Source organism: Triturus cristatus, chromosome 1_1 (genome assembly GCF_964204655.1).
Source record: "Triturus cristatus chromosome 1_1, aTriCri1.1, whole genome shotgun sequence".
In the NCBI taxonomy this organism is placed as follows: domain Eukaryota; kingdom Metazoa; phylum Chordata; class Amphibia; order Caudata; family Salamandridae; genus Triturus; species Triturus cristatus.
This window is the reverse complement of record NC_140579.1, coordinates 324,788,576-324,859,112: the sequence shown is the minus strand read 5'-3', so window position 1 is coordinate 324,859,112 and position 70,537 is coordinate 324,788,576.

Here is a 70,537-nt window from a genome sequence, read left to right as displayed (position 1 = left end):
AAAGTATTTCTGCTCCCTGTTGGTTTGTGTACCCCCTATGTCAGACAGGAGCTTATACAGACCGATTCTAAGTTGGCAGTGTGCGTTGACTAGAGTTTGGCAGGAGTTGATGGGGAGCAGATAGTATTTCTGCTCCCCGTTGGTTTGTGTACCCCCTATGTCAGACAGGAGCTTATACACGCCGATTATAGGTTGGCAGTGTGAGTGGACTAGGGTTTAGCTGGCGGTGATGGGGAGCAGATAGTATTTCTGCTCCCCGTTGGTTTGTGTACCCCCTATGTCAGACAAGAGCTTATACAGGCCTATTCTTGGTTGGCAGTGTCTGTGGACTAGGGTTTGGCTGGTTGTGATGGGGAGCAGATAGTATTTCTGTTTCCCGTTGGTTTGTGTACCCCCTATGTCAGACGGGAGCTTATACAGGCCTATTCTTGGTTGGCAGTGTGCGTTGACTAGGGTTTGGCAGGAAATGTTGGGGAGCAGATAGTATTTCTGCTCCCCGTTGGTTTGTGTACCCCCTATGTCAGACGGGAGCTTTTAGAGGCCTATTCTTGGTTGGCAGTGTGCGTTGACTAGGGTTTGGCTGGAGGTGATGGGGAGCAGATAGTATTTCTGCTCCCGTTGCTTTGTGTACCCCCTATATCAGACGGGAGCTTATAGAGGTCTGTTCTTGGTTGGCAGTGTGCGTTGACTAGGGATTGGCTGGCAGTGATTGGGAGCAGATAGTATTTCAACTCCCAGTTGGTTTGTGTACCCCCTATGTCAGATGGGAGCTTATACAGGCCTATTCTTCGTTAGCAGTGTGCGCTGACTAGGGTTTGGCTGGCGTTGATGGGGAGCAGATAGTATTTCTGCTCCCCGTTGGTTTGTGCACCCCCTATGTCAGACGGGAGCTTATACAGGCCTAATCTTGGTTGGCAGTGTGCGTGGACTAAGGTTTGGCTGGTGGTAATTGGGAGCAGATAGTATTTCTGCTCCCTGTCGGTTTGTGTACCCCCTATGACAGATGGGAGCTTATACAGGCCGATTCTAGGTTGGCAGTGTGAGTGGACTAGGGTTTGGCTGGCGGTGATGGGGAGCAGATAGTATTTCTGCTCCTCGTTGGATTGTGTACCCCCTATGTCAGACGGGATCTTATACAGGCCTAATCTTGGTTGGCAGTGTGCTTGGACTAGGGCTTGGCTGGCGGTGATGGGGAGCAGATCGTATTTCTGCTCCCCGTTGGTTTATGTACCCCCTATGTCAGACCGGAGCTTATACAGACCGATTCTAAGTTGGCAGTGTGCGTTGACTAGGGTTTTGCTGGCGGTGATGGGGAGCGGATAGTATTTCTGCTCCTCGTTGGTTTGTGTACCCCCTATGTCAGAAGGGATCTTATACAGGCCTAATCTTGGTTGGCAGTGTGCTTGGACTAGGGCTTGGCTGGCGGTGATGGGGAGCAGATAGTATTTCTGCTCCCCGTTGGTTTATGTACCCCCTATGTCAGACGGGAGCTTATACAGACCGATTCTAAGTTGGCAGTGTGCGTTGACTAGGGTTTGGCTGGCGGTGATGGGGAGCGGATAGTATTTCTGCTCCCCGTTGGTTTGTGTTCCCCCTATGTCAGACTGGAGCTTATACAGGCCTATTCTTTGTTGGCAGTGTCTGTGGACTAGGGTTTGGCTGGTGGTGATGGGGAGCAGATAGTATTTCTGTTCCCCATAGGTTTGTGTACCCCCTATGTCAGACGGGAGCTTATACAGGCCTATTCTTGGTTGGCAGTGTGCGTTGACTAGGGTTTGGCAGGCGTTGATAGGGAGCAGATAGTATTTCGGCTCCCCGTTGGTTTGTGTACCCCCTATATCAGATGGGAGCTTATAGAGGCCTATTCTTGGTTGGCAGTGTGCGTTGACTAGGGTTTGGCTGGCGGTGATGGGGAGCAGATAGTATTTCTGCTTCCGTTGGTTTGTGTACCTCTATTTCAGATGGGAGCTTATAGAGGCCTATTCTTGGTTGACAGTGTGCGTTGACTACAGATTGGCTGGCGGTGATTGGGAGCAGATAGTATTTCTGCTCCCCGTTGGTTTGTGTACCCCCTATGTCAGACGGGAGCTTATACAGTCCTATTCTTCGTTGGCAGTGTGCGCTGACTAGGGTTTGGCTGGCGGTGATGGGGAGCAGATAGAATTTCTGCTCCCCGTTGGTTTGTGTACCCCCTATGTCAGATGGGAGCTTATACAGGCTGATTATTGGTTTGCAGTGTGCGTTGAATAGGGTTGGCTGGCGGTGATGGTGAGCAGATAGTTACTCTGCTCCCCGTTGGTTTGTGTACCCCCTATGTCAGACGGGAGCTTATACAGGCAGATTCTTGGTTTGCAGTGTGCGTTGACTAAGGTTTGGCTGGCGGTGATGGTGAGCAGATAGTAATTCTGCTACCCGTTGGTTTGTGTACCCCCTATGTCAGACGGGAGCTTATACAGGCTTATTCTTGGTTGGCAGTGTGCGTTGACTAGGGCTTGGCTGGCGGTGATTGGGAGGAGATAGTATTTCTGCTCCCCGTTGGTTTGTGTACCCCCTATGTCAGACGGGAGCTTATACAGGCCTATTCTTCGTTGGCAGTGTGCGCTGACTAAGGTTTGGCTGGCGTTGATGGGGAACAGATAGTATTTCTGCTCCCCGTTGGTTTGTGTACCCCCTATGTCAGATGGCAGCTTTTTCTGGCTGATTCTTGGTTGGCAGTGTGCTTTGACTAGGGTTTGGCTAGCGGTGATGGTGAGCAGATAGTAAATCTTCTCCCCGTTGGTTTGTGTACCCCCTCTGTCAGACGGTAGCTTATACAGGCCGATTCTAGGTTTGCAGTGTGCAGGGACTACGGTTTGGCTGGCCGTGATGGGGAGCAGATAGTACTTCTGCTCCCCGTTGGTTTGTGCACCCCTATGTCAGACAGGCGCTTATACAGGCCTAATCATGGTTGGCAGTGTGCGTGGACTAAGGTTTCGCTTATGGTGATGTCGAGCAGATAGTATTTCTGCACCCCATTGGTTTGTGTATCCCCTATGTCAGACGGGAGCTTATAGTGGCCTATTCTTGGTTGGCAGTGTGCGTGGATTAGGGTTCGGCTGGTGGTGATGGGGAGCAGATAGTATTTCTTCTCTCCGTTAGTTTGTGTACCCCCTGTGTCAGACGGGAGCTTACACAGGCCTAATCTTGGTTGGCAGTGTCTGTGGTCTAGGGTTTGGCTCGTGGTGATGGGGAGCAGATAGTATTTCTGATCCCCGTTGGTTTGTGTACCCCCTATGTCAGACGGGAGCTTATACAGGCCTATTCTTGGTTGGCAGTGTGCGTTGACTAGGGATAGGCAGGATGTGATGGGGAGCAGATAGTATTTCTGCTCCCCGTCGGTTTGTGTACCCCCTATGTCAGACGGGAGCTTATAGAGCCTATTCTTGGTTGGCAGTGTGCGTTGACTAGGGTTTGGCTGGCGGTGATGGGGAGCAGATAGTATTTCTGCTCCACGTTGGTTTGTGTACCCCCTATGTCAGATGGGAGCTTATACAGGCCAATTCTAGGTTGGCAGTGTGAGTTGACTAGGGTTTGGCTGGCGGTGATGGGGAGCAGATAGTATTTCTGCTCGTCGTTAGTTTGTGTACCCCCTATGTCAGACTGGATCTTATACAGGCCTAATCTTGGTTGGCAGTGTGCTTGGACTAGGGCTTGGCTGGCGGTGATGGGGAGCAGATAGTATTTCTGCTCTCCGTTGGTTTATGTACCCCCTATGTCAGACGGGAGATTATACAGACCGATTCAAAGTTGGCAGTGTGCGTTGACTAGGGTTTGGCTGGCGGTGATGTGGAGCGGATAGTATTTCTGCTCCCTGTTGGTTTGTGTACCCCCTATGTCAGACGGGAGCTTATACAGGCCTATTCTTGGTTGGCAGTGTGCGTTGACTAGGGTTTGGCAGGCGGTGATGGGGAGGAGATGGTATTTCTGCTTCCGTTGGTTTGTGTACCCCCTATGTCAGACGGGAGCTTTTAGAGGCCTTTTTTTGGTTGGCAGTGTGCGTTGACTAGGGTTTGGCTGGCGGTGATTGGGAGCAGATAGTATTTCTGCTCCCCGTTGTTTTGTGTACCCCCTATGTCAGACGGGAGCTTATACAGGCAGGTTCTTGGTTTGCAGTGTGCGTTGACTAGGGCTTGGCTGGCGGTGATTGGGAGCAGATACTATTTCTGCTCCCCGTTGGTTTGTGTACCCCCTATGTCAGACGGGAGCTTATACAGGCCTATTCTTCATTGGCAGTGTGCGCTGACTAAGGTTTGGCTGGCGTTGATGGGGAGCAGATAGTATTTCTGCTCCCCGTTGGTTTGTGTACCCCCTATGTCAGATGGCAGCTTATACCGGCTGATTCTTGGTTGGCAGTGTGCGTTGACTAGGGTTTGGCTGGCGGTGATGGTGAGCAGATAGTAAATCTTCTCCCCGTTGGTTTGTGTACCCCCTACGTCAGACGGGAGCTTATACAGGCCGATTCTAGGTTTGCAGTGTGCAGGGACTAGGGTTTGGCTGGCGGTGATGGGGAGCAGATAGTACTTCTGCTCCCCGTTGGTTTGTGCACCCCTATGTCAGACAGGCGCTTATACAGGCCTAATCATGGTTGGCAGTGTGCGTGGACTAAGGTTTGGCTGGTGGTGATGTCGAGCAGATAGTATTTCTGCACCTCATTGGTTTGTGTACCCCCTATGTCAGACCGGAGCTTATAGTGGCCTATTCTTGGTTGGTAGTGTGCGTGGACTAGGGTTCGGCTTGTGGTGATGGGGAGCAGATAGTATTTCTGATCCCCGTTGGTATGTGTACCCCCTATGTCAGACGGGAGCTTATACAGGCCTATTCTTGGTTGGCAGTGTGCGTTGACTAGGGTTAGGCAGGCTGTGATGGGGAGCAGATAGTATTTCTGCTCCCCGTTGGTTTGTGTACCCCCTATGTCAGACGGGAGCTTATAGAGGCCTATTCTTGGTTGGCAGTGTGCGTTGACTAGGGTTTGGCTGGCGGTGATGGGGAGCAGATAGTATTTCTGCTCCACGTTGGTTTGTGTACCCCCTATGTCAGATGGGAGCTTATACCGGCTGATTCTTGGTTGGCAGTGTGCGTTGACTAGGGTTTGGCTGGCGGTGATGGTGAGCAGATAGTAAATCTTCTCCCCGTTGGTTTGTGTACCCCCTATGTCAGACGGGAGCTTATACAGGCCGATTCTAGGTTTGCAGTGTGCAGGGACTAGGGTTTGGCTGGCGGTGATGGGGAGCAGATAGTACTTCTGCTCCCCGTTGGTTTGTGCACCCCTATGTCAGACAGGCGCTTATACAGGCCTAATCATGGTTGGCAGTGTGCGTGGACTAAGGTTTGGCTGGTGGTGATGTCGAGCAGATAGTATTTCTGCACCTCATTGGTTTGTGTACCCCCTATGTCAGACGGGAGCTTATAGTGGCCTATTCTTGGTTGGCAGTGTGCGTGGACTAGGGTTCGGCTTGTGGTGATGGGGAGCAGATAGTATTTCTTCTCTCCGTTAGTTTGTGTACCCCCTATGTCAGACGGGAGCTTACACAGGCCTAATCTTGGTTGGCAGTGTCTGTGGTCTAGGGTTTGGCTCGTGGTGATGGGGAGCAGATAGTATTTCTGATCCCCGTTGGTATGTGTACCCCCTATGTCAGACGGGAGCTTATACAGGCCTATTCTTGGTTGGCAGTGTGCGTTGACTAGGGTTAGGCAGGCTGTGATGGGGAGCAGATAGTATTTCTGCTTCCCGTTGGTTTGTGTACCCCCTATGTCAGACGGGAGCTTATAGAGGCCTATGCTTGGTTGGCAGTGTGCGTTGACTAGGGTTTGGCTGGCGGTGATGGGGAGCAGATAGTATTTCTGCTCCACGTTGGTTTGTGTACCCCCTATGTCAGATGGGAGCTTATACAGGCCAATTCTAGGTTGGCAGTGTGAGTTGACTAGGGTTTGGCTGGCGGTGATGGGGAGCAGATAGTATTTCTGCTCGTCGTTGGTTTGTTTACCCCCTATGTCAGACTGGATCTTATACAGGCCTAATCTTGGTTGGCAGTGTGCTTGGACTAGGGCTTGGCTGGCGGTGATGGGGAGCAGATAGTATTTCTGCTCTCCGTTGGTTTATGTACCCCCTATGTCAGACGGGAGATTATACAGACCGATTCAAAGTTGGCAGTGTGCGTTGACTAGGGTTTGGCTGGCGGTGATGGGGAGCGGATAGTATTTCTGCTCCCTGTTGGTGTGTGTTCCCCCTATGTCAGACGGGAGCGTATACAGGCCTATTCTTTGTTGGAAGTGTCTGTGGACTAGGGTTTGGCTGGTGGTGATGGGGAGCAGATAGTATTTCTGTTCCCCGTAGGTTTGTGTACCCCCTATGTCAGACGGGAGCTTATACAGGCCTATTCTTGGTTGGCAGTGTGCGTTGACTAGGGTTTGGCTGGCGGTGATGGGGAGCGGATAGTATTTCTGCTCCCCGTTGTTTTGTGTACCCCCTATGTCAGACGGGAGCTTATACAGGCCTAATCTTGGTTGGCAGTGTGCTTGGACTAGGGCTTGGCTGGCGGTGATGGGGAGCAGATAGTATTTCTGCTCCCCGTTGGTTTATGTACCCCCTATGTCAGACGGGAGCTTATACAGACCGATTCTAAGTTGGCAGTGTGCGTTGACTAGGGCTTGGCTGGTGGTGATTGGGAGCGGATAGTATTTCTGCTCCCCGTTGGTTTGAGTACCACCTATGTCAGATGGGAGCTTATACAGGCCTATTCTTTGTTGGCAGTGTGCGTTGACTAGGGTTTGGCTGGCGGTGATGGGGAGCAGATAGTATTTCTGCTCCCCGTTGGTTTGTGTACCCCCTATGTGAGACGGGAGCTTATACAGGCCTATTCTTGGTTGGCAGTTTGTGTTGACTAGGGTTTGGCCTGCGGTGATGGGGAGCAGAAAGTATTTCTGCTCCCTGTTGGTTTGTGTACCCCCTATGTCAGACGGGAGCTTATACAGGCCGATTCTTAGTTGTCAGTGTGCGTGGACTAGGGTTTGGCTGGTGGTGATGGGGAGCAGATAGTATTTCTGCTCCCCATTGGTTTGTGTACCCCCTATGTCAGATGGGAGCTTATGCAGGCCGATTCTAGTTTGGCAGTGTGTGTTGACTTGGTTTTGGCTGGCGGTGATAAGGAGTAGATAATATTCCTACTCCCCGTTGGTTTGTGTACCCCCTATGTCAGACAGGAGCTTATACAGACCGATTCTATGTTGGCAGTGTGCGTTGACTAGTGTTTGGCTGGAGTTGATGGGGAGCAGATAGTATTTCTGCTCCCCGTTGGTTTGTGTACCCCCTATGTCAGACAGGAGCTTATACACGCCGATTATAGGTTGGCAGTGTGAGTGGACTAGGGTTTGGCTGGCGGTGATGGGGAGCAGATAGTATTTCTGCTCCCCGTTGGTTTGTGTACCCCCTATGTCAGACAAGAGCTTATACAGGCCTATTCTTGGTTGGCAGTGTCTGTGGACTAGGGTTTGGCTGGTGGTGATGGGGAGCAGGTAGTATTTCTGTTTCCCGTTGGTTTGTGTACCCCCTATGTCAGACGGGAGCTTATACAGGCCTATTCTTGGTTGGCAGTGTGCGTTGACTAGGGTTTGGCTGGCGTTGATGGGGAGCAGATAGTATTTCTGCTCCCCGTTGGTTTGTGTACCCCCTATGTCAGATGGCAGCTTATACCGGCTGATTCTTGGTTGGCAGTGTGCGTTGACTAGGGTTTGGCTGGCGGTGATGGTGAGCAGATAGTAAATCTTCTCCCCGTTGGTTTGTGTACCCCCTACGTCAGACGGGAGCTTATACAGGCCGATTCTAGGTTTGCAGTGTGCAGGGACTAGGGTTTGGCTGGCGGTGATGGGGAGCAGATAGTACTTCTGCTCCCCGTTGGTTTGTGCACCCCTATGTCAGACAGGCGCTTATACAGGCCTAATCATGGTTGGCAGTGTGCGTGGACTAAGGTTTGGCTGGTGGTGATGTCGAGCAGATAGTATTTCTGCACCTCATTGGTTTGTGTACCCCCTATGTCAGACCGGAGCTTATAGTGGCCTATTCTTGGTTGGTAGTGTGCGTGGACTAGGGTTCGGCTTGTGGTGATGGGGAGCAGATAGTATTTCTGATCCCCGTTGGTATGTGTACCCCCTATGTCAGACGGGAGCTTATACAGGCCTATTCTTGGTTGGCAGTGTGCGTTGACTAGGGTTAGGCAGGCTGTGATGGGGAGCAGATAGTATTTCTGCTCCCCGTTGGTTTGTGTACCCCCTATGTCAGACGGGAGCTTATAGAGGCCTATTCTTGGTTGGCAGTGTGCGTTGACTAGGGTTTGGCTGGCGGTGATGGGGAGCAGATAGTATTTCTGCTCCACGTTGGTTTGTGTACCCCCTATGTCAGATGGGAGCTTATACCGGCTGATTCTTGGTTGGCAGTGTGCGTTGACTAGGGTTTGGCTGGCGGTGATGGTGAGCAGATAGTAAATCTTCTCCCCGTTGGTTTGTGTACCCCCTATGTCAGACGGGAGCTTATACAGGCCGATTCTAGGTTTGCAGTGTGCAGGGACTAGGGTTTGGCTGGCGGTGATGGGGAGCAGATAGTACTTCTGCTCCCCGTTGGTTTGTGCACCCCTATGTCAGACAGGCGCTTATACAGGCCTAATCATGGTTGGCAGTGTGCGTGGACTAAGGTTTGGCTGGTGGTGATGTCGAGCAGATAGTATTTCTGCACCTCATTGGTTTGTGTACCCCCTATGTCAGACGGGAGCTTATAGTGGCCTATTCTTGGTTGGCAGTGTGCGTGGACTAGGGTTCGGCTTGTGGTGATGGGGAGCAGATAGTATTTCTTCTCTCCGTTAGTTTGTGTACCCCCTATGTCAGACGGGAGCTTACACAGGCCTAATCTTGGTTGGCAGTGTCTGTGGTCTAGGGTTTGGCTCGTGGTGATGGGGAGCAGATAGTATTTCTGATCCCCGTTGGTATGTGTACCCCCTATGTCAGACGGGAGCTTATACAGGCCTATTCTTGGTTGGCAGTGTGCGTTGACTAGGGTTAGGCAGGCTGTGATGGGGAGCAGATAGTATTTCTGCTTCCCGTTGGTTTGTGTACCCCCTATGTCAGACGGGAGCTTATAGAGGCCTATGCTTGGTTGGCAGTGTGCGTTGACTAGGGTTTGGCTGGCGGTGATGGGGAGCAGATAGTATTTCTGCTCCACGTTGGTTTGTGTACCCCCTATGTCAGATGGGAGCTTATACAGGCCAATTCTAGGTTCGCAGTGTGAGTTGACTAGGGTTTGGCTGGCGGTGATGGGGAGCAGATAGTATTTCTGCTCGTCGTTGGTTTGTTTACCCCCTATGTCAGACTGGATCTTATACAGGCCTAATCTTGGTTGGCAGTGTGCTTGGACTAGGGCTTGGCTGGCGGTGATGGGGAGCAGATAGTATTTCTGCTCTCCGTTGGTTTATGTACCCCCTATGTCAGACGGGAGATTATACAGACCGATTCAAAGTTGGCAGTGTGCGTTGACTAGGGTTTGGCTGGCGGTGATGGGGAGCGGATAGTATTTCTGCTCCCTGTTGGTTTGTGTTCCCCCTATGTCAGACGGGAGCGTATACAGGCCTATTCTTTGTTGGAAGTGTCTGTGGACTAGGGTTTGGCTGGTGGTGATGGGGAGCAGATAGTATTTCTGTTCCCCGTAGGTTTGTGTACCCCCTATGTCAGACGGGAGCTTATACAGGCCTATTCTTGGTTGGCAGTGTGCGTTGACTAGGGTTTGGCTGGCGGTGATGGGGAGCGGATAGTATTTCTGCTCCCCGTTGTTTTGTGTACCCCCTATGTCAGACGGGAGCTTATACAGGCCTAATCTTGGTTGGCAGTGTGCTTGGACTAGGGCTTGGCTGGCGGTGATGGGGAGCAGATAGTATTTCTGCTCCCCGTTGGTTTATGTACCCCCTATGTCAGACGGGAGCTTATACAGACCGATTCTAAGTTGGCAGTGTGCGTTGACTAGGGCTTGGCTGGTGGTGATTGGGAGCGGATAGTATTTCTGCTCCCCGTTGGTTTGAGTACCACCTATGTCAGATGGGAGCTTATACAGGCCTATTCTTTGTTGGCAGTGTGCGTTGACTAGAATTTGGCTGGCGGTGATGGGGAGCAGATAGTATTTCTGCTCCCCGTTGGTTTGTGTACCCCCTATGTGAGACGGGAGCTTATACAGGCCTATTCTTGGTTGGCAGTTTGTGTTGACTAGGGTTTGGCCTGCGGTGATGGGGAGCAGAAAGTATTTCTGCTCCCTGTTGGTTTGTGTACCCCCTATGTCAGACGGGAGCTTATACAGGCCGATTCTTAGTTGTCAGTGTGCGTGGACTAGGGTTTGGCTGGTGGTGATGGGGAGCAGATAGTATTTCTGCTCCCCATTGGTTTGTGTACCCCCTATGTCAGATGGGAGCTTATGCAGGCCGATTCTAGTTTGGCAGTGTGTGTTGACTTGGTTTTGGCTGGCGGTGATAAGGAGTAGATAATATTCCTACTCCCCGTTGGTTTGTGTACCCCCTATGTCAGACAGGAGCTTATACAGACCGATTCTATGTTGGCAGTGTGCGTTGACTAGTGTTTGGCTGGAGTTGATGGGGAGCAGATAGTATTTCTGCTCCCCGTTGGTTTGTGTACCCCCTATGTCAGACAGGAGCTTATACACGCCGATTATAGGTTGGCAGTGTGAGTGGACTAGGGTTTGGCTGGCGGTGATGGGGAGCAGATAGTATTTCTGCTCCCCGTTGGTTTGTGTACCCCCTATGTCAGACAAGAGCTTATACAGGCCTATTCTTGGTTGGCAGTGTCTGTGGACTAGGGTTTGGCTGGTGGTGATGGGGAGCAGGTAGTATTTCTGTTTCCCGTTGGTTTGTGTACCCCCTATGTCAGACGGGAGCTTATACAGGCCTATTCTTGGTTGGCAGTGTGCGTTGACTAGGGTTTGGCAGGAAATGTTGGGGAGCAGATAGTATTTCTGCTCCCCGTTGGTTTGTGTACCCCCTATGTCAGACGGGAGCTTTTAGAGGCCTATTCTTGGTTGGCAGTGTGCGTTGACTAGGGTTTGGCTGGAGGTGATGGGGAGCAGATAGTATTTCTGCTCCCATTGGTTTGTGTACCCCCTATATCAGACGGGAGCTTATAGAGGTCTGTTCTTGGTTGGCAGTGTGCGTTGACTAGGGATTGGCTGGCAGTGATTGGGAGCAGATAGTATTTCAACTCCCCGTTGGTTTGTATACCCCCTATGTCAGACGGGAGCTTATACAGGCCTATTCTTCGTTAGCAGTGTGCGCTGACTAGGGTTTGGCTGGCGTTGATGGGGAGCAGATAGTATTTTTGCTTCCCGTTGGTTTGTGTACCCCCTATGTCAGACAGGAGCTTATACAGGCCGATTCTCGGTTTGCATTGTGCAGGGACTAGGGTTTGGATGGCGGTGATGGGGAGCAGATAGTATTTCTGCTCCCCGTTGGTTTGTGCACCCCCTATGTCAGACGGGAGCTTATACAGGCCTAATCTTGGTTGGCAGTGTGCGTGGACTAAGGTTTGGCTGGTGGTAATTGGGAGCAGATAGTATTTCTGCTCCCTGTCGGTTTGTGTACCCCCTATGACAGATGGGAGCTTCTACAGGCCTATTCTTGGTGGGCAGTGTGCGTTGACTAGGGTTTGGCTGGCAGTGATGGGGAGCAGATAGTATTTCTGCTCCCCGTTGGTTTGTGTACCCCCTATGTCAGATGGGAGCTTATACAGGCCGATCCTAGGTTGGCAGTGTGAGTGGACTAGGGTTTGGCTGGCGGTGATGCGGAGCAGATAGTATTTCTGCTCCTCGTTGGATTGTGTACCCCCTATGTCAGACGGGATCTTATACAGGCCTAATCTTGGTTGGCAGTGTGCTTGGACTAGGGCTTGGCTGGCGGTGATGGGGAGCAGATCGTATTTCTGCTCCCCGTTGGTTTATGTACCCCCTATGTCAGACCGGAGCTTATACAGACCGATTCTAAGTTGGCAGTGTGCGTTGACTAGGGTTTGGCTGGCGGTGATGGGGAGCGGATAGTATTTCTGCTCCTCGTTGGTTTGTGTACCCCCTATGTCAGACGGGAGCTTATACAGGCCTATTCTTTGTTGGCAGTGTCTGTGGACTAGGATTTGGCTGGTGGTGATGGGGAGCAGATAGTATTTCTGTTCCCCATAGGTTTGTGTACCCCCTATGTCAGACGGGAGCTTATACAGGCCTATTCTTGGTTGGCAGTGTGCGTTGACTAGGGTTTGGCAGGCGGTGACAGGGAGCAGATGGTATTTCTGCTCCCCGTTGGTTTGTGTACCCCCTATATCAGACGGGAGCTTATAGAGGCATATTCTTGGTTGGCAGTGTGCGTTGACTAGGGTTTGGCTGGCGGTGATGGGGAGCAGATAGTATTTCTGCTTCCGTTGGTTTGTATACCCCTATTTCAGATGGGAGCTTATAGAGGCCTATTCTTGGTTGGCAGTGTGCGTTGACTACAGATTGGCTGGCGGTGATTGGGAGCAGATAGTATTTCTGCTCCCCGTTGGTTTGTGTACCCCCTATGTCAGACAGGAGCTTATACAGTCCTATTCTTCGTTGGCAGTGTGCGCTGACTAGGGTTTGGCTGGTGGTGATGGGGAGCAGATAGTATTTCTGCTCCCCGTTGGTTTGTGTACCCCCTATGTCAGATGGGAGCTTATACAGGCTGATTATTGGTTTGCAGTGTGCGTTGAATAGGGTTTGGCTGGCGGTGATGGTGAGAAGATAGTTACTCTGCTCCCCGTTGGTTTGTGTACCCCCTATGTCAGACGGGAGCTTATACAGGCAGATTCTTGGTTTGCAGTGTGTGTTGACTAAGGTTTGGCTGGCGGTGATGGTGAGCAGATAGTAATTCTGCTACCCGTTGGTTTGTGTACCCCCTATGTCAGACGGGAGCTTATACAGGCCTATTCTTGGTTGGCAGTGTGCGTTGACTAGGGCTTGGCTGGCGGTGATTGGTAGCAGATAGTATTTCTGCTCCCTGTTGGTTTGTGTACCCCCTATGTCAGACGGGAGCTTATACAGGCCTATCCTTCCTTGGCAGTGTGCGCTGACTAAGGTTTGGCTGGCGTTGATGGGGAGCAGATAGTATTTCTGCTCCCCGTTGGTTTGTGTACCCCCTGTCAGATGGCAGCTTATACCGGCTGATTCTTGGTTGGCAGTGTGCGTTGACTAGGGTTTGGCTGGCGGTGATGGTGAGCAGATAGTAAATCTTCTCCCCGTTGGTTTGTGTACCCCCTATGTCAGACGGGAGCTTATACAGGCCGATTCTAGGTTTGCAGTGTGCAGGGACTAGGGTTTGGCTGGCGGTGATGGGGAGCAGATAGTACTTCTGCTCCTCGTTGGTTTGTGCACCCCTATGTCAGACAGGCGCTTATACAGGCCTAATCATGGTTGGCAGTGTGCGTGGACTAAGGTTTGGCTGGTGGTGATGTCGAGCAGATAGTATTTCTGCACCCCATTGGTTTGTGTACCCCCTTGTCAGACGGGAGCTTATAGTGGCCTATTCTTGGTTGGCAGTGTGCGTGGACTAGGGTTCGGCTGGTGGTGATGGGGAGCAGATAGTATTTCTTCTCTCCGTTAGTTTGTGTACCCCCTATGTCAGACGGGAGCTTACACAGGCCTAATCTTGATTGGCAGTGTCTGTGGTCTAGGGTTTGGCTCGTGGTGATGGGGAGCAGATAGTATTTCTGATACCCGTTGGTTTGTGTACCCCCTATGTCAGACGGGAGCTTATACAGGCCTATTCTTGGTTGGCAGTGTGCGTTGACTAGGGTTAGGCAGGCTGTGATGGGGAGCAGATAGTATTTCTGCTCCCCGTTGGTTTGTGTTCCCCCTATGTCAGACGGGAGCTTATAGAGGCCTATTCTTGGTTGGCAGTGTGCGTTGACTAGGGTTTGGCTGGCGGTGATGGGGAGCAGATAGTATTTCTGCTCCACGTTGGTTTGTGTACCCCCTATGTCAGATGGGAGCTTATACAGGCCGATTCTAGGTTGGCAGAGTGAGTTGACTAGGGTTTGGCTGGCAGTGATGGGGAGCAGATAGTATTTCTGCTCGTCGTTGGTTTGTGTACCCCCTATGTCAGACTGGATCTTATACAGGCCTAATCTTGGTTGGCAGTGTGCTTGGACTAGGGCTTGGCTGGCGGTGATGGGGAGCAGATAGTATTTCTGCTCTCCGTTGGTTTATTTACCCCCTATGTCAGACGGCAGATTATACAGACCGATTCAAAGTTGGCAGTGTGCGTTGACTAGGATTTGGCTGGCGGTGATGGGGAGCGGATCGTATTTCTGCTCCCTGTTGGTTTGTGTTCCCCCTATGTCAGACGGGAGCTTATACAGGCCTATTCTTTGTTGGCAGTGTCTGTGGACTAGGGTTTGGCTGGTGGTGATGGGAAGCAGATGGTATTTCTGTTCCCCGTAGGTTTGTGTACCCCCTATGTCAGACGGGAGCTTATACAGGCCTATTCTTGGTTGGCAGTGTGCGTTGACTATGGTTTGGCATGCGGTGATGGGGAGGAGATGGTATTTCTGCTTCCGTTAGTTTGTGTACCCCCTATGTCAGACGGGAGCTTATAGAGGCCTATTTTTGGTTGGCAGTGTGCGTTGACTAGGGTTTGGCTGGCGGTGATTGGGAGCAGATAGTATTTCTGCTCCCCGTTGTTTTGTGTACCCCCTATGTCAGACGGGAGCTTATACTGGCCTATTCTTCGTTGGCAGTGTGCGTTGACTAGGGTTTGGCTGGCTTTGATGGGGAGCAGATAGTATTTCTGCTCCCCGTTGGTTTGTGTACAGACTATGTCAGATGGGAGCTTATACTGGCTGATTCTTCGTTGGCAGTGTGTGTTGACTAGGGTTTGGGTGGCGGTGATGGGGAGCAGATAGTATTTCTTCTCCCCGTTGGTTTGTGTACCCCCTACATCAGACGAAGCATATACAGGCCTATTCTTGGTTGGCAGTGTCTGTGGACTAGGGTTTGGCTGGTGGTGATGTGGAGCAGATAGTATTTCTGTTACCCGTTGGTTTGTGTACCCCCTATGTCAGACGGGAGCTTATACAGGCCTATTCTTGGTTGGCAGTGTGTGTTGACTAGGGTTTGGCTGGCGGTGATGGGGAGCAGATAGTATTTCTGTTCCCCGTTGGTTTGTGTGCCCCCTATGTCAGACGGCAGCTTATACAGGCCTAATCTTGGTTGGAAGTGTGCGTGGACTAGGGTTTGGCTGGCGGTGATGGGGAGCAGATAGTATTTCTGTTCCCTGTTGGTTTGTGTACCCCCTATGTCAGACGGGAGCTTATACAGGCCTAATCTTGGTTAGCAGAGTGCGTGGACTAGGGTTTGGCTGGCGGTGATGGGGAGCAGATAGTATTTCTGCTCCCTGTTGGTTTATGTACCCCCTATGTCAGATGGGAGCTTATACAAGCCTATTCTTGGTTGGCAGTGTCTGTGGACTAGGGTTTGGCTGGAGGTGATGGGGAGCAGATAGTATTTCTGCTTCCCGTTGGTTTAGGTACCCCCTATGTCAGACGGGAGCTTATAGAGGCCTATTCTTGTTTGGCAGTGTGCGTTGACTAGGGTTTGGCTGGAGGTGATGGGGAGCAGATAGTATTTCTGCTCCCATTGGTTTGTATACCCCCTATGTCAGACGGGAGCTTATAGAGGCCTATTCTTGGTTGGCAGTGTGCGTTGACTAGGGATTGGCTGGCGGTGATTGGGAGCAGATAGTATTTCTGCTCCCCGTTGGTTTGTGTACCCCCTATGTCAGACGGGAGCTTATACAGGCCTATTCTTCGTTGCCAGTGTGCGCTGACTAGGGTTTGGCTGGTGTTGATGGGGAGCAGATAGTATTTCCGCTCCCCGTTGGTTTGTGTACCCCCTATGTCAGATGGGAGCTTATACTGGCTGATTCTTGGTTGGCAGTGTGCGTTGACTAGGGTTTGGCTGGCAGTGATGGTGAGCAGATGGTTATTCTTCTCCCCATTGGTTTATGCACCCCATATGTCAGACGGAAGCTTATACAGGCCGATTCAAGGTTTGCAGTGTGCATGGACTAGGGTTTGCCTGGCGGTGATGGGGAGCAGATAGTATTTCTGCTCCCCGTTGGTTTGTGCACCCCCCATGTTAGATGGGAGCTTATACAGGCCTAATCTTGGTTGGCAGTGTCTGTGGACAAGGGTTTGGCTCGTGGTGATAGGGAGCAGATAGTATTTCTGTTCCCCGTTGGTATGTGTACCCCCTATGTCAGACGGGAGCTTATACAGGCCTGTTCTTTGTTGGCAGTGTGAGTGGAATAGGGTTTGGCTGGCGGTGATGGGGAGCAGAGAGTATTTCTGCTCCTCGTTGGTTTGTGTAACCCCTATGGCAGACGGGAGCTTTTACAGGCCTAATCTTGGTTGGCAGTGTGCTTGGACTAGGGCTTGACTGGCGGTGATGGGGAGCAGATAGTATTTCTGCTCCCCGTTGGTTTATGTACCCCCTATGTCAGACGGGAGCTTATATAGACCGATTCTAAGTTGGCAGTGTGCGTTGACGAGGGTTTGGCAGGCGGTATTTGGGAGCAGATAGTATTTCTGCTCCCCGTTGATTTATGTACCCCCTATGTCAGACAGGAGCTTATAGAGGCCTTTTCTTGGTTGGCAGTGTGCGTTGACTAGGGTTTGGCTGGCGGTGATGGGGAGCAAATAGTATTTCTGCTCCCCGTTGCTTTGTGTACCCCCTATGTCAGATGGGAGCTTATACAGTCCGATTCTAGGTTGGCAGTGTGAGTGGAATAGGGTTTGGCTGGCGGTGATGGGGAGCAGAGAGTATTTCTGCTCCTCGTTGGTTTGTGTAACCCCTATGGCAGACGGGAGCTTTTACAGGCCTAATCTTGGTTGGCAGTGTGCTTGGACTAGGGCTTGACTGGCGGTGATGGGGAGCAGATAGTATTTCTGCTCCCCGTTGGTTTATGTACCCCCTATGTCAGACGGGAGCTTATATAGACCGATTCTAAGTTGGCAGTGTGCGTTGACTAGGGTTTGGCTGGCGGTGATGGGGAGCGGATAGTATTTCTGCTCCCCGTTGGTTTGTGTACCCCCTATATCAGATGGGAGCTTATAGATACCTATTCTTGGTTGGCAGTGTGTGTTGACTAGGGTTTGATGGCGGTGATGGGGAGCAGATAGTATTTCTGCTCCCCGTTGGTTTGTGCACCCCCTACATCAGACGGAGCTTATACAGGCCTATTCTTGGTTGGCAGTGTCTGTGGACTAGGGTTTGGCTGCTGGTGATGGGGAGCAGATAGTATTTCTGTTCCCCGTTGGTTTGTGTACCCCCTATGTCAGACGGGAGCTTATAAAGGCCTATTCTTGGTTGGCAGTGTGCGTTGAGTAGGGTTTGGCTGGCGGTGATGGTGAGCAGATAGTAATTCTGCTCCCCGTTGGTTTGTGTACCCCCTATGTCAGACGGGAGCTTGTACAGACCTTTTCTTTGTTGGCAGTGTGCGTTAACTAGGGATTGGCTGGTGGTGATTGGAGACAGATAGTATTTCTGCTCGTCGTTGGTTTGTGTACCCCCTATGTCAGACGCGATCTTATACAGGCCTATTCTTCGTTGGCAGTGTGCGCTGACTAGGGTTTGGCTGGCGGTGATGGGGAGCAGATAGCATTTCTGCTCCCCGCTGGTTTGTGTACCCCCTATGTCAGATGGGAGCTTATACAGGCTGATTCTTGGTTTGCAGTGTGCGTTAACTAGGGTTTGGCTGACGTTGATGGTGAGCAGATAGTCATTTTGCTCCCCGTTGATTTTTTTACCCCCTATGTCAGACTGGAGCTTATACAGGCCTATTTTTGGATGGCAGTGTCTGTGGACTAGGGTTTGGCTGGTGGTGATGGGAAGCTGATAGTATTTCTGCTCCCAGTTGCTTTGTGTACCCCCTATATCAGACGGGAGCTTATACAGGCCTATTCTTGGTTGGCAGTGTGCGTTGACTAGGGTTTGGCTGGCGTTGATGGGGAGCAGATAGTATTTCTGCTCACCGTTGGTTTGTGTACCAACTATGTCAGATGGGAGCTTATACAGGCTAATTCTTGGTTGGCAGTGTGTGTTGACTAGGGTTTGGCTGGCGGTGATGGGGAGCAGATAGTATTTCTGTTCCCCGTTGGTTTGTGTGCCCCCTATGTCAGACGGCAGCTTATACAGGCCTAATCTTGGTTGGAAGTGTGCGTGGACTAGGGTTTGGCTGGCGGTGATGGGGAGCAGATAGTATTTCTGTTCCCTGTTGGTTTGTGTACCCCCTATGTCAGACGGGAGCTTATACAGGCCTAATCTTGGTTAGCAGAGTGCGTGGACTAGGGTTTGGCTGGCGGTGATGGGGAGCAGATAGTATTTCTGCTCCCTGTTGGTTTATGTACCCCCTATGTCAGATGGGAGCTTATACAAGCCTATTCTTGGTTGGCAGTGTCTGTGGACTAGGGTTTGGCTGGAGGTGATGGGGAGCAGATAGTATTTCTGCTTCCCGTTGGTTTAGGTACCCCCTATGTCAGACGGGAGCTTATAGAGGCCTATTCTTGTTTGGCAGTGTGCGTTGACTAGGGTTTGGCTGGAGGTGATGGGGAGCAGATAGTATTTCTGCTCCCATTGGTTTGTATACCCCCTATGTCAGACGGGAGCTTATAGAGGCCTATTCTTGGTTGGCAGTGTGCGTTGACTAGGGATTGGCTGGCGGTGATTGGGAGCAGATAGTATTTCTGCTCCCCGTTGGTTTGTGTACCCCCTATGTCAGACGGGAGCTTATACAGGCCTATTCTTCGTTGCCAGTGTGCGCTGACTAGGGTTTGGCTGGTGTTGATGGGGAGCAGATAGTATTTCCGCTCCCCGTTGGTTTGTGTACCCCCTATGTCAGATGGGAGCTTATACTGGCTGATTCTTGGTTGGCAGTGTGCGTTGACTAGGGTTTGGCTGGCAGTGATGGTGAGCAGATGGTTATTCTTCTCCCCATTGGTTTATGCACCCCATATGTCAGACGGAAGCTTATACAGGCCGATTCAAGGTTTGCAGTGTGCATGGACTAGGGTTTGCCTGGCGGTGATGGGGAGCAGATAGTATTTCTGCTCCCCGTTGGTTTGTGCACCCCCCATGTTAGATGGGAGCTTATACAGGCCTAATCTTGGTTGGCAGTGTCTGTGGACAAGGGTTTGGCTCGTGGTGATAGGGAGCAGATAGTATTTCTGTTCCCCGTTGGTATGTGTACCCCCTATGTCAGACGGGAGCTTATACAGGCCTATTCTTTGTTGGCAGTGTGAGTGGAATAGGGTTTGGCTGGCGGTGATGGGGAGCAGAGAGTATTTCTGCTCCTCGTTGGTTTGTGTAACCCCTATGGCAGACGGGAGCTTTTACAGGCCTAATCTTGGTTGGCAGTGTGCTTGGACTAGGGCTTGACTGGCGGTGATGGGGAGCAGATAGTATTTCTGCTCCCCGTTGGTTTATGTACCCCCTATGTCAGACGGGAGCTTATATAGACCGATTCTAAGTTGGCAGTGTGCGTTGACGAGGGTTTGGCAGGCGGTATTTGGGAGCAGATAGTATTTCTGCTCCCCGTTGATTTATGTACCCCCTATGTCAGACAGGAGCTTATAGAGGCCTTTTCTTGGTTGGCAGTGTGCGTTGACTAGGGTTTGGCTGGCGGTGATGGGGAGCAAATAGTATTTCTGCTCCCCGTTGCTTTGTGTACCCCCTATGTCAGATGGGAGCTTATACAGTCCGATTCTAGGTTGGCAGTGTGAGTGGAATAGGGTTTGGCTGGCGGTGATGGGGAGCAGAGAGTATTTCTGCTCCTCGTTGGTTTGTGTAACCCCTATGGCAGACGGGAGCTTTTACAGGCCTAATCTTGGTTGGCAGTGTGCTTGGACTAGGGCTTGACTGGCGGTGATGGGGAGCAGATAGTATTTCTGCTCCCCGTTGGTTTATGTACCCCCTATGTCAGACGGGAGCTTATATAGACCGATTCTAAGTTGGCAGTGTGCGTTGACTAGGGTTTGGCTGGCGGTGATGGGGAGCGGATAGTATTTCTGCTCCCCGTTGGTTTGTGTACCCCCTATATCAGATGGGAGCTTATAGATACCTATTCTTGGTTGGCAGTGTGTGTTGACTAGGGTTTGATGGCGGTGATGGGGAGCAGATAGTATTTCTGCTCCCCGTTGGTTTGTGCACCCCCTACATCAGACGGAGCTTATACAGGCCTATTCTTGGTTGGCAGTGTCTGTGGACTAGGGTTTGGCTGCTGGTGATGGGGAGCAGATAGTATTTCTGTTCCCCGTTGGTTTGTGTACCCCCTATGTCAGACGGGAGCTTATAAAGGCCTATTCTTGGTTGGCAGTGTGCGTTGAGTAGGGTTTGGCTGGCGGTGATGGTGAGCAGATAGTAATTCTGCTCCCCGTTGGTTTGTGTACCCCCTATGTCAGACGGGAGCTTGTACAGACCTTTTCTTTGTTGGCAGTGTGCGTTAACTAGGGATTGGCTGGTGGTGATTGGAGACAGATAGTATTTCTGCTCGTCGTTGGTTTGTGTACCCCCTATGTCAGACGCGATCTTATACAGGCCTATTCTTCGTTGGCAGTGTGCGCTGACTAGGGTTTGGCTGGCGGTGATGGGGAGCAGATAGCATTTCTGCTCCCCGCTGGTTTGTGTACCCCCTATGTCAGATGGGAGCTTATACAGGCTGATTCTTGGTTTGCAGTGTGCGTTAACTAGGGTTTGGCTGACGTTGATGGTGAGCAGATAGTCATTTTGCTCCCCGTTGATTTTTTTACCCCCTATGTCAGACTGGAGCTTATACAGGCCTATTTTTGGATGGCAGTGTCTGTGGACTAGGGTTTGGCTGGTGGTGATGGGAAGCTGATAGTATTTCTGCTCCCAGTTGCTTTGTGTACCCCCTATATCAGACGGGAGCTTATACAGGCCTATTCTTGGTTGGCAGTGTGCGTTGACTAGGGTTTGGCTGGCGGTGATGGGGAGCAGAAAGTATTTCTGCTCCCCGTTGGTTTGTGTGCCCCCTGTGTCAGATGGGAGCTTATACAGGCCGATTCTAGGTTGGCAGTGTGCGTGGACTTGGGTTTGGCTGGTGGTGATGAGGAGCAGATAGTATTTCTGCTCCCCGTTGGTTTGTGTACCCTCTATGTCAGACATTAGCTTATACAGGCCTCTTATTGGTTGGCAGTGTCCGTTGACTAGGGTTTGGCTGGCGGTGATTGGGAGCAGATAGTATTTCTGCCACCCGTTGTTTTGTGTACCCCCTATGTCAGACGGGAGCTTTTACAGGCCTATTCTTCGTTGGCAGTGTGCGTTGACTAGGGTTTGGCTGGCGTTGATGGGGAGCAGATAGTATTTCTGCTCACCGTTGGTTTGTGTACCAACTATGTCAGATGGGAGCTTTTACAGGCTGATTCTTGGTTGGCAGTGAGTGTTGACTAGGGTTTGGGTGGCGGTGATGGGTAGCAGATAGTATTTCTTCTCCCCATTGCTTTGTGTACCCCCTACATCAGACGAAGCTTATACAGGCCTATTCTTGGTTGGCAGTGTCTGTGGACTAGGGTTTGGCTGGTGGTGATGGGGAGCAGATAGAATTTCTGTTCCCCGTTGGTTTGTGTACCCCCTATGTCAGACGGGAGCTTATAGAGGCCTATTTTTGGTTGGCAGTGTCCGTTGACTAGAGTTTGGCTGGTGGTGATGGGGAGCATATAGTATTTCTGCTCCCAGTTGGTTTGTGTACCCCCTTTGTCAGATGAGAGCTTATACAGGCCTATTCTTGGTTGGCAGTGTGCGTTGACTAGGGATTGGCTGGCGGTGATTGGGAGCAGATAGTATTTCTGCTCCCCGTTGGTTTGTGTACCCCCTATGTCAGACGGGAGCTTATACAGGCCTATTCTTCGTTGCCAGTGTGCGCTGACTAGGGTTTGGCTGGTGTTGATGGGGAGCAGATAGTATTTCCGCTCCCCGTTGGTTTGTGTACCCCCTTTGTCAGATGGGAGCTTATACTGGCTGATTCTTGGTTGGCAGTGTGCGTTGACTAGGGTTTGGCTGGCAGTGATGGTGAGCAGATGGTTATTCTTCTCCCCATTGGTTTATGCACCCCATATGTCAGACGGAAGCTTATACAGGCCGATTCAAGGTTTGCAGTGTGCATGGACTAGGGTTTGCCTGGCGGTGATGGGGAGCAGATAGTATTTCTGCTCCCCGTTGGTTTGTGCACCCCCCATGTTAGATGGGAGCTTATACAGGCCTAATCTTGGTTGGCAGTGTCTGTGGACTAGGGTTTGGCTCGTGGTGATAGGGAGCAGATAGTATTTCTGTTCCCCGTTGGTATGTGTACCCCCTATGTCAGACGGGAGCTTATACAGGCCTATTCTTTGTTGGCAGTGTGCGTTGACGAGGGTTTTGCAGGCGGTATTTGGGAGCAGATAGTATTTCTGCTCCCCGTTGATTTATGTACCCCCTATGTCAGACGGGAGCTTATAGAGGCCTTTTCTTGGTTGGCAGTGTGCGTTGACTAGGGTTTGGCTGGCGGTGATGGGGAGCAAATAGTATTTCTGCTCCCCGTTGCTTTGTGTACCCCCTATGTCAGATGGGAGCTTATACAGTCCGATTCTAGGTTGGCAGTGTGAGTGGAATAGGGTTTGGCTGGCGGTGATGGGGAGCAGAGAGTATTTCTGCTCCTCGTTGGTTTGTGTAACCCCTATGGCAGACGGAAGCTTTTACAGGCCTAATCTTGGTTGGCAGTGTGCTTGGACTAGGGCTTGACTGGCGGTGATGGGGAGCAGATAGTATTTCTGCTCCCCGTTGGTTTATGTACCCCCTATGTCAGACGGGAGCTTATATAGACCGATTCTAAGTTGGCAGTGTGCGTTGACTAGGGTTTGGCTGGCGGTGATGGGGAGCGGATAGTATTTCTGCTCCCCGTTGGTTTGTGTACCCCCTATATCAGATGGGAGCTTATAGATACCTATTCTTGGTTGGCAGTGTGTGTTGACTAGGGTTTGATGGCGGTGATGGGGAGCAGATAGTATTTCTGCTCCCCGTTGGTTTGTGCACCCCCTACATCAGACGGAGCTTATACAGGCCTATTCTTGGTTGGCAGTGTCTGTGGACTAGGGTTTGGCTGCTGGTGATGGGGAGCAGATAGTATTTCTGTTCCCCGTTGGTTTGTGTACCCCCTATGTCAGACGGGAGCTTATAAAGGCCTATTCTTGGTTGGCAGTGTGCGTTGAGTAGGGTTTGGCTGGCGGTGATGGTGAGCAGATAGTAATTCTGCTCCCCGTTGGTTTGTGTACCCCCTACGTCAGACGGGAGCTTGTACAGACCTTTTCTTTGTTGGCAGTGTGCGTTAACTAGGGATTGGCTGGTGGTGATTGGACACAGATAGTATTTCTGCTCGTCGTTGGTTTGTGTACCCCCTATGTCAGACGCGATCTTATACAGGCCTATTCTTCGTTGGCAGTGTGCGCTGACTAGGGTTTGGCTGGCGGTGATGGGGAGCAGATAGCATTTCTGCTCCCCGCTGGTTTGTGTACCCCCTATGTCAGATGGGAGCTTATACAGGCTGATTCTTGGTTTGCAGTGTGCGTTAACTAGGGTTTGGCTGACGTTGATGGTGAGCAGATAGTCATTTTGCTCCCCGTTGATTTTTTTACCCCCTATGTCAGACTGGAGCTTATACAGGCCTATTTTTGGATGGCAGTGTCTGTGGACTAGGGTTTGGCTGGTGGTGATGGGAAGCTGATAGTATTTCTGCTCCCAGTTGCTTTGTGTACCCCCTATATCAGACGGGAGCTTATACAGGCCTATTCTTGGTTGGCAGTGTGCGTTGACTAGGGTTTGGCTGGCGGTGATGGGGAGCAGAAAGTATTTCTGCTCCCCGTTGGTTTGTGTGCCCCCTGTGTCAGATGGGAGCTTATACAGGCCGATTCTAGGTTGGCAGTGTGCTTGGACTTGGGTTTGGCTGGTGGTGATGAGGAGCAGATAGTATTTCTGCTCCCCGTTGGTTTGTGTACCCTCTATGTCAGACAGGAGCTTATACAGGCCTCTTATTGGTTGGCAGTGTCCGTTGACTAGGGTTTGGCTGGCGGTGATTGGGAGCAGATAGTATTTCTGCCACCCGTTGTTTTGTGTACCCCCTATGTCAGACGGGAGCTTTTACAGGCCTATTCTTCGTTGGCAGTGTGCGTTGACTAGGGTTTGGCTGGCGTTGATGGGGAGCAGATAGTATTTCTGCTCACCGTTGGTTTGTGTACCAACTATGTCAGATGGGAGCTTTTACAGGCTGATTCTTGGTTGGCAGTGAGTGTTGACTAGGGTTTGGGTGGCGGTGATGGGTAGCAGATAGTATTTCTTCTCCCCATTGCTTTGTGTACCCCCTACATCAGACGAAGCTTATACAGGCCTATTCTTGGTTGGCAGTGTCTGTGGACTAGGGTTTGGCTGGTGGTGATGGGGAGCAGATAGAATTTCTGTTCCCCGTTGGTTTGTGTACCCCCTATGTCAGACGGGAGCTTATAGAGGCCTATTTTTGGTTGGCAGTGTCCGTTGACTAGAGTTTGGCTGGTGGTGATGGGGAGCATATAGTATTTCTGCTCCCAGTTGGTTTGTGTACCCCCTTTGTCAGATGAGAGCTTATACAGGCCAATTCTAGGCTGGCAGTGTGCGTGGACTTGGGTTTGGCTGGTGGTGATGGGGAGCAGATAGTATTTCTGCTCCCCGTTGGTTTGAGTACCCCCTAGGTCAGACAGGCGCTTATACATGTCTATTATTGGTTGGCAGTGTGCGTTGACTAGGGTTTGGCTGGTGGTGATGGGGAGCAGATAGTATTTCTGCTCCCCGTTGGTTTGTGTACCCCCTATGTCAGACGGGAGCTTATAGAGGGCTATTTTTGGTTGGCAGTGTGCGTTGACTAGGGTTTGGCTGGCGGTGATTGGGAGCAGATAGTATTTCTGCTCCCCGTTGTTTTGTGTACCCCCTATGTCAGACTGTAGCTTATACAGGCCTATTCTTGTTTGGCAGTGTGTGTGGACTATGGTTTGGCTGGTGGTGATGGGGAGCAGATAGTATTTCTGTTCCCCGTTGGTTTGCGTACCGCCTATGTCAGACGGGAGCTAATACAGGCCTAATCTTGGTTAGCAGTGTGCTTGGACTAGGGTTTGGCTGGCGGTGATGGGGTGCAGATAGTATTTCTGCTCCCCGTTGGTTTGTGTACCCCCTATATCAGATGGGAGCTTATACAGGCTGATTCTTGTTTGGCAGTGTGCGTTGACTAGGGTTTGGCTGATGGTGATGGGGAGCAGGTAGTATTTCTGCTCCCCGTTGGTTTGTGTACCCCCTATGTCAGACGGGAGCTTCTACAGCCCTAATGTTGGTTGGCAGTGTGCGTGGACTAGGGTTTGGCTGGCGGTGATGGGGTGCAGATAGCATTTCTGCTCCCCGTTGGTTTGTGTACCCCCTATATCAGATGGGAGCTTATACAGGCTGATTCTTGTTTGGCAGTGTGCGTTGTCTAGGGTTTGGCTGGCGGTGATGCGGAGCAGATAGTATTTCTGCTCCCTGTTGCTTTATGTACCCCCTATGTCAGACGGGAGCTTATACAGGCCGATTCTTGGTAAGCAGTGTGCGTTGACTAGGGTTTGGCTGGCGGTGATGGGGAGCGGATAGTATTTCTGCTCCCCGTTGGTTTGTGTACCCCCTATGTCAGACGGGAGCTTATAGAGGCCTATTCTTGGTTGGCAGTGTGCGTTGACTAGGGTCTGGCTGGAGGTGATGGGGAGCAGATAGTATTTCTGCTCCTGTTGGTTTGTGTACCCCCTATGTCAGACGGGAGATTATAGAGGCCTATTTTTGGTTGGCAGTGTGCGTTGACTAGGGATTGATTGGCGGTGATTGGGAGCAGATAGTATTTCTGCTCCCCGTTGGTTTGTGTACCCCCTATGTCAGATGGGAGCTTATCCAGGCCTATTCTTTGTTGGCAGTGTGCGTTGACTAGGGTTTGGCAGGCGGTGATGGGGAGCAGATAGTATTTCTGCTCCCCGTTGGTTTGTGTACCCCCTATGTCAGACGGGAGCTTATAGAGGCCTATTCTTGGTTGGCAGTGTCCGTTGACCAGGGTTTGGCTGGTGGAGATTGGGAGCAGATAGTATTTCTGCTCCCCGTTGGTTTGTGTACCCCCTATGTCAGACGGGAGCTTATACAGTCCTATTCTTGGTTGGCAGTGTATGTTGACGAGGGTTTGGCTGGTGGTGATAGGGAGCAGATAGTATTTCTGCTCCCAGTTGGTTTGTGTACCCCCTTTGTCATATGAGAGCTTATACAGGCCAATTCTAGGTTGGCAGTGTGCGTGGACTTGGGTTTGGCTGGTGGTGATGGGGAGCAGATAGTATTTCTGCTCCCCGTTGGTTTGAGTACCCCCTATGTCAGACAGGAGCTTCTACAGGTCTATTATTGGTTGGCAGTGTGCGTTGACTAGGGTTTGGCTGGTGGTAATGGGGAGCAGATAGTATTTCTGCTCCCCGTTGGTTTGTGTACCCCCTATGTCAGACGGGAGCGTATAGAGGCCTATTTTTGGTTGGCAGTGTGCGTTGACTAGGGTTTGGCTGGCGGTGATTGGGAGCAGATAGTATTTCTGCTCCCCGTTGTTTTGTGTACCCCCTATGTCAGACGGGAGCTTATACTGGCCTATTCTTCGTTGGCAGTGTGCGTTGACTAGGGTTTGGCTGGCGTTGATGGGGAGCAGATAGTATTTCTGCTCACCGTTGGTTTGTGTACCAACTATGTCAGATGGGAGCTTATACAGGCTGATTCTTGGTTGGCAGTGTGCGTGGACTTGGGTTTGGCTGGTGGTGATGGGGAGCAGATAGTATTTCTTCTCCCCATTGGTTTGTGTACCCCCTTCATCAGACGAAGCTTATACAGGCCTATTCTTGGTTGGCAGTGTCTGTGGACTAGGGTTTGGCTGGTGGTGATGGGGAGCAGATAGAATTTCTGTTCCCCGTTGGTTTGTGTACCCCCTATGTCAGACGGGAGCTTATAGAGGCCTATTCTTGGTTGGCAGTGTGCGTTGACTAGGGTTTGGCTGGAGGTGATGGGGAGCAGATAGTATTTCTGCTCCTGTTGGTTTGTGTACCCCCTATGTCAGACAGGAGCGTATAGAGGCCTATTTTTGGTGGGCAGTGTGCGTTGACTAGGGATTGGCTGGCGGTGATTGGGAGCAGATAGTATTTCTGCTCCCCGTTGGTTTGTGTAGCCCCTATGTGAGATGGGAGCTTATCCGGGCCTATTCTTTGTTGGCAGTGTGCGTTGACTAGGGTTTGGCAGGCGGTGATGGGGAGCAGATAGTATTTCTGCTCCCCGTTGGTTTGTGTACCCCCTATGTCAGACGGGAGCTTATAGAGGCCTATTCTTGGTTGGCAGTGTCCGTTGACTAGGGTTTGACTGGTGGTGATGGGGAGCAGATAGTATTTCTGCTCCCAGTTGGTTTGTGTACCCCCTATGTCAGACAAGAGCTTATACAGGCCGATTCTAGGTTGGCAGTGTGCGTGGACTTGGGTTTGGCTGGTGGTGATGGGGAGCATATAGTATTTCTGCTCCCCGTTGGTTTGAGTACCCCCTATGTCAGACAGGAGCTTATACAGGTCTATTATTGGTTGGCAGTGTGCGTTGACTAGGGTTTGGCTGGTGGTGATGGGGAGCAGATAGTATTTCTGCTCCCCGTTGGTTTGTGTACCCCCTATGTCAGACGGGAGCTTATAGAGGCCTATTTTTGGTTGGCAGTGTGCGTTGACTAGGGTTTGGCTGGCGGTGATTGGGAGCAGATATTATTTCTGCTCCCCGTTGTTTTGTGTACCCCCCAATGTCAGACGGGAGCTTATACTGGCCTATTCTTCGTTGGCAGTGTGCGTTGACTAGGGTTTGGCTGGCGTTGATGTGGAGCAGATAGTATTTCTGCTCACCGTTGGTTTGTGTACCAACTATGTCAGATGGGAGCTTATACAGGCTGATTCTTGGTTGGCAGTGTGTGTTGACTAGGGTTTGGCTGGTGGTGATGGGGAGCAGATAGTATTTCTGTTCCCCGTTGGTTTGTGTACCCCCTATGTCAGACGGCAGCTTATACAGGCCTAATCTTGGTTGGAAGTGTGCGTGGACTAGGGTTTGGCTTTCGGTGATGGGGAGCCGATAGTATTTCTGCTCCCCGTTGGTTTGTGTACCCCCTATGTCAGACGGGAGCTTATACAGGCCTGTTCTTGGTTGGCAGTGTGCGTTGACTAGGGTGTGGCTGGCGGTGATGGGGAGCACATAGTATTTCTGCTTCCCGTTGGTTTAGGTACCCCCTATGTCAGACGGGAGGTGATAGAGGCCTATTCTTGGTTGGCAGTGTGCGTTGACTAGGGTTTGGCTAGAGGTGATGGGGAGCAGATAGTATTTTGTGCTCTCGTTGGTTTGTGTACCCCCTATGTCAGACGGGAGCTTATACTGGCCGATTCTAGTTTGGCAGTGTGCGTGGACTAGGGTTTGGCTGGTGGTGTTGGGGAGCAGGTAGTATTTCTGCTCCCCATTGGTTTGTCTACCCCCTATGTCAGACAGGAGCTTATACCGGCCTATTATAGGTTGGCAGTGTGCGTTGACTAGGGTTTGGCTGGTGGTGATGGGTAGCAGATAGTATTTCTGCTCCCCGTTGGTTTGTGTACCCCCTATGTCAGATGGGAGCTTATACAGGCCGATTCTAGGCTGGCAGTGTGCGTTGACTAGTTTTTGGCTGGCGGTGATGGAGAGCAGATAGTATTCCTGCTCCCCGTTGGTTTGTGTACCCCAATGTCAGATGGGCGCTTATACAGGCCTATTCTTGTTTGGCAGTGTGTGTGGACTAGGGTTTGGCTAGCGGTTATCGGGAGCAGATAGTATTTCTGTTCCCCGTTGGTTTGTGTACCCCCTATGTCAGACGGGAGCTTATACAGGCCTAATCTTGGATAGCAGTGTGCGTGGACTAGGGTTTGGACTAGGGTTTGGCTGGAGGTGATGGGGAGCAGATAGTATTTCTGCTCCTGTTGGTTTGTGTACCCCCTATGTCAGACGGGAGCTTATAGAGGCCTTTTTTTGGTTGGCAGTGTCCGTTGACTAGGGATTGGCTGGCGGTGATTGGGAGCAGATAGTATTTTTGCTCCCCGTTGGTTTGTGTACCCCCTTTTGTCAGATGGGAGCTTATCCAGGCCTATTCTTTGTTGGCAGTGTGCGTTGACTACGGTTTGGCAGGCGGTGATGGGGAGCAGATAGTATTTCTGCTCCCCGTTGGTTTGTGTACCCCTTATGTCAGACGGGAGCTTATAGAGGCCTATTCTTGGTTGGCAGTGTCCGTTGACTAGGGTTTGGCTGGCGGTGATTGGGAGCAGATAGTATTTCTGCCACCCGTTGTTTTGTGTACCCCCTATGTCAGACGGGAGCTTATACTGGCCTATTCTTCGTTGGCAGTGTGCGTTGACTAGGGTTTGGCTGGCGTTGATGGGGAGCAGATAGTATTTCTTCTCCCCATTGGTTTGTGTACCCCCTACATCAGACGAAGCTTATACAGGCCTATTCTTGGTTGGCAGTGTCTGTGGACTAGGGTTTGGCTGGTGGTGATGGGGAGCAGATAGAATTTCTGTTCCCCGTTGGTTTGTGTACCCCCTATGTCAGACGGGAGCTTATAGAGGCCTATTTTTGGTTGGCAGTGTCCGTTGACTAGGGTTTGGCTGGTGGTGATGGGGAGCAGATAGTATTTCTGCTCCCAGTTGGTTTGTGTACCCCCTTTGTCAAATGAGAGCTTATACAGGCCAATTCTAGGTTGGCAGTGTGCGTGGACTTGGGTTTGGCTGGTGGTGATGGGGAGCAGATAGTATTTCTGCTCCCCGTTGGTTTGTGTACCCCCTATGTCAGACGGGAGCTTATAGAGGGCTATTTTTGGTTGGCAGTGTGCGTTGACTAGGGTTTGGCTGGCGGTGATTGGGAGCAGATAGTATTTCTGCTCCCCGTTGTTTTGTGTACCCCCTATGTCAGACGGGAGCTTATACTGGCCTATTCTTCTTTGGCAGTGTGCGTTGACTAGGGTTTGGCTGGCGTTGATGGGGAGCAGATAGTATTTCTGCTCACCGTTGGTTTGTGTACCAACTATGTCAGATGGGAGCTTATACAGGCTGATTCTTGGTTGGCAGTGTGTGTTGACTAGGGTTTGGGTGGCACTGATGGGGAGCAGATAGTATTTCTTCTCCCCATTGGTTTGTCTACCCCCTATGTCAGACGGTAGCTTATAGAGGCCTATTTTTGGTTGGCAGTGTGCGTTGACTAGGGATTGGCTGGCAGTGATTGGGAGCAGATAGTATTTCTGCTCCCCGTTGGTTTGTGTACCCCCTATGTCAGATGGGAGCTTATCCAGGCCTATTCTTTGTTGGCAGTGTGCGTTGACTAGGGTTTGGCAGGCAGTGATGGGGAGCAGATAGTATTCCTGCTCCCCGTTTTTTTGTGTACCCCCTATGTCAGACTGTAGCTTATACAGGCCGATTCTTGTTTGGCAGTGTGTGTGGACTATGGTTTGGCTGGTGGTGATGGGGAGCAGATAGTATTTCTGTTCCCCGTTGGTTTGCGTACCTCCTATGTCAGACGGGAGCTAATACAGGCCTAATCTTGGTTAGCAGTGTGCTTGGACTAGGGTTTGGCTGGCGGTGATGGGGTGCAGATAGTATTTCTGCTCCCCGTTGGTTTGTGTACCCCCTATATCAGATGGGAGCTTATACAGGCTGATTCTTGTTTGGCAGTGTGCGTTGACTAGGGTTTGGCTGATGGTGATGGGGAGCAGGTAGTATTTCTGCTCCCCGTTGGTTTGTGTACCCCCTATGTCAGACGGGAGCTTCTACAGCCCTAATGTTGGTTGGCAGTGTGCGTGAACTAGGGCTTGGCTGGCGGTGATGCGGAGCAGATAGTATTTCTGCTCCCTGTTGCTTTATGTACCCCCTATGTCAGACGGGAGCTTATACAGGCCGATTCTTGGTAAGCAGTGTGCGTTGACTAGGGTTTGGCTGGCGGTGATGGGGAGCGGATAGTATTTCTGCTCCCCGTTGGTTTGTGTACCCCCTATGTCAGACGGGAGCTTATAGAGGCCTATTCTTGGTTGGCGGTGTGCGTTGACTAGGGTCTGGCTGGAGGTGATGGGGAGCAGATAGTATTTCTGCTCCTGTTGGTTTGTGTACCCCCTATGTCAGACGGGAGCTTATAGAGGCCTATTTTTGGTTGGCAGTGTGCGTTGACTAGGGATTGATTGGCGGTGATTGGGAGCAGATAGTATTTCTGCTCCCCGTTGGTTTGTGTACCCCCTATGTCAGATGGGAGCTTATCCAGGCCTATTCTTTGTTGGCAGTGTGCGTTGACTAGGGTTTGGCAGGTGGTGATGGGGAGCAGATAGTATTTCTGCTCCCCGTTGGTTTGTGTACCCCCTATGTCAGACGGGAGCTTATAGAGGCCTATTCTTGGTTGGCAGTGTCCGTTGACCAGGGTTTGGCTGGTGGAGATTGGGAGCAGATAGTATTTCTGCTCCCCGTTGGTTTGTGTACCCCCTATGTCAGACGGGAGCTTATAGAGGCCTATTCTTGGTTGGCAGTGTCCGTTGACTAGGGTTTGACTGGTGGTGATGGGGAGCAGATAGTATTTCTGCTCCCAGTTGGTTTGTGTACCCCCTATGTCAGACAAGAGCTTATACAGGCCGATTCTAGGTTGGCAGTGTGCGTGGACTTGGGTTTGGCTGGTGGTGATGGGGAGCATATAGTATTTCTGCTCCCCGTTGGTTTGAGTACCCCCTATGTCAGACAGGAGCTTATACAGGTCTATTATTGGTTGGCAGTGTGCGTTGACTAGGGTTTGGCTGGTGGTGATGGGGAGCAGATAGTATTTCTGCTCCCCGTTGGTTTGTGTACCCCCTATGTCAGACGGGAGCTTATAGAGGCCTATTTTTGGTTGGCAGTGTGCGTTGACTAGGGTTTGGCTGGCGGTGATTGGGAGCAGATATTATTTCTGCTCCCCGTTGTTTTGTGTACCCCCCAATGTCAGACGGGAGCTTATACTGGCCTATTCTTCGTTGGCAGTGTGCGTTGACTAGGGTTTGGCTGGCGTTGATGTGGAGCAGATAGTATTTCTGCTCACCGTTGGTTTGTGTACCAACTATGTCAGATGGGAGCTTATACAGGCTGATTCTTGGTTGGCAGTGTGTGTTGACTAGGGTTTGGCTGGTGGTGATGGGGAGCAGATAGTATTTCTGTTCCCCGTTGGTTTGTGTACCCCCTATGTCAGACGGCAGCTTATACAGGCCTAATCTTGGTTGGAAGTGTGCGTGGACTAGGGTTTGGCTTTCGGTGATGGGGAGCCGATAGTATTTCTGCTCCCCGTTGGTTTGTGTACCCCCTATGTCAGACGGGAGCTTATACAGGCCTGTTCTTGGTTGGCAGTGTGCGTTGACTAGGGTGTGGCTGGCGGTGATGGGGAGCACATAGTATTTCTGCTTCCCGTTGGTTTAGGTACCCCCTATGTCAGACGGGAGGTGATAGAGGCCTATTCTTGGTTGGCAGTGTGCGTTGACTAGGGTTTGGCTAGAGGTGATGGGGAGCAGATAGTATTTTGTGCTCTCGTTGGTTTGTGTACCCCCTATGTCAGACGGGAGCTTATACTGGCCGATTCTAGTTTGGCAGTGTGCGTGGACTAGGGTTTGGCTGGTGGTGTTGGGGAGCAGGTAGTATTTCTGCTCCCCATTGGTTTGTCTACCCCCTATGTCAGACAGGAGCTTATACCGGCCTATTATAGGTTGGCAGTGTGCGTTGACTAGGGTTTGGCTGGTGGTGATGGGTAGCAGATAGTATTTCTGCTCCCCGTTGGTTTGTGTACCCCCTATGTCAGATGGGAGCTTATACAGGCCGATTCTAGGCTGGCAGTGTGCGTTGACTAGTTTTTGGCTGGCGGTGATGGAGAGCAGATAGTATTCCTGCTCCCCGTTGGTTTGTGTACCCCAATGTCAGATGGGCGCTTATACAGGCCTATTCTTGTTTGGCAGTGTGTGTGGACTAGGGTTTGGCTAGCGGTTATCGGGAGCAGATAGTATTTCTGTTCCCCGTTGGTTTGTGTACCCCCTATGTCAGACGGGAGCTTATACAGGCCTAATCTTGGATAGCAGTGTGCGTGGACTAGGGTTTGGACTAGGGTTTGGCTGGAGGTGATGGGGAGCAGATAGTATTTCTGCTCCTGTTGGTTTGTGTACCCCCTATGTCAGACGGGAGCTTATAGAGGCCTTTTTTTGGTTGGCAGTGTCCGTTGACTAGGGATTGGCTGGCGGTGATTGGGAGCAGATAGTATTTTTGCTCCCCGTTGGTTTGTGTACCCCCTTTTGTCAGATGGGAGCTTATCCAGGCCTATTCTTTGTTGGCAGTGTGCGTTGACTACGGTTTGGCAGGCGGTGATGGGGAGCAGATAGTATTTCTGCTCCCCGTTGGTTTGTGTACCCCTTATGTCAGACGGGAGCTTATAGAGGCCTATTCTTGGTTGGCAGTGTCCGTTGACTAGGGTTTGGCTGGCGGTGATTGGGAGCAGATAGTATTTCTGCCACCCGTTGTTTTGTGTACCCCCTATGTCAGACGGGAGCTTATACTGGCCTATTCTTCGTTGGCAGTGTGCGTTGACTAGGGTTTGGCTGGCGTTGATGGGGAGCAGATAGTATTTCTTCTCCCCATTGGTTTGTGTACCCCCTACATCAGACGAAGCTTATACAGGCCTATTCTTGGTTGGCAGTGTCTGTGGACTAGGGTTTGGCTGGTGGTGATGGGGAGCAGATAGAATTTCTGTTCCCCGTTGGTTTGTGTACCCCCTATGTCAGACGGGAGCTTATAGAGGCCTATTTTTGGTTGGCAGTGTCCGTTGACTAGGGTTTGGCTGGTGGTGATGGGGAGCAGATAGTATTTCTGCTCCCAGTTGGTTTGTGTACCCCCTTTGTCAAATGAGAGCTTATACAGGCCAATTCTAGGTTGGCAGTGTGCGTGGACTTGGGTTTGGCTGGTGGTGATGGGGAGCAGATAGTATTTCTGCTCCCCGTTGGTTTGTGTACCCCCTATGTCAGACGGGAGCTTATAGAGGGCTATTTTTGGTTGGCAGTGTGCGTTGACTAGGGTTTGGCTGGCGGTGATTGGGAGCAGATAGTATTTCTGCTCCCCGTTGTTTTGTGTACCCCCTATGTCAGACGGGAGCTTATACTGGCCTATTCTTCTTTGGCAGTGTGCGTTGACTAGGGTTTGGCTGGCGTTGATGGGGAGCAGATAGTATTTCTGCTCACCGTTGGTTTGTGTACCAACTATGTCAGATGGGAGCTTATACAGGCTGATTCTTGGTTGGCAGTGTGTGTTGACTAGGGTTTGGGTGGCACTGATGGGGAGCAGATAGTATTTCTTCTCCCCATTGGTTTGTCTACCCCCTATGTCAGACGGTAGCTTATAGAGGCCTATTTTTGGTTGGCAGTGTGCGTTGACTAGGGATTGGCTGGCAGTGATTGGGAGCAGATAGTATTTCTGCTCCCCGTTGGTTTGTGTACCCCCTATGTCAGATGGGAGCTTATCCAGGCCTATTCTTTGTTGGCAGTGTGCGTTGACTAGGGTTTGGCAGGCAGTGATGGGGAGCAGATAGTATTCCTGCTCCCCGTTTTTTTGTGTACCCCCTATGTCAGACTGTAGCTTATACAGGCCGATTCTTGTTTGGCAGTGTGTGTGGACTATGGTTTGGCTGGTGGTGATGGGGAGCAGATAGTATTTCTGTTCCCCGTTGGTTTGCGTACCGCCTATGTCAGACGGGAGCTAATACAGGCCTAATCTTGGTTAGCAGTGTGCTTGGACTAGGGTTTGGCTGGCGGTGATGGGGTGCAGATAGTATTTCTGCTCCCCGTTGGTTTGTGTACCCCCTATATCAGATGGGAGCTTATACAGGCTGATTCTTGTTTGGCAGTGTGCGTTGACTAGGGTTTGGCTGATGGTGATGGGGAGCAGGTAGTATTTCTGCTCCCCGTTGGTTTGTGTACCCCCTATGTCAGACGGGAGCTTCTACAGCCCTAATGTTGGTTGGCAGTGTGCGTGAACTAGGGCTTGGCTGGCGGTGATGCGGAGCAGATAGTATTTCTGCTCCCTGTTGCTTTATGTACCCCCTATGTCAGACGGGAGCTTATACAGGCCGATTCTTGGTAAGCAGTGTGCGTTGACTAGGGTTTGGCTGGCGGTGATGGGGAGCGGATAGTATTTCTGCTCCCCGTTGGTTTGTGTACCCCCTATGTCAGACGGGAGCTTATAGAGGCCTATTCTTGGTTGGCGGTGTGCGTTGACTAGGGTCTGGCTGGAGGTGATGGGGAGCAGATAGTATTTCTGCTCCTGTTGGTTTGTGTACCCCCTATGTCAGACGGGAGCTTATAGAGGCCTATTTTTGGTTGGCAGTGTGCGTTGACTAGGGATTGATTGGCGGTGATTGGGAGCAGATAGTATTTCTGCTCCCCGTTGGTTTGTGTACCCCCTATGTCAGATGGGAGCTTATCCAGGCCTATTCTTTGTTGGCAGTGTGCGTTGACTAGGGTTTGGCAGGTGGTGATGGGGAGCAGATAGTATTTCTGCTCCCCGTTGGTTTGTGTACCCCCTATGTCAGACGGGAGCTTATAGAGGCCTATTCTTGGTTGGCAGTGTCCGTTGACCAGGGTTTGGCTGGTGGAGATTGGGAGCAGATAGTATTTCTGCTCCCCGTTGGTTTGTGTACCCCCTATGTCAGACGGGAGCTTATACAGGCCTATTCTTGGTTGGAAGTGTACGTTGACTAGGGTTTGGCTGGTGGTGATGGGGAGCAGATAGTATTTCTGCTCCCAGTTGGTTTGTGTACCCCTTTTGTCAGATGAGAGCTTATTCAGGCCAATTCTAGGTTGGCAGTGTGCGTGGACTTGGGTTTGGCTGGTGGTGATGGGGAGCAGATAGTATTTCTGCTCCCGTTGGTTTGAGTACCCCCTATGTCAGACAGGAGCTTATACAGGTCTATTATTGGTTGGCAGTGTGCGTTGACTAGGGTTTGGCTGGTGGTAATGGGGAGCAGATAGTATTTCTGCTCCCCGTTGGTTTGTGTACCCCTATGTCAGACGGGAGCTTATAGAGGCCTATTTTTGGTTGGCAGTGTGCGTTGACTAGGGTTTGGCTGGCGGTGATTGGGAGCAGATAGTATTTCTGCTCTCCGTTGTTTTGTGTACCCCCTATGTCAGAAGGGAGCTTATACTGGCCTATTCTTCGTTGGCAGTGTGCGTTGACTAGGGTTTGGCTGGCGTTGATGGGGAGCAGATAGTATTTCTGCTCACAGTTGGTTTGTGTACCAACTATGTCAGATGGGAGCTTATACAGGCTGATTCTTGGTTGGCAGTGTGCGTGGACTTGGGTTTGGCTGGTGGTGATGGGGAGCATATAGTATTTCTTCTCCCCATTGGTTTGTGTACCCCCTTCATCAGACGAAGCTTATACAGGCCTATTCTTGGTTGGCAGTGTCTCTGGACTAGGGTTTGGCTGGTGGTGATGGGGAGCAGATAGAATTTCTGTTCCCCGTTGGTTTGTGTACCCCCTATGTCAGACGGGAGCTTATAGAGGCCTATTCTTGGTTGGCAGTGTGCGTTGACTAGGGTTTGGCTGGAGGTGATGGGGAGCAGATAGTATTTCTGCTCCTGTTGGTTTGTGTACCCCCTATGTCAGACAGGAGCTTATAGAGGCCTATTTTTGGTTGGCAGTGTGCGTTGACTAGGGATTGGCTGGCGGTGATTGGGAGCAGATAGTATTTCTGCTCCCCGTTGGTTTGTGTACCCCCTATGTGAGATGGGAGCTTATCCAGGCCTATTCTTTGTTGGCAGTGTGCGTTGACTAGGGTTTGGCAGGCGGTGATGGGGAGCAGATAGTATTTCTGCTCCCCGTTGGTTTGTGTACCCCCTATGTCAGACGGGAGCTTATAGAGGCCTATTCTTGGTTGGCAGTGTCCGTTGACTAGGGTTTGGCTGGTGGTGATGGGGAGCAGATAGTATTTCTGCTCCCAGTTGGTTTGTGTACCCCCTATGTCAGACGAGAGCTTATACAGGCCGATTCTAGGTTGGCAGTGTGCGTGGACTTGGGTTTGGCTGGTGGTGATGGGGAGCATATAGTATTTCTGCTCCCCGTTGGTTTGAGTACCCCCTATGTCAGACAGGAGCTTATACAGGTCTATTATTGGTTGGCAGTGTGCGTTGACTAGGGTTTGGCTGGTGGTGATGGGGAGCAGATAGTATTTCTGCTCCCCGTTGGTTTGTGTACCCCCTATGTCAGACGGGAGCTTATAGAGGCCTATATTTGGTTGGCAGTGTGCGTTGACTAGGGTTTGGCTGGCGGTGATTGGGAGCAGATAGTATTTCTGCTCCCCGTTGTTTTGTGTACCCCCCAATGTCAGACGGGAGCTTATACTGGCCTTTTCTTCGTTGGCAGTGTGCGTTGACTAGGGTTTGGCTGGCGTTGATGTGGAGCAGATAGTATTTCTGCTCACCGTTGGTTTGTGTACCAACTATGTCAGATGGGAGCTTATACAGGCTGATTCTTGGTTGGCAGTGTGTGTTGACTAGGGTTTGGCTGGTGGTGATGGGGAGCAGATAGTATTTCTGTTCCCCGTTGGTTTGTGAACCCCCTATGTCAGACGGCAGCTTATACAGGCCTAATCTTGGTTGGAAGTGTGCGTGGACTAGGGTTTGGCTTTCGGTGATGGGGAGCCGATAGTATTTCTGCTCCCCGTTGGTTTGTGTACCCCCTATGTCAGACGGGAGCTTATAGAGGCCTATTCTTGGTTGGCAGTGTCCGTTGACTAGGGTTTGACTGGTGGTGATGGGGAGCAGATAGTATTTCTGCTCCCAGTTGGTTTGTGTACCCCCTATGTCAGACAAGAGCTTATACAGGCCAATTCTAGGTTGGCAGTGTGCGTGGACTTGGGTTTGGCTGGTGGTGATGGGGAGCATATAGTATTTCTGCTCCCCGTTGGTTTGAGTACCCCCTATGTCAGACAGGAGCTTATACAGGTCTATTATTGGTTGGCAGTGTGCGTTGACTAGGGTTTGGCTGGTGGTGATGGGGAGCAGATAGTATTTCTGCTCCCCGTTGGTTTGTGTACCCCCTATGTCAGACGGGAGCTTATAGAGGCCTATTTTTGGTTGGCAGTGTGCGTTGACTAGGGTTTGGCTGGCGGTGATTGGGAGCAGATATTATTTCTGCTCCCCGTTGTTTTGTGTACCCCCCAATGTCAGACGGGAGCTTATACTGGCCTATTCTTCGTTGGCAGTGTGCGTTGACTAGGGTTTGGCTGGCGTTGATGTGGAGCAGATAGTATTTCTGCTCACCGTTGGTTTGTGTACCAACTATGTCAGATGGGAGCTTATACAGGCTGATTCTTGGTTGGCAGTGTGTGTTGACTAGGGTTTGGCTGGTGGTGATGGGGAGCAGATAGTATTTCTGTTCCCCGTTGGTTTGTGTACCCCCTATGTCAGACGGCAGCTTATACAGGCCTAATCTTGGTTGGAAGTGTGCGTGGACTAGGGTTTGGCTTTCGGTGATGGGGAGCCGATAGTATTTCTGCTCCCCGTTGGTTTGTGTACCCCCTATGTCAGACGGGAGCTTATACAGGCCTGTTCTTGGTTGGCAGTGTGCGTTGACTAGGGTGTGGCTGGCGGTGATGGGGAGCACATAGTATTTCTGCTTCCCGTTGGTTTAGGTACCCCCTATGTCAGACGGGAGGTGATAGAGGCCTATTCTTGGTTTGCAGTGTGCGTTGACTAGGGTTTGGCTAGAGGTGATGGGGAGCAGATAGTATTTTGTGCTCTCGTTGGTTTGTGTACCCCCTATGTCAGACGGGAGCTTATACTGGCCGATTCTAGTTTGGCAGTGTGCGTGGACTAGGGTTTGGCTGGTGGTGATGGGTAGCAGATAGTATTTCTGCTCCCCGTTGGTTTGTGTACCCCCTATGTCAGATGGGAGCTTATACAGGCCGATTCTAGGCTGGCAGTGTGCGTTGACTAGTTTTGGCTGGCGGTGATGGGGAGCAGATAGTATTCCTGCTCCCCGTTGGTTTGTGTACCCCTATGTCAGACGGGCGCTTATACAGGCCTATTCTTGTTTGGCAGTGTGTGTGGACTAGGGTTTGGCTAGCGGTTATCGGGAGCAGATAGTATTTCTGTTCCCCGTTGTTTTGTGTACCCCCCAATGTCAGACGGGAGCTTATACTGGCCTTTTCTTCGTTGGCAGTGTGCGTTGACTAGGGTTTGGCTGGCGTTGATGTGGAGCAGATAGTATTTCTGCTCACCGTTGGTTTGTGTACCAACTATGTCAGATGGGAGCTTATACAGGCTGATTCTTGGTTGGCAGTGTGTGTTGACTAGGGTTTGGCTGATGGTGATGGGGAGCAGGTAGTATTTCTGCTCCCCGTTGGTTTGTGTACCCCCTATGTCAGACGGGAGCTTCTACAGCCCTAATGTTGGTTGGCAGTGTGCGTGGACTAGGGCTTGGCTGGCGGTGATGCTGAGCAGATAGTATTTCTGCTCCCTGTTGCTTTATGTACCCCCTATGTCAGACGGGAGCTTATACAGGCCGATTCTTGGTAAGCAGTGTGCGTTGACTAGGGTTTGGCTGGCGGTGATGGGGAGCGGATAGTATTTCTGCTCCCCGTTGGTTTGTGTACCCCCTATGTCAGACGGGAGCTTATAGAGGCCTATTCTTGGTTGGCAGTGTGCGTTGACTAGGGTCTGGCTGGAGGTGATGGGGAGCAGATAGTATTTCTGCTCCTGTTGGTTTGTGTACCCCCTATGTCAGACGGGAGCTTATAGAGGCCTATTTTTGGTTGGCAGTGTGCGTTGACTAGGGATTGATTGGCGGTGATTGGGAGCAGATAGTATTTCTGCTCCCCGTTGGTTTGTGTACCCCCTATGTCAGATGGGAGCTTATCCAGGCCTATTCTTTGTTGGCAGTGTGCGTTGACTAGGGTTTGGCAGGCGGTGATGGGGAGCAGATAGTATTTCTGCTCCCCGTTGGTTTGTGTACCCCCTATGTCAGACGGGAGCTTATAGAGGCCTATTCTTGGTTGGCAGTGTCCGTTGACCAGGGTTTGGCTGGTGGAGATTGGGAGCAGATAGTATTTCTGCTCCCCGTTGGTTTGTGTACCCCCTATGTCAGACGGGAGCTTATACAGGCCTATTCTTGGTTGGAAGTGTACGTTGACTAGGGTTTGGCTGGTGGTGATGGGGAGCAGATAGTATTTCTGCTCCCAGTTGGTTTGTGTACCCCCTTTGTCAGATGAGAGCTTATTCAGGCCAATTCTAGGTTGGCAGTGTGCGTGGACTTGGGTTTGGCTGGTGGTGATGGGGAGCAGATAGTATTTCTGCTCCCGTTGGTTTGAGTACCCCCTATGTCAGACAGGAGCTTATACAGGTCTATTATTGGTTGGCAGTGTGCGTTGACCAGGGTTTGGCTGGTGGTAATGGGGAGCAGATAGTATTTCTGCTCCCCGTTGGTTTGTGTACCCCCTATGTCAGACAGGAGCTTATAGAGGCCTATTTTTGGTTGGCAGTGTGCGTTGACTAGGGTTTGGCTGGCGGTGATTGGGAGCAGATAGTATTTCTGCTCCCCGTTGTTTTGTGTACCCCCTATGTCAGAAGGGAGCTTATACTGGCCTATTCTTCGTTGGCAGTGTGCGTTGACTAGGGTTTGGCTGGCGTTGATGGGGAGCAGATAGTATTTCTGCTCACAGTTGGTTTGTGTACCAACTATGTCAGATGGGAGCTTATACAGACTGATTCTTGGTTGGCAGTGTGCGTGGACTTGGGTTTGGCTGGTGGTGATGGGGAGCATATAGTATTTCTTCTCCCCATTGGTTTGTGTACCCCCTTCATCAGACGAAGCTTATACAGGCCTATTCTTGGTTGGCAGTGTCTGTGGACTAGGGTTTGGCTGGTGGTGATGGGGAGCAGATAGAATTTCTGTTCTCCGTTGGTTTGTGTACCCCCTATGTCAGACGGGAGCTTATAGAGGCCTATTCTTGGTTGGCAGTGTGCGTTGACTAGGGTTTGGCTGGAGGTGATGGGGAGCAGATAGTATTTCTGCCCCTGTTGGTTTGTGTACCCCCTATGTCAGACAGGAGCTTATAGAGGCCTATTTTTGGTTGGCAGTGTGCGTTGACTAGGGATTGGCTGGCGGTGATTGGGAGCAGATAGTATTTCTGCTCCCCGTTGGTTTGTGTACCCCCTATGTGAGATGGGAGCTTATCCAGGCCTATTCTTTGTTGGCAGTGTGCGTTGACTAGGGTTTGGCAGGCGGTGATGGGGAGCAGATAGTATTTCTGCTCCCCGTTGGTTTGTGTACCCCCTATGTCAGACGGGAGCTTATAGAGGCCTATTCTTGGTTGGCAGTGTCCGTTGACTAGGGTTTGGCTGGTGGTGATGGGGAGCAGATAGTATTTCTGCTCCCAGTTGGTTTGTGTACCCCCTATGTCAGACGAGAGCTTATACAGGCCGATTCTAGGTTGGCAGTGTGCGTGGACTTGGGTTTGGCTGGTGGTGATGGGGAGCATATAGTATTTCTGCTCCCCGTTGGTTTGAGTACCCCCTATGTCAGACAGGAGCTTATACAGGTCTATTATTGGTTGGCAGTGTGCGTTGACTAGGGTTTGGCTGGTGGTGATGGGGAGCAGATAGTATTTCTGCTCCCCGTTGGTTTGTGTACCCCCTATGTCAGACGGGAGCTTATAGAGGCCTATTTATGGTTGGCAGTGTGCGTTGACTAGGGTTTGGCTGGCGGTGATTGGGAGCAGATAGTATTTCTGCTCCCCGTTGTTTTGTGTACCCCCCAATGTCAGACGGGAGCTTATACTGGCCTTTTCTTCGTTGGCAGTGTGCGTTGACTAGGGTTTGGCTGGCGTTGATGTGGAGCAGATAGTATTTCTGCTCACCGTTGGTTTGTGTACCAACTATGTCAGATGGGAGCTTATACAGGCTGATTCTTGGTTGGCAGTGTGTGTTGACTAGGGTTTGGCTGGTGGTGATGGGGAGCAGATAGTATTTCTGTTCCCCGTTGGTTTGTGAACCCCCTATGTCAGACGGCAGCTTATACAGGCCTAATCTTGGTTGGAAGTGTGCGTGGACTAGGGTTTGGCTTTCGGTGATGGGGAGCCGATAGTATTTCTGCTCCCCGTTGGTTTGTGTACCCCCTATGTCAGACGGGAGCTTATAGAGGCCTATTCTTGGTTGGCAGTGTCCGTTGACTAGGGTTTGACTGGTGGTGATGGGGAGCAGATAGTATTTCTGCTCCCAGTTGGTTTGTGTACCCCCTATGTCAGACAAGAGCTTATACAGGCCAATTCTAGGTTGGCAGTGTGCGTGGACTTGGGTTTGGCTGGTGGTGATGGGGAGCATATAGTATTTCTGCTCCCCGTTGGTTTGAGTACCCCCTATGTCAGACAGGAGCTTATACAGGTCTATTATTGGTTGGCAGTGTGCGTTGACTAGGGTTTGGCTGGTGGTGATGGGGAGCAGATAGTATTTCTGCTCCCCGTTGGTTTGTGTACCCCCTATGTCAGACGGGAGCTTATAGAGGCCTATTTTTGGTTGGCAGTGTGCGTTGACTAGGGTTTGGCTGGCGGTGATTGGGAGCAGATATTATTTCTGCTCCCCGTTGTTTTGTGTACCCCCCAATGTCAGACGGGAGCTTATACTGGCCTATTCTTCGTTGGCAGTGTGCGTTGACTAGGGTTTGGCTGGCGTTGATGTGGAGCAGATAGTATTTCTGCTCACCGTTGGTTTGTGTACCAACTATGTCAGATGGGAGCTTATACAGGCTGATTCTTGGTTGGCAGTGTGTGTTGACTAGGGTTTGGCTGGTGGTGATGGGGAGCAGATAGTATTTCTGTTCCCCGTTGGTTTGTGTACCCCCTATGTCAGACGGCAGCTTATACAGGCCTAATCTTGGTTGGAAGTGTGCGTGGACTAGGGTTTGGCTTTCGGTGATGGGGAGCCGATAGTATTTCTGCTCCCCGTTGGTTTGTGTACCCCCTATGTCAGACGGGAGCTTATACAGGCCTGTTCTTGGTTGGCAGTGTGCGTTGACTAGGGTGTGGCTGGCGGTGATGGGGAGCACATAGTATTTCTGCTTCCCGTTGGTTTAGGTACCCCCTATGTCAGACGGGAGGTGATAGAGGCCTATTCTTGGTTTGCAGTGTGCGTTGACTAGGGTTTGGCTAGAGGTGATGGGGAGCAGATAGTATTTTGTGCTCTCGTTGGTTTGTGTACCCCCTATGTCAGACGGGAGCTTATACTGGCCGATTCTAGTTTGGCAGTGTGCGTGGACTAGGGTTTGGCTGGTGGTGATGAGTAGCAGATAGTATTTGTTCTCCCCGTTGGTTTGTGTACCCCCTATGTCAGATGGGAGCTTATACAGGCCGATTCTAGGCTGGCAGTGTGCGTTGACTAGTTTTGGCTGGCGGTGATGGGGAGCAGATAGTATTCCTGCTCCCCGTTGGTTTGTGTACCCCTATGTCAGACGGGCGCTTATACAGGCCTATTCTTGTTTGGCAGTGTGTGTGGACTAGGGTTTGGCTAGCGGTTATCGGGAGCAGATAGTATTTCTGTTCCCCGTTGGTTTGTGTACCCCCTATGTCAGACGGGAGCTTATACAGGCCTAATCTTGGATAGCAGTGTGCGTGGACTAGGGTTTGGACTGGGGTTTGGCTGGAGGTGATGGGGAGCAGATAGTATTTCTGCTCCTGTTGGTTTGTGTACCCCCTATGTCAGACGGGAGCTTATAGAGGCATTTTTTTGGTTGGCAGTGTCCGTTGACTAGGGATTGGCTGGCGGTGATTGGGAGCAGATAGTATTTCTGCTCCCCGTTGGTTTGTGTACCCCCTTTTGTCAGATGGGAGCTTATCCAGGCCTATTCTTTGTTGGCAGTGTGCGTTGACTACGGTTTGGCAGGCGGTGATGGGGAGCAGATAGTATTTCTGTTCCCCGTTGGTTTGTGTACCCCTTATGTCAGACGGGAGGTTATAGAGGCCTATTCTTGGTTGGCAGTGTCCGTTGACTAGGGTTTGGCTGGCGGTGATTGGGAGCAGATAGTATTTCTGCCACCCGTTGTTTTGTGTACCCCCTATGTCAGACGGGAGCTTATACTGGCCTATTCTTCGTTGGCAGTGTGCGTTGACTAGGGTTTGGCTGGCGTTGATGGGGAGCAGATAGTATTTCTGCTCACCGTTGGTTTGTGTACCAACTATGTCAGATGGGAGCTTTTACAGGCTGATTCTTGGTTGGCAGTGTGTGTTGACTAGGGTTTGGGTGGCGGTGATGGGGAGCAGATAGTATTTCTTCTCCCCATTGGTTTGTGTACCCCCTACATCAGACGAAGCTTATACAGGCCTATTCTTGGTTGGCAGTGTCTGTGGACTAGGGTTTGGCTGGTGGTGATGGGGAGCAGATAGAATTTCTGTTCCCCGTTGGTTTGTGTACCCCCTATGTCAGACGGGAGCTTATAGAGGCCTATTTTTGGTTGGCAGTGTCCGTTGACTAGGGTTTGGCTGGTGGTGATGGGGAGCAGATAGTATTTCTGCTCCCAGTTGGTTTGTGTACCCCCTTTGTCAAATGAGAGCTTATACAGGCCAATTCTAGGTTGGCAGTGTGCGTGGACTTGGGTTTGGCTGGTGGTGATGGGGAGCAGATAGTATTTCTGCTCCCCGTTGGTTTGAGTACCCCCTATGTCAGACAGGCGCTTATACAGGTCTATTATTGGTTGGCAGTGTGCGTTGACTAGGGTTTGGCTGGTGGTGATGGGGAGCAGATAGTATTTCTGCTCCCCGTTGGTTTGTGTACCCCCTATGTCAGACGGGAGCTTATAGAGGGCTATTTTTGGTTGGCAGTGTGCGTTGACTAGGGTTTGGCTGGTGGTGATTGGGAGCAGATAGTATTTCTGCTCCCCGTTGTTTTGTGTACCCCCTATGTCAGACGGGAGCTTATACTGGCCTATTCTTCTTTGGCAGTGTGCGTTGACTAGGGTTTGGCTGGCGTTGATGGGGAGCAGATAGTATTTCTGCTCACCGTTGGTTTGTGTACCAACTATGTCAGATGGGAGCTTATACAGGCTGATTCTTGGTTGGCAGTGTGTGTTGACTAGGGTTTGGGTGGCACTGATGGGGAGCAGATAGTATTTCTTCTCCCCATTGGTTTGTCTACCCCCTATGTCAGACGGGAGCTTATAGAGGCCTATTTTTGGTTGGCAGTGTGCGTTGACTAGGGATTGGCTGGCGGTGATTGGGAGCAGATAGTATTTCTGCTCCCCGTTGGTTTGTGTACCCCCTATGTCAGATGGGAGCTTATCCAGGCCTATTCTTTGTTGGCAGTGTGCGTTGACTAGGGTTTGGCAGGCAGTGATGGGGAGCAGATAGTATTCCTGCTCCCCGTTTTTTTGTGTACCCCCTATGTCAGACTGTAGCTTATACAGGCCGATTCTTGTTTGGCAGTGTGTGTGGACTATGGTTTGGCTGGTGGTGATGGGGAGCAGATAGTATTTCTGTTCCCCGTTGGTTTGCGTACCGCCTATGTCAGACGGGAGCTAATACAGGCCTAATCTTGGTTAGCAGTGTGCTTGGACTAGGGTTTGGCTGGCGGTGATGGGGTGCAGATAGTATTTCTGCTCCCCGTTGGTTTGTGTACCCCCTATATCAGATGGGAGCTTATACAGGCTGATTCTTGTTTGGCAGTGTGCGTTGACTAGGGTTTGGCTGATGGTGATGGGGAGCAGGTAGTATTTCTGCTCCCCGTTGGTTTGTGTACCCCCTATGTCAGACGGGAGCTTCTACAGCCCTAATGTTGGTTGGCAGTGTGCGTGGACTAGGGCTTGGCTGGCGGTGATGCTGAGCAGATAGTATTTCTGCTCCCTGTTGCTTTATGTACCCCCTATGTCAGACGGGAGCTTATACAGGCCGATTCTTGGTAAGCAGTGTGCGTTGACTAGGGTTTGGCTGGCGGTGATGGGGAGCGGATAGTATTTCTGCTCCCCGTTGGTTTGTGTACCCCCTATGTCAGACGGGAGCTTATAGAGGCCTATTCTTGGTTGGCAGTGTGCGTTGACTAGGGTCTGGCTGGAGGTGATGGGGAGCAGATAGTATTTCTGCTCCTGTTGGTTTGTGTACCCCCTATGTCAGACGGGAGCTTATAGAGGCCTATTTTTGGTTGGCAGTGTGCGTTGACTAGGGATTGATTGGCGGTGATTGGGAGCAGATAGTATTTCTGCTCCCCGTTGGTTTGTGTACCCCCTATGTCAGATGGGAGCTTATCCAGGCCTATTCTTTGTTGGCAGTGTGCGTTGACTAGGGTTTGGCAGGTGGTGATGGGGAGCAGATAGTATTTCTGCTCCCCGTTGGTTTGTGTACCCCCTATGTCAGACGGAGCTTATAGAGGCCTATTCTTGGTTGGCAGTGTCCGTTGACCAGGGTTTGGCTGGTGGAGATTGGGAGCAGATAGTATTTCTGCTCCCCGTTGGTTTGTGTACCCCCTATGTCAGACGGGAGCTTATACAGGCCTATTCTTGGTTGGAAGTGTACGTTGACTAGGGTTTGGCTGGTGGTGATGGGGAGCAGATAGTATTTCTGCTCCCAGTTGGTTTGTGTACCCCTTTTGTCAGATGAGAGCTTATTCAGGCCAATTCTAGGTTGGCAGTGTGCGTGGACTTGGGTTTGGCTGGTGGTGATGGGGAGCAGATAGTATTTCTGCTCCCGTTGGTTTGAGTACCCCCTATGTCAGACAGGAGCTTATACAGGTCTATTATTGGTTGGCAGTGTGCGTTGACTAGGGCTTGGCTGGTGGTAATGGGGAGCAGATAGTATTTCTGCTCCCCGTTGGTTTGTGTACCCCCTATGTCAGACGGGAGCTTATAGAGGCCTATTTTTGGTTGGCAGTGTGCGTTGACTAGGGTTTGGCTGGCGGTGATTGGGAGCAGATAGTATTTCTGCTCCCCGTTGTTTTGTGTACCCCCTATGTCAGAAGGGAGCTTATACTGGCCTATTCTTCGTTGGCAGTGTGCGTTGACTAGGGTTTGGCTGGCGTTGATGGGGAGCAGATAGTATTTCTGCTCACAGTTGGTTTGTGTACCAACTATGTCAGATGGGAGCTTATACAGGCTGATTCTTGGTTGGCAGTGTGCGTGGACTTGGGTTTGGCTGGTGGTGATGGGGAGCATATAGTATTTCTTCTCCCCATTGGTTTGTGTACCCCCTTCATCAGACGAAGCTTATACAGGCCTATTCTTGGTTGGCAGTGTCTGTGGACTAGGGTTTGGCTGGTGGTGATGGGGAGCAGATAGAATTTCTGTTCCCCGTTGGTTTGTGTACCCCCTATGTCAGACGGGAGCTTATAGAGGCCTATTCTTGGTTGGCAGTGTGCGTTGACTAGGGTTTGGCTGGAGGTGATGGGGAGCAGATAGTATTTCTGCTCCTGTTGGTTTGTGTACCCCCTATGTCAGACAGGAGCTTATAGAGGCCTATTTTTGGTTGGCAGTGTGCGTTGACTAGGGATTGGCTGGCGGTGATTGGGAGCAGATAGTATTTCTGCTCCCCGTTGGTTTGTGTACCCCCTATGTGAGATGGGAGCTTATCCAGGCCTATTCTTTGTTGGCAGTGTGCGTTGACTAGGGTTTGGCAGGCGGTGATGGGGAGCAGATAGTATTTCTGCTCCCCGTTGGTTTGTGTACCCCCTATGTCAGACGGGAGCTTATAGAGGCCTATTCTTGGTTGGCAGTGTCCGTTGACTAGGGTTTGGCTGGTGGTGATGGGGAGCAGATAGTATTTCTGCTCCCAGTTGGTTTGTGTACCCCCTATGTCAGACGAGAGCTTATACAGGCCGATTCTAGGTTGGCAGTGTGCGTGGACTTGGGTTTGGCTGGTGGTGATGGGGAGCATATAGTATTTCTGCTCCCCGTTGGTTTGAGTACCCCCTATGTCAGACAGGAGCTTATACAGGTCTATTATTGGTTGGCAGTGTGCGTTGACTAGGGTTTGGCTGGTGGTGATGGGGAGCAGATAGTATTTCTGCTCCCCGTTGGTTTGTGTACCCCCTATGTCAGACGGGAGCTTATAGAGGCCTATTTTTGGTTGGCAGTGTGCGTTGACTAGGGTTTGGCTGGCGGTGATTGGGAGCAGATAGTATTTCTGCTCCCCGTTGTTTTGTGTACCCCCCAATGTCAGACGGGAGCTTATACTGGCCTTTTCTTCGTTGGCAGTGTGCGTTGACTAGGGTTTGGCTGGCGTTGATGTGGAGCAGATAGTATTTCTGCTCACCGTTGGTTTGTGTACCAACTATGTCAGATGGGAGCTTATACAGGCTGATTCTTGGTTGGCAGTGTGTGTTGACTAGGGTTTGGCTGGTGGTGATGGGGAGCAGATAGTATTTCTGTTCCCCGTTGGTTTGTGAACCCCCTATGTCAGACGGCAGCTTATACAGGCCTAATCTTGGTTGGAAGTGTGCGTGGACTAGGGTTTGGCTTTCGGTGATGGGGAGCCGATAGTATTTCTGCTCCCCGTTGGTTTGTGTACCCCCTATGTCAGACGGGAGCTTATACAGGCCTGTTCTTGGTTGGCAGTGTGCGTTGACTAGGGTTTGGCTGGCGGTGATGGGGAGCAGATAGTATTTCTGCTTCCCGTTGGTTTAGGAACCCCCTATGTCAGACGGGAGGTGATAGAGGCCTATTCTTGGTTGGCAGTGTGCGTTGACTAGGGTTTGGCTAGAGGTGATGGGGAGCAGATAGTATTTTGTGCTCTCGTTGGTTTGTGTACCCCCTATGTCGGACGGGAGCTTATACTGGCCGATTCTAGTTTGGCAGTGTGCGTGGACTAGGGTTTGGCTGGTGGTGTTGGGGAGCAGGTAGTATTTCTGCTCCCCGTTGGTTTGTCTACCCCCTATGTCAGACAGGAGCTTATACCGGCCTATTATAGGTTGGCAGTGTGCGTTGACTAGGGTTTGGCTGGTGGTGATGGGCAGCAGATAGTATTTCTGCTCCCCGTTGGTTTGTGTACCCCCTATGTCAGATGGGAGCTTATACAGGCCGATTCTAGGCTGGCAGTGTGCGTTGACTAGTTTTTGGCTGGTGGTGATGGGGAGCAGATAGTATTCCTGCTCCCCGTTGGTTTGTGTACCCCTATGTCAGACGGGCGCTTATACAGGCCTATTCTTGTTTGGCAGTGTGTGTGGACTAGGGTTTGGCTGGCGGTTATCGGGAGCAGATAGTATTTCTGTTCCCCGTTGGTTTGTGTACCCCCTATGTCAGACGGGAGCTTATACAGGCCTAATCTTGGTTAGCAGTGTGCGTGGACTAGGGTTTGGACTAGGGTTTGGCTGGAGGTGATGGGGAGCAGATAGTATTTCTGCTCCTGTTGGTTTGTGTACCCCCTATGTCAGACGGGAGCTTATAGAGGCCTTTTTTTGGTTGGCAGTGTCCGTTGACTAGGGATTGGCTGGCGGTGATTGGGAGCAGATAGTATTTCTGCTCCCCGTTGGTTTGTGTACCCCCTTTTGTCAGATGGGAGCTTATCCAGGCCTATTCTTTGTTGGCAGTGTGCGTAGACTACGGTTTGGCAGGCGGTGATGGGGAGCAGCTAGTATTTCTGCTCCCCGTTGGTTTGTGTACCCCCTATGTCAGATGGGAGCTTATAGAGGCCTATTCTTGGTTGGCAGTGTCCGTTGACTAGGGTTTGGCTGGCGGTGATTGGGAGCAGATAGTATTTCTGCCACCCGTTGTTTTGTGTACCCCCTATGTCAGACGGGAGCTTATACTGGCCTAATGTTGGTTGGCAGTGTGTGTGGACTAGGGCTTGGCTGGCGGTGATGCGGAGCAGATAGTATTTCTGCTCCCTGTTGCTTTATGTACCCCCTATGTCAGACGGGAGCTTATACAGGCCGATTCTTGGTAAGCAGTGTGCGTTGACTAGGGTTTGGCTGGCGGTGATGGGGAGCGGATAGTATTTCTGCTCCCCGTTGGTTTGTGTACCCCCTATGTCAGACGGGAGCTTATAGAGGCCTATTCTTGGTTGGCAGTGTGCGTTGACTAGGGTCTGGCTGGAGGTGATGGGGAGCAGATAGTATTTCTGCTCCTGTTGGTTTGTGTACCCCCTATGTCAGACGGGAGCTTATAGAGGCCTATTTTTGGTTGGCAGTGTGCGTTGACTAGGGATTGATTGGCGGTGATTGGGAGCAGATAGTATTTCTGCTCCCCGTTGGTTTGTGTACCCCCTATGTCAGATGGGAGCTTATCCAGGCCTATTCTTTGTTGGCAGTGTGCGTTGACTAGGGTTTGGCAGGCGGTGATGGGGAGCAGATAGTATTTCTGCTCCCCGTTGGTTTGTGTACCCCCTATGTCAGACTGGAGCTTATAGAGGCCTATTCTTGGTTGGCAGTGTCCGTTGACCAGGGTTTGGCTGGTGGAGATTGGGAGCAGATAGTATTTCTGCTCCCCGTTGGTTTGTGAACCCCCTATGTCAGACGGGAGCTTATACAGGCCTATTCTTGGTTGGAAGTGTACGTTGACTAGGGTTTGGCTGGTGGTGATGGGGAGCAGATAGTATTTCTGCTCCCAGTTGGTTTGTGTACCCCCTTTGTCAGATGAGAGCTTATTCAGGCCAATTCTAGGTTGACAGTGTGCGTGGACTTGGGTTTGGCTGGTGGTGATGGGGAGCAGATAGTATTTCTGCTCCCGTTGGTTTGAGTACCCCCTATGTCAGACAGGAGCTTATACAGGTCTATTATTGGTTGGCAGTGTGCGTTGACCAGGGTTTGGCTGGTGGTAATGGGGAGCAGATAGTATTTCTGCTCCCCGTTGGTTTGTGTACCCCCTATGTCAGACAGGAGCTTATAGAGGCCTATTTTTGGTTGGCAGTGTGCGTTGACTAGGGTTTGGCTGGCGGTGATTGGGAGCAGATAGTATTTCTGCTCCCCGTTGTTTTGTGTACCCCCTATGTCAGAAGGGAGCTTATACTGGCCTATTCTTCGTTGGCAGTGTGCGTTGACTAGGGTTTGGCTGGCGTTGATGGGGAGCAGATAGTATTTCTGCTCACAGTTGGTTTGTGTACCAACTATGTCAGATGGGAGCTTATACAGACTGATTCTTGGTTGGCAGTGTGCGTGGACTTGGGTTTGGCTGGTGGTGATGGGGAGCATATAGTATTTCTTCTCCCCATTGGTTTGTGTACCCCCTTCATCAGACGAAGCTTATACAGGCCTATTCTTGGTTGGCAGTGTCTGTGGACTAGGGTTTGGCTGGTGGTGATGGGGAGCAGATAGAATTTCTGTTCCCCGTTGGTTTGTGTACCCCCTATGTCAGACGGGAGCTTATAGAGGCCTATTCTTGGTTGGCAGTGTGCGTTGACTAGGGTTTGGCTGGAGGTGATGGGGAGCAGATAGTATTTCTGCCCCTGTTGGTTTGTGTACCCCCTATGTCAGACAGGAGCTTATAGAGGCCTATTTTTGGTTGGCAGTGTGCGTTGACTAGGGATTGGCTGGCGGTGATTGGGAGCAGATAGTATTTCTGCTCCCCGTTGGTTTGTGTACCCCCTATGTGAGATGGGAGCTTATCCAGGCCTATTCTTTGTTGGCAGTGTGCGTTGACTTGGGTTTGGCAGGCGGTGATGGGGAGCAGATAGTATTTCTGCTCCCCGTTGGTTTGTGTACCCCCTATGTCAGACAGGAGCTTATAGAGGCCTATTCTTGGTTGGCAGTGTCCGTTGACTAGGGTTTGGCTGGTGGTGATGGGGAGCAGATAGTATTTCTGCTCCCAGTTGGTTTGTGTACCCCCTATGTCATACGAGAGCTTATACAGGCCGATTCTAGGTTGTCAGTGTGCGTGGACTTGGGTTTGGCTGGTGGTGATGGGGAGCATATAGTATTTCTGCTCCCCGTTGGTTTGAGTACCCCCTATGTCAGACAGGAGCTTATACAGGTCTATTATTGGTTGGCAGTGTGCGTTGACTAGGGTTTGGCTGGCGGTGATTGGGAGCAGATAGTATTTCTGCTCCCCGTTGTTTTGTGTACCCTCCAATGTCAGACGGGAGCTTATACTGGCCTTTTCTACGTTGGCAGTGTGCGTTGACTAGGGTTTGGCTGGCGTTGATGTGGAGCAGATAGTATTTCTGCTCACCGTTGGTTTGTGTACCAACTGTGTCAGATGGGAGCTTATACAGGCTGATTCTTGGTTGGCAGTGTGTGTTGACTAGGGTTTGGCTGGTGGTGATGGGGAGCAGATAGTATTTCTGTTCCCCGTTGGTTTGTGAACCCCCTAACTCAGACGGCAGCTTATACAGGCCTAATCTTGGTTGGAAGTGTGCGTGGACTAGGGTTTGGCTTTCGGTGATGGGAAGCCGATAGTATTTCTGCTCCCCGTTGGTTTGTGTACCCCCTATGTCAGACGGGAGCTTATACAGGCCTGTTCTTGGTTGGCAGTGTGCGTTGACTAGGGTTTGGCTGGCGGTGATGGGGAGCAGATAGTATTTCTGCTTCCGGTTGGTTTAGGAACCCCCTATGTCATACGGGAGGTGATAGAGGCCTATTCTTGGTTGGCAGTGTGCGTTGACTAGGGTTTGGCTAGAGGTGATGGGGAGCAGATAGTATTTTGTGCTCTCGTTGGTTTGTGTACCCCCTATGTCAGACGGGAGCTTATACTGGCCGATTCTAGTTTGGCAGTGTGCGTGGACTAGGGTTTGGCTGGTGGTGTTGGGGAGCAGGTAGTATTTCTGCTCCCCGTTGGTTTGTCTACCCCCTATGTCAGACAGGAGCTTATACCGGCCTATTATAGGTTGGCAGTGTGCGTTGACTAGGGTTTGGCTGGTGGTGATGGGCAGCAGATAGTATTTCTGCTCCCCGTTGGTTTGTGTACCCCCTATGTCAGATGGGAGCTTATACAGGCCGATTCTAGGCTGGCAGTGTGCGTTGACTAGTTTTTGGCTGGCGGTGATGGGGAGCAGATAGTATTCCTGCTCCCCGTTGGTTTGTGTACCCCTATGTCAGACGGGCGCTTATACAGGCCTATTCTTGTTTGGCAGTGTGTGTGGACTAGGGTTTGGCTGGCGGTTATCGGGAGCAGATAGTATTTCTGTTCCCCGTTGTTTTGTGTACCCCCTATGTCAGACGGGAGCTTATACAGGCCTAATCTTGGTTAGCAGTGTGCGTGGACTAGGGTTTGGACTAGGGTTTGGCTGGAGGTGATGGGGAACAGATAGTATTTCTGCTCCTGTTGGTTTGTGTACCCCCTATGTCAGACGGGAGCTTATAGAGGCCTTTTTTTGGTTGGCAGTGTCCGTTGACTAGGGATTGGCTGGCGGTGATTGGGAGCAGATAGTATTTCTGCTCCCCGTTGGTTTGTGTACCCCCTTTTGTCAGATGGGAGCTTATCCAGGCCTATTCTTTGTTGGCAGTGTGCTTTGACTACGGTTTGGCAGGCGGTGATGGGGAGCAGATAGTATTTCTGCTCCCCGTTGGTTTGTGTACCCCCTATGTCAGACGGGAGCTTATAGAGGGCTATTTTTGGTTGGCAGTGTGTGTTGACTAGGGTTTGGCTGGCGGTGATTGGGAGCAGATAGTATTTCAGCTCCTCGTTGTTTTGTGTACCCCCTATGTCAGACGGGAGCTTATACTGGCCTATTCTTCGTTGGCAGTGTGCGTTGACTAGGGTTTGGCTGGCGTTGATGGGGAGCAGATAGTATTTCTGCTAACCGTTGGTTTGTGTACCAACTATGTCAGATCTGTGCTTATACAGGCTGATTCTTGGTTGGCAGTGTGTTTTGACTAGGGTTTGGGTGGCACTGATGGGGAGCAGATAGTATTTCTTCTCCCCATTGGTTTGTCTACCCCCTATGTCAGACGGGAGCTTATAGAGGCCTATTCTTGGTTGGCAGTGTGCGTTGACTAGGGTTTGGCTGGAGGTGATGGGGAGCAGATAGTATTTCTGCTCCTGTTGGTTTGTGTACCCCCTATGTCAGACGGGAGCTTATAGAGGCCTATTTTTGGTTGTCAGTGTGCGTTGACTAGGGATTGGCTGGCGGTGATTGGGAGCAGATAGTATTTCTGCTCCCCGTTGGTTTGTGTACCCCCTATGTCAAATGGGAGCTTATCCAGGCCTATTCTTTGTTGGCAGTGTGCGTTGACTAGGGTTTGGCAGGCAGTGATGGGGAGCAGATAGTATTCCTGCTCCCCGTTTTTTTGTGTACCCCCTATGTCAGACTGTAGCTTATACAGGCCTATTCTTGTTTGGCAGTGTGTGTGGACTATGGTTTGGCTGGTGGTGATGGGGAGCAGATAGTATTTCTGTTCCCCGTTGGTTTGCGTACCGCCTATGTCAGACGGGAGCTAATACAGGCCTAATCTTGGTTAGCAGTATGCTTGGACTAGGGTTTGGCTGGCGGTGATGGGGTGCAGATAGTATTTCTGCTCCCCGTTGGTTTGTGTACCCCCTATATCAGATGGGAGCTTATACAGGCTGATTCTTGTTTGGCAGTGTGCGTTGACTAGGGTTTGGCTGATGGTGATGGGGAGCAGGTAGTATTTCTGCTCCCCGTTGGTTTGTGTACCCCCTATGTCAGACGGGACCTTCTACAGCCCTAATGTTGGTTGGCAGTGTGCGTGGACTAGGGCTTGGCTGGCGGTGATGCGGGGCAGATAGTATTTCTGCTCCCTGTTGCTTTATGTACCCCCTATGTCAGACGGGAGCTTATACAGGCCGATTTTTGGTAAGCAGTGTGCGTTGACTAGGGTTTGGCTGGCGGTGATGGGGAGCGGATAGTATTTCTGCTCCCCGTTGGTTTGTGTACCCCCTATGTCAGACGGGAGCTTATAGAGGCCTATTCTTGGTTGGCAGTGTGCGTTGACTAGGGTCTGGCTGGAGGTGATGGGGAGCAGATAGTATTTCTGCTCCTGTTGGTTTGTGTACCCCCTATGTCAGACGGGAGCTTATAGAGGCCTATTTTTGGTTGGCAGTGTGCGTTGACTAGGGATTGATTGGCGGTGATTGGGAGCAGATAGTATTTCTGCTCCCCGTTGGTTTGTGTACCCCCTATGTCAGATGGGAGCTTATCCAGGCCTATTCTTTGTTGGCAGTGTGCGTTGACTAGGGTTTGGCAGGCGGTGATGGGGAGCAGATAGTATTTCTGCTCCCCGTTGGTTTATGTACCCCCTATGTCAGACGGGAGCTTATAGAGGCCTATTCTTGGTTGGCAGTGTCCATTGACCAGGGTTTGGCTGGTGGAGATTGGGAGCAGATAGTATTTCTGCTCCCCGTTGGTTTGTGTACCCCCTATGTCAGACGGGAGCTTATACAGGCCTATTCTTGGTTGGCAGTGTACGTTGACTAGGGTTTGGCTGGCGGTAATGGGGTGCAGATAGTATTTCTGCTCCCCGTTGGTTTGTGTACCCCCTATATCAGATGGGAGCTTATACAGGCTGATTCTTGTTTGGCAGTGTGCGTTGACTAGGGTTTGGCTGATGGTGATGGGGAGCAGGTAGTATTTCTGCTCCCCGTTGGTTTGTGTACCCCCTATGTCAGACGGGAGCTTCTACAGCCCTAATGTTGGTTGGCAGTGTGCGTGGACTAGGGCTTGGCTGGCGGTGATGCGGAGCAGATAGTATTTCTGCTCCCTGTTGCTTTATGTACCCCCTATGTCAGACGGGAGCTTATACAGGCCGATTCTTGGTAAGCAGTGTGCGTTGACTAGGGTTTGGCTGGCGGTGATGGGGAGCGGATAGTATTTCTGCTCCCCGTTGGTTTGTGTACCCCCTATGTCAGACGGGAGCTTATAGAGGCCTATTCTTGGTTGGCAGTGTGCGTTGACTAGGGTCTGGCTGGAGGTGATGGGGAGCAGATAGTATTTCTGCTCCTGTTGGTTTGTGTACCCCCTATGTCAGACGGGAGCTTATAGAGGCCTATTTTTGGTTGGCAGTGTGCGTTGACTAGGGATTGATTGGCGGTGATTGGGAGCAGATAGTATTTCTGCTCCCTGTTGGTTTGTGTACCCCTATGTCAGATGGGAGCTTATCCAGGCCTATTCTTTGTTGGCAGTGTGCGTTGACTAGGGTTTGGCAGGTGGTGATGGGGAGCAGATAGTATTTCTGCTCCCCGTTGGTTTGTGTACCCCCTATGTCAGACGGGAGCTTATAGAGGCCTATTCTTGGTTGGCAGTGTCCGTTGACCAGGGTTTGGCTGGTGGAGATTGGGAGCAGATAGTATTTCTGCTCCCCGTTGGTTTGTGTACCCCCTATGTCAGACGGGAGCTTATACAGGCCTATTCTTGGTTGGAAGTGTACGTTGACTAGGGTTTGGCTGGTGGTGATGGGGAGCAGATAGTATTTCTGCTCCCAGTTGGTTTGTGTACCCCTTTTGTCAGATGAGAGCTTATTCAGGCCAATTCTAGGTTGGCAGTGTGCATGGACTTGGGTTTGGCTGGTGGTGATGGGGAGCAGATAGTATTTCTGCTCCCGTTGGTTTGAGTACCCCCTATGTCAGACAGGAGCTTATACAGGTCTATTATTGGTTGGCAGTGTGCGTTGACTAGGGCTTGGCTGGTGGTAATGGGGAGCAGATAGTATTTCTGCTCCCCGTTGGTTTGTGTACCCCCTATGTCAGACGGGAGCTTATAGAGGCCTATTTTTGGTTGGCAGTGTGCGTTGACTAGGGTTTGGCTGGCGGTGATTGGGAGCAGATAGTATTTCTGCTCCCCGTTGTTTTGTGTACCCCCTATGTCAGAAGGGAGCTTATACTGGCCTATTCTTCGTTGGCAGTGTGCGTTGACTAGGGTTTGGCTGGCGTTGATGGGGAGCAGATAGTATTTCTGCTCACAGTTGGTTTGTGTACCAACTATGTCAGATGGGAGCTTATACAGGCTGATTCTTGGTTGGCAGTGTGCGTGGACTTGGGTTTGGCTGGTGGTGATGGGGAGCATATAGTATTTCTTCTCCCCATTGGTTTGTGTACCCCCTTCATCAGACGAAGCTTATCCAGGCCTATTCTTGGTTGGCAGTGTCTGTGGACTAGGGTTTGGCTGGTGGTGATGGGGAGCAGATAGAATTTCTGTTGCCCGTTGGTTTGTGTACCCCCTATGTCAGACGGGAGCTTATAGAGGCCTATTCTTGGTTGGCAGTGTGCGTTGACTAGGGTTTGGCTGGAGGTGATGGGGAGCAGATAGTATTTCTGCTCCTGTTGGTTTGTGTACCCCCTATGTCAGACAGGAGCTTATAGAGGCCTATTTTTGGTTGGCAGTGTGCGTTGACTAGGGATTGGCTGGCGGTGATTGGGAGCAGATAGTATTTCTGCTCCCCGTTGGTTTGTGTACCCCCTATGTGAGATGGGAGCTTATCCAGGCCTATTCTTTGTTGGCAGTGTGCGTTGACTAGGGTTTGGCAGGCGGTGATGGGGAGCAGATAGTATTTCTGTTCCCGGTTGGTTTGTGTACCCCCTATGTCAGACGGGAGCTTATAGAGGCCTATTCTTGGTTGGCAGTGTCCGTTGACTAGGGTTTGGCTGGTGGTGATGGGGAGCAGATAGTATTTCTGCTCCCAGTTGGTTTGTGTACCCCCTATGTCAGACGAGAGCTTATACAGGCCGATTCTAGGTTGGCAGTGTGCGTGGACTTGGGTTTGGCTGGTGGTGATGGGGAGCATATAGTATTTCTGCTCCCCGTTGGTTTGAGTACCCCCTATGTCAGACAGGAGCTTATACAGGTCTATTATTGGTTGGCAGTGTGCGTTGACTAGGGTTTGGCTGGTGGTGATGGGGAGCAGATAGTATTTCTGCTCCCCGTTGGTTTGTGTACCCCCTATGTCAGACGGGAGCTTATAGAGGCCTATTTTTGGTTGGCAGTGTGCGTTGACTAGGGTTTGGCTGGCGGTGATTGGGAGCAGATAGTATTTCTGCTCCCCGTTGTTTTGTGTACCCCCCAATGTCAGACGGGAGCTTATACTGGCCTTTTCTTCGTTGGCAGTGTGCGTTGACTAGGGTTTGGCTGGCGTTGATGTGGAGCAGATAGTATTTCTGCTCACCGTTGGTTTGTGTACCAACTATGTCAGATGGGAGCTTATACAGGCTGATTCTTGGTTGGCAGTGTGTGTTGACTAGGGTTTGGCTGGTGGTGATGGGGAGCAGATAGTATTTCTGTTCCCCGTTGGTTTGTGAACCCCCTATGTCAGACGGCAGCTTATACAGGCCTAATCTTGGTTGGAAGTGTGCGTGGACTAGGGTTTGGCTTTCGGTGATGGGGAGCCGATAGTATTTCTGCTCCCCGTTGGTTTGTGTACCCCCTATGTCAGACGGGAGCTTATACAGGCCTGTTCTTGGTTGGCAGTGTGCGTTGACTAGGGTTTGGCTGGCGGTGATGGGGAGCAGATAGTATTTCTGCTTCCCGTTGGTTTAGGAACCCCCTATGTCAGACGGGAGGTGATAGAGGCCTATTCTTGGTTGGCAGTGTGCGTTGACTAGGGTTTGGCTAGAGGTGATGGGGAGCAGATAGTATTTTGTGCTCTCGTTGGTTTGTGTACCCCCTATGTCAGACGGGAGCTTATACTGGCCGATTCTAGTTTGGCAGTGTGCGTGGACTAGGGTTTGGCTGGTGGTGTTGGGGAGCGGGTAGTATTTCTGCTCCCCGTTGGTTTGTCTACCCCCTATGTCAGACAGGAGCTTATACCGGCCTATTATAGGTTGGCAGTGTGCGTTGACTAGGGTTTGGCTGGTGGTGATGGGCAGCAGATAGTATTTCTGCTCCCCGTTGGTTTGTGTACCCCCTATGTCAGATGGGAGCTTATACAGGCCGATTCTAGGCTGGCAGTGTGCGTTGACTAGTTTTTGGCTGGTGGTGATGGGGAGCAGATAGTATTCCTGCTCCCCGTTGGTTTGTGTACCCCTATGTCAGACGGGCGCTTATACAGGCCTATTCTTGTTTGGCAGTGTGTGTGGACTAGGGTTTGGCTGGCGGTTATCGGGAGCAGATAGTATTTCTGTTCCCCGTTGGTTTGTGTACCCCCTATGTCAGACGGGAGCTTATACAGGCCTAATCTTGGTTAGCAGTGTGCGTGGACTAGGGTTTGGACTAGGGTTTGGCTGGAGGTGATGGGGAGCAGATAGTATTTCTGCTCCTGTTGGTTTGTGTACCCCCTATGTCAGACGGGAGCTTATAGAGGCCTTTTTTTGGTTGGCAGTGTCCGTTGACTAGGGATTGGCTGGCGGTGATTGGGAGCAGATAGTATTTCTGCTCCCCGTTGGTTTGTGTACCCCCTTTTGTCAGATGGGAGCTTATCCAGGCCTATTCTTTGTTGGCAGTGTGCGTTGACTACGGTTTGGCAGGCGGTGATGGGGAGCAGATAGTATTTCTGCTTCCCGTTGGTTTAGGAACCCCCTATGTCAGACGGGAGGTGATAGAGGCCTATTCTTGGTTGGCAGTGTGCGTTGACTAGGGTTTGGCTAGAGGTGATGGGGAGCAGATAGTATTTTGTGCTCTCGTTGGTTTGTGTACCCCCTATGTCAGACGGGAGCTTATTCTGGCCGATTCTAGTTTGGCAGTGTGCGTGGACTAGGGTTTGGCTGGTGGTGTTGGGGAGCAGGTAGTATTTCTGCTCCCCGTTGGTTTGTCTACCCCCTATGTCAGACAGGAGCTTATACCGGCCTATTATAGGTTGGCAGTGTGCGTTGACTAGGGTTTGGCTGGTGGTGATGGGCAGCAGATAGTATTTCTGCTCCCCGTTGGTTTGTGTACCCCCTATGTCAGATGGGAGCTTATACAGGCCGATTCTAGGCTGGCAGTGTGCGTTGACTAGTTTTTGGCTGGTGGTGATGGGGAGCAGATAGTATTCCTGCTCCCCGTTGGTTTGTGTACCCCTATGTCAGACGGGCGCTTATACAGGCCTATTCTTGTTTGGCAGTGTGTGTGGACTAGGGTTTGGCTGGCGGTTATCGGGAGCAGATAGTATTTCTGTTCCCCGTTGGTTTGTGTACCCCCTATGTCAGACGGGAGCTTATACAGGCCTAATCTTGGTTAGCAGTGTGCGTGGACTAGGGTTTGGACTAGGGTTTGGCTGGAGGTGATGGGGAGCAGATAGTATTTCTGCTCCTGTTGGTTTGTGTACCCCCTATGTCAGACGGGAGCTTATAGAGGCCTTTTTTTGGTTGGCAGTGTCCGTTGACTAGGGATTGGCTGGCGGTGATTGGGAGCAGATAGTATTTCTGCTCCCCGTTGGTTTGTGTACCCCTTTTGTCAGATGGGAGCTTATCCAGGCCTATTCTTTGTTGGCAGTGTGCGTTGACTACGGTTTGGCAGGCGGTGATGGGGAGCAGATAGTATTTCTGCTCCCCGTTGGTTTGTGTACCCCCTATGTCAGATGGGAGCTTATAGAGGCCTATTCTTGGTTGGCAGTGTCCGTTGACTAGGGTTTGGCTGGCGGTGATTGGGAGCAGATAGTATTTCTGCCACCCGTTGTTTTGTGTACCCCCTATGTCAGACGGGAGCTTATACTGGCCTAATGTTGGTTGGCAGTGTGCGTGGACTAGGGCTTGGCTGGCGGTGATGCGGAGCAGATAGTATTTCTGCTCCCTGTTGCTTTATGTACCCCCTATGTCAGACGGGAGCTTATACAGGCCGATTCTTGGTAAGCAGTGTGCGTTGACTAGGGTTTGGCTGGCGGTGATGGGGAGCGGATAGTATTTCTGCTCCCCGTTGGTTTGTGTACCCCCTATGTAAGACGGGAGCTTATAGAGGCCTATTCTTGGTTGGCAGTGTGCGTTGACTAGGGTCTGGCTGGAGGTGATGGGGAGCAGATAGTATTTCTGCTCCTGTTGGTTTGTGTACCCCCTATGTCAGACGGGAGCTTATAGAGGCCTATTTTTGGTTGGCAGTGTGCGTTGACTAGGGATTGATTGGCGGTGATTGGGAGCAGATAGTATTTCTGCTCCCCGTTGGTTTGTGTACCCCCTATGTCAGATGGGAGCTTATCCAGGCCTATTCTTTGTTGGCAGTGTGCGTTGACTAGGGTTTGGCAGGCGGTGATGGGGAGCAGATAGTATTTCTGCTCCCCGTTGGTTTGTGTACCCCCTATGTCAGACGGGAGCTTATAGAGGCCTATTCTTGGTTGGCAGTGTCCGTTGACCAGGGTTTGGCTGGTGGAGATTGGGAGCAGATAGTATTTCTGCTCCCCGTTGGTTTGTGTACCCCCTATGTCAGACGGGAGCTTATACAGGCCTATTCTTGGTTGGAAGTGTACGTTGACTAGGGTTTGGCTGGTGGTGATGGGGAGCAGATAGTATTTCTGCTCCCAGTTGGTTTGTGTACCCCCTTTGTCAGATGAGAGCTTATTCAGGCCAATTCTAGGTTGGCAGTGTGCGTGGACTTGGGTTTGGCTGGTGGTGATGGGGAGCAGATAGTATTTCTGCTCCCGTTGGTTTGAGTACCCCCTATGTCAGACAGGAGCTTAAACAGGTCTATTATTGGTTGGCAGTTTGCGTTGACCAGGGTTTGGCTGGTGGTAATGGGGAGCAGATAGTATTTCTGCTCCCCGTTGGTTTGTGTACCCCCTATGTCAGACAGGAGCTTATAGAGGCCTATTTTTGGTTGGCAGTGTGCGTTGACTAGGGTTTGGCTGGCGGTGATTGGGAGCAGATAGTATTTCTGCTCCCCGTTGTTTTGTGTACCCCCTATGTCAGAAGGGAGCTTATACTGGCCTATTCTTCGTTGGCAGTGTGCGTTGACTAGGGTTTGGCTGGCGTTGATGGGGAGCAGATAGTATTTCTGCTCACAGTTGGTTTGTGTACCAACTATGTCAGATGGGAGCTTATACAGGCTGATTCTTGGTTGGCAGTGTGCGTGGACTTGGGTTTGGCTGGTGGTGATGGGGAGCATATAGTATTTCTTCTCCCCATTGGTTTGTGTACCCCCTTCATCAGACGAAGCTTATACAGGCCTATTCTTGGTTGGCAGTGTCTGTGGACTAGGGTTTGGCTGGTGGTGATGGGGAGCAGATAGAATTTCTGTTCCCCGTTGGTTTGTGTACCCCCTATGTCAGACGGGAGCTTATAGAGGCCTATTCTTGGTTGGCAGTGTGCGTTGACTAGGGTTTGGCTGGAGGTGATGGGGAGCAGATAGTATTTCTGCTCCTGTTGGTTTGTGTACCCCCTATGTCAGACGGGCGCTTATACAGGCCTATTCTTGTTTGGCAGTGTGTGTGGACTAGGGTTTGGCTGGCGGTTATCGGGAGCAGATAGTATTTCTGTTCCCCGTTGGTTTGTGTACCCCCTATGTCAGACGGGAGCTTATACAGGCCTAATCTTGGTTAGCAGTGTGCGTGGACTAGGGTTTGGACTAGGGTTTGGCTGGAGGTGATGGGGAGCAGATAGTATTTCTGCTCCTGTTGGTTTGTGTACCCCCTATGTCAGACGGGAGCTTATAGAGGCCTTTTTTTGGTTGGCAGTGTCCGTTGACTAGGGATTGGCTGGCGGTGATTGGGAGCAGATAGTATTTCTGCTCCCCGTTGGTTTGTGTACCCCCTTTTGTCAGATGGGAGCTTATCCAGGCCTATTCTTTGTTGGCAGTGTGCGTTGACTACGGTTTGGCAGGCGGTGATGGGGAGCAGATAGTATTTCTGCTCCCCGTTGGTTTGTGTACCCCCTATGTCAGATGGGAGCTTATAGAGGCCTATTCTTGGTTGGCAGTGTCCGTTGACTAGGGTTTGGCTGGCGGTGATTGGGAGCAGATAGTATTTCTGCCACCCGTTGTTTTGTGTACCCCCTATGTCAGACGGGAGCTTATACTGGCCTAATGTTGGTTGGCAGTGTGCGTGGACTAGGGCTTGGCTGGCGGTGATGCGGAGCAGATAGTATTTCTGCTCCCTATTGCTTTATGTACCCCCTATGTCAGACGGGAGCTTATACAGGCCGATTCTTGGTAAGCAGTGTGCGTTGACTAGGGTTTGGCTGGCGGTGATGGGGAGCGGATAGTATTTCTGCTCCCCGTTGGTTTGTGTACCCCCTATGTCAGACGGGAGCTTATAGAGGCCTATTCTTGGTTGGCAGTGTGCGTTGACTAGGGTCTGGCTGGAGGTGATGGGGATCAGATAGTATTTCTGCTCCTGTTGGTTTGTGTACCCCCTATGTCAGACGGGAGCTTATAGAGGCCTATTTTTGGTTGGCAGTGTGCGTTGACTAGGGATTGATTGGCGGTGATTGGGAGCAGATAGTATTTCTGCTCCCCGTTGGTTTGTGTACCCCCTATGTCAGATGGGAGCTTATCCAGGCCTATTCTTTGTTGGCAGTGTGCGTTGACTAGGGTTTGGCAGGCGGTGATGGGGAGCAGATAGTATTTCTGCTCCCCGTTGGTTTGTGTACCCCCTATGTCAGACGGGAGCTTATAGAGGCCTATTCTTGGTTGGCAGTGTCCGTTGACCAGGGTTTGGCTGGTGGAGATTGGGAGCAGATAGTATTTCTGCTCCCCGTTGGTTTGTGTACCCCCTATGTCAGACGGGAGCTTATACAGGCCTATTCTTGGTTGGAAGTGTACGTTGACTAGGGTTTGGCTGGTGGTGATGGGGAGCAGATAGTATTTCTGCTCCCAGTTGGTTTGTGTACCCCCTTTGTCAGATGAGAGCTTATTCAGGCCAATTCTAGGTTGGCAGTGTGCGTGGACTTGGGTTTGGCTGGTGGTGATGGGGAGCAGATAGTATTTCTGCTCCCGTTGGTTTGAGTACCCCCTATGTCAGACAGGAGCTTAAACAGGTCTATTATTGGTTGGCAGTGTGCGTTGACCAGGGTTTGGCTGGTGGTAATGGGGAGCAGATAGTATTTCTGCTCCCCGTTGGTTTGTGTACCCCCTATGTCAGACAGGAGCTTATAGAGGCCTATTTTTGGTTGGCAGTGTGCGTTGACTAGGGTTTGGCTGGCGGTGATTGGGAGCAGATAGTATTTCTGCTCCCCGTTGTTTTGTGTACCCCCTATGTCAGAAGGGAGCTTATACTGGCCTATTCTTCGTTGGCAGTGTGCGTTGACTAGGGTTTGGCTGGCGTTGATGGGGAGCAGATAGTATTTCTGCTCACAGTTGGTTTGTGTACCAACTATGTCAGATGGGAGCTTATACAGGCTGATTCTTGGTTGGCAGTGTGCGTGGACTTGGGTTTGGCTGGTGGTGATGGGGAGCATATAGTATTTCTTCTCCCCATTGGTTTGTCTACCCCCTTCATCAGACGAAGCTTATACAGGCCTATTCTTGGTTGGCAGTGTCTGTGGACTAGGGTTTGGCTGGTGGTGATGGGGAGCAGATAGAATTTCTGTTCCCCGTTGGTTTGTGTACCCCCTATGTCAGACAGGAGCTTATAGAGGCCTATTTTTGGTTGGCAGTGTGCGTTGACTAGGGATTGGCTGGCGGTGATTGGGAGCAGATAGTATTTCTGCTCCCCGTTGGTTTGTGTACCCCCTATGTGAGATGGGAGCTTATCCAGGCCTATTCTTTGTTGGCAGTGTGCGTTGACTAGGGTTTGGCAGGCGGTGATGGGGAGCAGATAGTATTTCTGCTCCCCGTTGGTTTGTGTACCCCCTATGTCAGACGGGAGCTTATAGAGGCCTATTCTTGGTTGGCAGTGTCCGTTGACTAGGGTTTGGCTGGTGGTGATGGGGAGCAGATAGTATTTCTGCTCCCAGTTGGTTTGTGTACCCCTATGTCAGACGAGAGCTTATACAGGCCGATTCTAGGTTGGCAGTGTGCGTGGACTTGGGTTTGGCTGGTGGTGATGGGGAGCATATAGTATTTCTGCTCCCCGTTGGTTTGAGTACCCCCTATGTCAGACAGGAGCTTATACAGGTCTATTATTGGTTGGCAGTGTGCGTTGACTAGGGTTTGGCTGGTGGTGATGGGGAGCAGATAGTATTTCTGCTCCCCGTTGGTTTGTGTACCCCCTATGTCAGACGGGAGCTTATAGAGGCCTATTTATGGTTGGCAGTGTGCGTTGACTAGGGTATGGCTGGCGGTGATTGGGAGCAGATAGTATTTCTGCTCCCCGTTGTTTTGTGTACCCCCCAATGTCAGACGGGAGCTTATACTGGCCTTTTCTTCGTTGGCAGTGTGCGTTGACTAGGGTTTGGCTGGCGTTGATGTGGAGCAGATAGTATTTCTGCTCACCGTTGGTTTGTGTACCAACTATGTCAGATGGGAGCTTATACAGGCTGAATCTTGGTTGGCAGTGTGTGTTGACTAGGGTTTGGCTGGTGGTGATGGGGAGCAGATAGTATTTCTGTTCCCCGTTGGTTTGTGAACCCCCTATGTCAGACGGCAGCTTATACAGGCCTAATCTTGGTTGGAAGTGTGCGTGGACTAGGGTTTGGCTTTCGGTGACGGGAAGCCGATAGTATTTCTGCTCCCCGTTGGTTTGTGTACCCCCTATGTCAGACGGGAGCTTATACAGGCCTGTTCTTGGTTGGCAGTGTGCGTTGACTAGGGTTTGGCTGGCGGTGATGGGGAGCAGATAGTATTTCTGCTTCCGGTTGGTTTAGGAACCCCCTATGTCATACGGGAGGTGATAGAGGCCTATTCTTGGTTGGCAGTGTGCGTTGACTAGGGTTTGGCTAGAGGTGATGGGGAGCAGATAGTATTTTGTGCTCTCGTTGGTTTGTGTACCCCCTATGTCAGACGGGAGCTTATACTGGCCGATTCTAGTTTGGCAGTGTGCGTGGACTAGGGTTTGGCTGGTGGTGTTGGGGAGCAGGTAGTATTTCTGCTCCCCGTTGGTTTGTCTACCCCCTTTGTCAGACAGGAGCTTATACCGGCCTATTATAGGTTGGCAGTGTGCGTTGACTAGGGTTTGGCTGGTGGTGATGGGCAGCAGATAGTATTTCTGCTCCCCGTTGGTTTGTGTACCCCCTATGTCAGATGGGAGCTTATACAGGCCGATTCTAGGCTGGCAGTGTGCGTTGACTAGTTTTTGGCTGGCGGTGATGGGGAGCAGATAGTATTCCTGCTCCCCGTTGGTTTGTGTACCCCTATGTCAGACGGGCGCTTATACAGGCCTATTCTTGTTTGGCAGTGTGTGTGGACTAGGGTTTGGCTGGCGGTTATCGGGAGCAGATAGTATTTCTGTTCCCCGTTGTTTTGTGTACCCCCTATGTCAGACGGGAGCTTATACAGGCCTAATCTTGGTTAGCAGTGTGCGTGGACTAGGGTTTGGACTAGGGTTTGGCTGGAGGTGATGGGGAGCAGATAGTATTTCTGCTCCTGTTGGTTTGTGTACCCCCTATGTCAGACGGGAGCTTATAGAGGCCTTTTTTTGGTTGGCAGTGTCCGTTGACTAGGGATTGGCTGGCGGTGATTGGGAGCAGATAGTATTTCTGCTCCCCGTTGGTTTGTGTACCCCCTTTTGTCAGATGGGAGCTTATCCAGGCCTATTCTTTGTTGGCAGTGTGCGTTGACTACGGTTTGGCAGGCGGTGATGGGGAGCAGATAGTATTTCTGCTCCCCGTTGGTTTGTGTACCCCCTATGTCAGACGGGAGCTTATAGAGGGCTATTTTTGGTTGGCAGTGTGTGTTGACTAGGGTTTGGCTGGCGGTGATTGGGAGCAGATAGTATTTCAGCTCCTCGTTGTTTTGTGTACCCCCTATGTCAGACGGGAGCTTATACTGGCCTATTCTTCGTTGGCAGTGTGCGTTGACTAGGGTTTGGCTGGCGTTGATGGGGAGCAGATAGTATTTCTGCTAACCGTTGGTTTGTGTACCAACTATGTCAGATCTGTGCTTATACAGGCTGATTCTTGGTTGGCAGTGTGTTTTGACTAGGGTTTGGGTGGCACTGATGGGGAGCAGATAGTATTTCTTCTCCCCATTGGTTTGTTCACCCCCTATGTCAGACGGGAGCTTATAGAGGCCTATTCTTGGTTGGCAGTGTGCGTTGACTAGGGTTTGGCTGGAGGTGATGGGGAGCAGATAGTATTTCTGCTCCTGTTGGTTTGTGTACCCCCTATGTCAGACGGGAGCTTATAGAGGCCTATTTTTGGTTGTCAGTGTGCGTTGACTAGGGATTGGCTGGCGGTGATTGGGAGCAGATAGTATTTCTGCTCCCCGTTGGTTTGTGTACCCCCTATGTCAAATGGGAGCTTATCCAGGCCTATTCTTTGTTGGCAGTGTGCGTTGACTAGGGTTTGGCTGGTGGTGATGGGGAGCAGATAGTATTTCTGTTCCCCGTTGGTTTGCGTACCGCCTATGTCAGACGGGAGCTAATACAGGCCTAATCTTGGTTAGCAGTATGCTTGGACTAGGGTTTGGCTGGCGGTGATGGGGTGCAGATAGTATTTCTGCTCCCCGTTGGTTTGTGTACCCCCTATATCAGATTGGAGCTCATACAGGCTGATTCTTGTTTGGCAGTGTGCGTTGACTAGGGTTTGGCTGATGGTGATGGGGAGCAGGTAGTATTTCTGCTCCCCGTTGGTTTGTGTACCCCCTATGTCAGACGGGACCTTCTACAGCCCTAATGTTGGTTGGCAGTGTGCGTGGACTAGGGCTTGGCTGGCGGTGATGCGGAGCAGATAGTATTTCTGCTCCCTGTTGCTTTATGTACCCCCTATGTCAGACGGGAGCTTATACAGGCCGATTTTTGGTAAGCAGTGTGCGTTGACTAGGGTTTGGCTGGCGGTGATGGGGAGCGGATAGTATTTCTGCTCCCCGTTGGTTTGTGTACCCCCTATGTCAGACGGGAGCTTATAGAGGCCTATTCTTGGTTGGCAGTGTGCGTTGACTAGGGATTGATTGGCGGTGATTGGGAGCAGATAGTATTTCTGCTCCCCGTTGGTTTGTGTACCCCCTATGTCAGATGGGAGCTTATCCAGGCCTATTCTTTGTTGGCAGTGTGCGTTGACTAGGGTTTGGCAGGCGGTGATGGGGAGCAGATAGTATTTCTGCTCCCCGTTGGTTTATGTACCCCCTATGTCAGACGGGAGCTTTTAGAGGCCTATTCTTGGTTGGCAGTGTCCATTGACCAGGGTTTGGCTGGTGGAGATTGGGAGCAGATAGTATTTCTGCTCCCCGTTGGTTTGTGTACCCCCTATGTCAGACGGGAGCTTATACAGGCCAATTCTAGGTTGGCAGTGTGCGTGGACTTGGGTTTGGCTGGTGGTGATGGGGAGCAGATAGTATTTCTGCTCCCCGTTGGTTTGAGTACCCCCTATGTCAGACAGGAGCTTATACAGGTCTATTATTGGTTGGCAGTGTGCGTTGACTAGGGTTTGGCTGGTGGTAATGGGGAGCAGATAGTATTTCTGCTCCCCGTTGGTTTGTGTACCCCCTATGTCAGACAGGAGCGTATAGAGGCCTATTTTTGGTAGGCAGTGTGCGTTGACTAGGGTTTGGCTGGCGGTGATTGGGAGCAGATAGTATTTCTGCTCCCCGTTGTTTTGTGTACCCCCTATGTCAGACGGGAGCTTATACTGGCCTATTCTTCATTGGCAGTGTGCGTTGACTAGGGTTTGGCTGGCGTTGATGGGGAGCAGATAGTATTTCTGCTCACCGTTGGTTTGTGTACCAACTGTGTCAGATGGGAGCTTATACAGGCTGATTCTTGGTTGGCAGTGTGCGTGGACTTGGGTTTGGCTGGTGGTGATGGGGAGCATATAGTATTTCTTCTCCCCATTGGTTTGTGTACCCCCTTCATCAGACGAAGCTTATACAGGCCTATTCTTGGTTGGCAGTGTCTGTGGACTAGGGTTTGGCTGGTGGTGATGGGCAGCAGATAGAATTTCTGTTCCTTGTTGGTTTGTGTACCCCCATGTCAGACGGGAGCTTATAGAGACCTATTCTTGGTTGGCAGTGTGCGTTGACTAGGGTTTGGCTGGAGGTGATGAGGAGCAGATAGTATTTCTGCTCCTGTTGGTTTGTGTACCCCCTATGTCAGACAGGAGCGTATAGAGGCCTATTTTTGGTGGGCAGTGTGCGTTGACTAGGGATTGGCTGGCAGTGATTGGGAGCAGATAGTATTTCTGCTCCCCGTTGGTTTGTGTAGCCCCTATGTGAGATGGGAGCTTATCCGGGCCTATTCTTTGTTGGCAGTGTGCGTTGACTAGGGTTTGGCAGGCGGTGATGGGGAGCAGATAGTATTTCTGCTCCCCGTTGGTTTGTGTACCCCCTATGTCAGACGGGAGCTTATAGAGGCCTATTCTTGGTTGGCAGTGTCCGTTGACTAGGGTTTGACTGGTGGTGATGGGGAGCAGATAGTATTTCTGCTCCCAGTTGGTTTGTGTACCCCCTATGTCAGACAAGAGCTTATACAGACCGATTCTAGGTTGGCAGTGTGCGTGGACTTGGGTTTGGCTGGTGGTGATGGGGAGCAGATAGTATTTCTGCTCCCCGTTGGTTTGTGTACCCCCTATGTCAGACGGGAGCTTATAGAGGCCTATTTTTGGTTGGCAGTGTGCGTTGACTAGGGTTTGGCTGGCGGTGATTGGGAGCAGATAGTATTTCTGCTCCCTGTTGTTTTGTGTACCCCCCAATGTCAGACGGGAGCTTATACTGGCCTATTGTTCGTTGGCAGTGTGCGTTGACTAGGGTTTGGCTGGCGTTGATGTGGAGCAGATAGTATTTCTGCTCACCGTTGGTTTGAGTACCCCCTATGTCAGACAGGAGCTTATACAGGTCTATTATTGGTTGGCAGTGTGCGTTGACTAGGGTTTGGCTGGTGGTGATGGGGAGCAGATAGTATTTCTGCTCCCCGTTGGTTTGTGTACCCCCTATGTCAGACGGGAGCTTATAGAGGCCTATTTTTGGTTGGCAGTGTGCGTTGACTAGGGTTTGGCTGGCGGTGATTGGGAGCAGATAGTATTTCTGCTCCCCGTTGTTTTGTGTACCCCCCAATGTCAGACGGGAGCTTATACTGGCCTATTCTTCGTTGGCAGTGTGCGTTGACTAGGGTTTGGCTGGCGTTGATGTGGAGCAGATAGTATTTCTGCTCACCGTTGGTTTGTGTACCAACTTTGTCAGATGGGAGCTTATACAGGCTGATTCTTGGTTGGCAGTGTGTGTTGACTAGGGTTTGGCTGGTGGTGAAGGGAAGCAGATAGTATTTCTGTTCCCCGTTGGTTTGTGTACCCCCTATGTCAGACGGCAGCTTATACAGGCCTAATCTTGGTTGGAAGTGTGCGTGGACTAGGGTTTGGTTTTCGGTGATGGGGAGCCGATAGTATTTCTGCTCCCCGTTGGTTTGTGTACCCCCTATGTCAGACGGGAGCTTATACAGGCCTGTTCTTGGTTGGCAGTGTGCGTTGACTAGGGTGTGGCTGGCGGTGATGGGGAGCAGATAGTATTTCTGCTTCCCGTTGGTTTAGGTACCCCCTATGTCAGACGGAAGGTGATAGAGGC